Below are 72,089 nucleotides of genomic sequence, written 5' to 3' on the forward strand. Positions count from 1 at the left end.
GAGACAAAATCCAAAAATTACTTACATTTAGAATGCTGACTCCGTTGTAGTAGGTATTAAAATTTCATGAATATTTCTATTATATACAACATTTCTTCCTGCAGATGAGTATCCTAGACGAGGCTAGCCTAGTTCTTCTAGCCTACATATTTTTTTTAACATCTTTATTGGAGTATAATTGCTTTACAATGGTGTGTTAGTTTCTGCTTTATAACAAATGAATCAGCTATACATATACATATATCCCCATATCCCCTCCCTCTTGCATTTCCCTCCCACCCTCCCTATCCCACCCCTCTAGGTGGTCACAAAGCTGACCGAGCTGATCTCCCTGTGCTATGTGGCTGTTTCCCACTAGCTATCTGTTTTACATTTGGTAGTGTAGATACGTCCATGCCACTCTCTCACTTCATCCCAGCTTACCCCTCGCCCTCCCCATGTCCTCAAATCCATTCTCTAGGTCTGCATATTTATTCCTGTCCTGGCCATAGGTTCTTCAGAACCATTTTTTTTTTTTTTAGAATCCATATATATCTGTCAGCATATAGTATTTGTTTTTCTCTTTCTGACTTACTTCACTCTGTATGACACAGTCTAGGTCCATCCATCACTACAAATAACTCAATTTCATTTCTTTTTATCACTGAGTAATATTCCATTGTATATTTGTGCCACATCTTCTTTCTCCATTCATCTGTCGATGGACACTTAGGTTGCTTCCATGTCCTGGCTATTGTAAATAGAGCTGCACTGAACATTGTGATACATGACTCTTTTTGAATTATGGTTTACTCTGGGTATATGCCCAGTAGTGGGATTGCTGGGTCGTATGGTAGTTCTATTTTTAGTATTTTAAGAAACCTCCATACTGTTCTCCATAGTGGCTGTATCAATTTACATTCCCACCAACAGTGCAAGAGGGTTCCCCTTTCTCCACACCCTCTCCAGAACTTATTGTTTGCAGATTTTTGGATGACAGCCAATCTAACCAGTGTGAGGTGATACCTCATTTAGTTTTGATTTGCATTTCTCTAATGATTACTGATGCTGAGCATCCTTTCACATGTTCGTTGGCAATCTGTATATTTTTTTTGGAGAAATGACTATGTAGGTCTTCTGCCCATTTTTGGATTGGGTTGTTTGTTTTTTGATATTGTGCTACATGAGCTGCTTGTATGTTTTGGAGATAAATCCTTTGTCAGTTGCTTCTTTTGCAAATATTTTCTCCCATTCAGACGGTTGTCTTTTTGACTCGTTTACGGTTTCCTTTGCTGTGCAAAAGATTTTAAGTTTCATTAGGTCTCATTTGTTTATTTTTGTTTTTATTTCCATTTCTCTAGGAGGTGGGTCCAAAAGGATCTTGCTGTGATTTATGTCATAGAGTGTTCTGCCTATGTTTTCCTCTAAGAGTTTGATAGTGTCTGGCCTTATATTTAGGTCTTTAATCCATTTTGAGTTTATTTTTGTGTATAGTGTTAGGGAGTGTTCTAATTTCATTCTTTTACATGTAGCTGTCCAGTTTTCCCAGCACCACTTATTGAAGAAGCTGTTTTTTCCCCATTGTATATTCTAACATCCTTTATCAAAGATGAGGTGACCATATGTGCGTGGGTTTATCTCTGGGCTTTCTATCCTGTTCCATTGATCTGTATTTGTGTTTTTGTGCCAGTACCATACTGTCTTGATTACTGTAGCTTTGTAGTATAGTCTGAAGTCAGGGCACATGATTCCTCCAGCACCATTTTTTCTTTCACAAGTTTGCTTCAGCTATTCGGGATCTTTGTGTTTCCATACAAATTGTGAAATTTTTTGTTCTAGTTTTGTGAATACTGCCATTGGTAGTTTGATAGGGATTGCATTGAATCTGTAGATTGCTTTGGGTAGTATAGTCAATTTCACAATGTTGATTTTTCCAATCCAAGAACATGGTATATCTATCCATCTGCTTGTATCATTTTTAATTTATTTCATTGGTGTCTTACAGTTTCCTACATACAGGTCTTTTGTCTCCTTAGGTAGGTTTATTCCTAGGTATTTTATTCTTTTTGTTGCAATGGTAAATGGGATTGTTACCTTAATTTCTCTTTCAGATATTTCATCATTAGTGTGTAGGAGTGCAAGAGATTTCTGTGCATTAACTTTGTATCCTGCTACTTTACTGATTAGCTCTCGTAGTTTTCTGGTAGCATCTTTAGGATTCTCTGTGTATAGGACCATGTCATTTGCAAACAGTGACAGTTTTACTTCTTCTTTTCCAATTTGGATTCCTTTTATTTCTTTTTCTTCTCTGATTGCTGTGGCTAAAACTTCCAAAACTATGTTGAATAATATTGGTGAGAGTGAGCAACCTTGTCTTGTTCCGGATCTTAGTGGAAATGGTTTCATTTTTTCACCTCTGAGAACGATGTTGGCTGTGGGTTTGTCAAATATGGCCTTCATTATGTTGAGGTAGCTTCCCTCTATGCCTACTTTCTGGAGAGTTTTTATCATAAATGGGTGCTGAATTTTGTCAAAAGCTTTTTCTGCCTCTATTGAGATTATCATATGGTTTTCTCCTTCAATTTATTAATATGGTGTATCACATTGATTGATTTGTGTATATTGAAGAATCCTTGCATTCCTGGGATAAACCCCACTTGATCATGGTGTATGATCCTTTTAATGTGCTGTTAGATTCTGTTTGCTGGTATTTTGTGGAGGATTTTTGCATCTATGTTCATCAGTGATATTGGCTTATAGTTTTCTTTTTGTGTGACATCTTTGTCTGGTTTTGGTATCAGGGTGATGGTGGCCTTGTAGAATGAATTTGGGAGTGTTCCTCCGTCTACTATATTTTGGAAGAGCTGAGAAGGACAGGTGTAAGCTCTTCTCTTAATGTTTGATAGAATTCACCTGTGAATCCATCTGTTCCTGGGCTTTTGTTTGTTGGAAGATTTTTAATCACAGTTTCAATTTCAGTGCTTGTGATAGGTCTGTTCATATTTTCTATTTCTTCCTGGTTCATTCTTGGAAGGTTGTGCTTTTCTAAGAATATGTCCATTTCTTCAGGTTGTCCATTTTATTGCCATATAGTTGCTTGTAGTAATCTCTCATGATCCTTGTATTTCTGCAGTGTCAGTTGTTACTTCTCCTTTTTCATTTCCAATTCTGTTGATTTCAGTCTTTTCCCTTTCTTTCTTGATGAGTCTGGCTAAAGGTTTATGAATTTTGTTTATCTTCTCAAAGAATCAGTTTGTAGTTTTATTGATCTTTGCTATTGTTTCCTTCATTTCTTTTTCATTTATTTCTGATCTGATTTTTATGATTTCTTTACTTCTGCTAACTTTGGGGGTTTTTTTGTTCGTCTTTCTCTGATTGCTTTAGGTGTAAGGTTAGATTGTTTCTTTGAGATTTTTTTTGTTTCTTGAGGTAGGATTGTACTGCTATAAACTTCCCTCTTGGAACTGCCTTTGCTTCATCCCATAGGTTTTGGGTCATCGTGTTTTCATTGTCATTTGTTTCTAGGTATTTTTTTATATCTTCTTTGATTTCTTCAGTGATCTCTTGGTTATTTAGTAGTGTACTATTTAGCCTCCATGTGCTTGTATTTTTTACAGTCTTTTTCCTGTAATTGATATCTAGTCTCATACTGTTGTGGTAGGAAAAGATACTTGATATGATTTCAATTTCTTAAATTTACCAAGGCTTGATTTATGACCCAAGATATGATCTATCCTTGAGAATGTACCATGAGTACTTCAGAAGAAAGTGTATTCTGTTGTTTTGGGATGGAATGTCCTATAAATATCAATTAAGTCCATCCTGTTTAATGTATCATTTAATACTTGTGTTTCCTTATTTATTTTCGTTTTGGATGATCTGTCCATTGCTGACAGTGGGGGGTTAAAGTCACCTACTATGATTGTGTTACTGTCAATTTCCCCTTTTACGGCTGTTAGCATTTGCCCTATGTATTGAGGTGCTCCTGTGTTGGGTGCATAAATATTTATAATTGTTATATCTTCTTCTTGGATTGATCCTTTGATCATTATGTAGTGTCCTTCTATGTCTCTTTTAATAGTCTTTATTTTAAAGTCTATTTTGTCTGATATGAGAATTGCTACTCCAGCTTTCTTTTGATTTCCATTGCATGGAATATCTTTTCTCATCCCCTCACTTTCAGTCTGTATGTGTCCCTAGGTCTGAAGTGGGACTCTTGTATACAGAATATATATACAGGTCTTATTTTTGTATCTATTCAGCCAGTCTATGTCTTTTGGTTGGAGCATTTAATGCATTTACATTTAAGATAGTTATCAATATGTATGTTCCTATTACCATTTTCTTAATTGTTTTGGGTTTGTTATTATAGGTCTTTTCCTTCTCTTGTGTTTCCAGCCTAGAGAAGTTTCTTTAGCATTTGTTGTAAAGCTGGTTTGGTGGTGCTAAATTCTCTTAGCTTTTGTTTGTCTGTAAAGGTTTTAATTTCTCCGTTGAATCTGAATGAGATCCTTGTTGAGTAGAGTAACCTTGGTTGTAGTTTTTTCCTTTTCATTACTTTAAATATGTCCTGCCACTCTCTTCTGGCTTGCAGATTTCCTGCTGGAAGATCAGCTGTTAACCTTATGGGGATTCCCTAATATGTTATTTGTTGCTTTTCCCTTGCTGCTTTTAATATTTTTTCTTTGTATTTAATATTTGATAGTTTGATTTATATGTGTCTTGGCGTGTTTCTCCTTGGATTTATCCTGTATGGGACTCTCTGTGCTTCCTGGACTTGACTATTTCCTTTCCCATATTACAGAAGTTTTCAACTATAATCTCTTCAAATATTTTCTCAGTCCCTTTCTTTTTCTCTTCTTCTTCTGGGACCCCTATAATTCGAATGTTGGTGCATTTAATGTTGTCCCAGAGGTCTCTGAGACTATCCTCAATTCTTTTCATTCTTTTTTCTTTATTCTGCTCTGCAGTAGTTATTTCCACTATTTTATCTTCCAGGTCACTAATCCATTCTTCTGCTTCAGTTATTCTGCTATTGAGTCCTTCTAGAGAATTTTTAATTTCATTTATTGTGTTCTTCATCATTGGTTGTTTGCTCTTTAGTTCTTCTAGGTCCTTGTTAAACAGTTCTTGTATTTTCTCCATTCTATTTCCCAGATTTTGAATCATCTTTACTATCATTACTTTGAATTCTTTTTCAGGTAGACTGCCTATTTCCTCTTCATTTATTTGGTCTTGTGGATTTTTACTTTGCTCCTTCATCTGCTGCATATTTTTCTGTCTTCTCATTTTGCTTAACTTACTGTGTTTGTGGTCTCCTTTTGCAGGCTGCAGTTTCGTAGTTCCCGTTGTTTGTGGTGTCTGCCCCCAGTGGGTAAGGTTGGTTCAGTGGCTTGTGTAGGCTTCTTGGGACTGGTGCCTATGTTCTGGTGGATGAGGCTGGATCTTGTCTTTCTGGTGGACAGGACCACGTCCGGTGGTGTGTTTTGGGGTGTCTGTGAACTTATTATGATTTTAGGAAGCCTCTCTGCTAACGGGTGGGTTTGTGTTCCTGTCTTGCTAGTTGTTTGGCATGGGGAGTCTAGCACTGAGCTTGCTGGTCGTTGAGTGGAGCTGGGTCTTAGCATTGAGATGGAGATCTCTGGGAGAGCTCTTACTGATTGATATTATATGGGACCGGGAGGTCTCTCATGGTCCAGTGTCCTGAACTCGGCTCTCCCACCTCAGAGGCTCAGGCCTGACACTGGCCAGAGCACCAAGACCCTGTCAGCCACATGGCTTCAGTCCTGTGTAACTTCTCAATGGCAATAGTTTTGCTGGTGATACAAATAGGGCTGGTTTTCCTTGAATCTTCTGGCTTCAGTTTTGCCTTGGTCATAACGTGCATGTGAAGAAAACACCTGAGTCCAAGGAAAGAATCAAAGCACGAATATCCCTTTGATCTTTTTTTTTTTTTTACTTTTTATTTTATATTGGTGTATAGTCAATTAACAATGTTGCAATAATTTCAGGTGCACAGCAAAGTGACTCAAGCATACATACACATGTATCCACTGATGCAAGCCTGGATCTGCTAGCACCCACTACAAGGAGAGAGACTGGGAGTTGAAGAAAATTCACCAGAAAAAAGTAGAACCAAGAGATGGAGAAGGAACAGATCTCTTTAAGCCTCTAAGTCCAATTAATTTTAAAAACTATCCTTGGACATTTCAGCCACTTGAGCAAATAAACTCCCTTATTTCTATTAAGTTTTTTGTAACTGAAACCAGTTTCTGTTAAGTTTTTTGTAACTGAAAGAGATGTATCTGATGTACATAGTCTATACATTGAATTATTTATCCAGTCTAATTCAGTGATATACAAATATTTTTATAATATATGTAGATAATAAGCCAAATAAAATATAAATCAGCATAAAAATAATTTTCTACATGTTTTTAGTAGGATCTTCTCAACTAATATATAGTAAAGGTACCATCAGAAAATTTTGCAGAGTCGTGGATGGACCTGGAGAATCATACAGAGTGAAGTAAGTCAGAAAGAGAAAAACAAATATCGTATAATATCGCTCATATGTGGAATCTAGAAAAAATGGTACAGATGAACTCATTTGCAAAGCAGAAATAGAGACACAGATATAGAGAACAAACTTGTGGCTACCAAGTGGAGAAGGAGGGGTGGGATGAATTGGGAGATTGGGATTGACATATATACACTACTATGTCTAAAATAGATAACCAATGAGAACCTACTGTATAGCACAGGGAACTCTACTCAGTGCTCTGTGGTGACCTAAATGGGAAGGAAATCCAAAAAGGAGGGGATATATGTATATGTATGGCTGATTCACTTTTCTATACAGCAGAAACTAACACAACATTGTAAAGCAACTATACTCCAATAAAAATTAATTAAAAAAAAGAAAAAGAAAGAAAATTTTGGCCATCCCTTCAGGTTCTAAAACTCTATGATGTTTAAAAGTCTTTGCATTACATACATCAAGGTATAAACTTGTTCATAAATGATATAGGGACATTAGTCCTCAGAGATTAATCAATAGGCAGCTGTGTACATTTGCCTGGTATTGTGAAATGTGAAAACTTTGAGACAATGATGTTACGTTGTGGGTTTTGCTGATTAGGGTCATGGAAATAAGGTTGCGGATTCTGAGTAAGACCAAAAAAATTTAAAAATCCAAAAGATGCCTTCTGTTTTGATCTTTCTTTTTATGCCGATGGAGATTTCACTCTGGGTAATATAAATCACCAACATGCTAATTAAGCTGTGTTTCTCACTTTAAGGTCTTTTTGTGCTTCCCTCAAAGTGATAACAAATGGAACATCATCATTTTCCTTAGATCTGAGATCACAAAGTGTCCACAAGCTATATACAGTTGTAGTGATACAATAGCCAGCAAAAAATAAGGCTTTAAATATCCCCCACCACAAAACCTGGAATATAAAATGTGAAATTTGCAGAAGCATGACTAATGGGGTGATTTCTATTTTTCCGGCAACTGAACACCCAGTCCGTGAACTGTGTACATATAATACTTAGAAAACAGTCTTAGAGAAAACTGACAGATATATGGGGTATTTTATCTTGCATTATGTGATTTGTAGAAGTAATCTCCACTGGAAGCACTTCAAAGGAAGGCATTAAACAAGTATAAAATAACTAATCTACAAGTATTTATTAAGTGTTTGCTATGTAGCCAGCCAAATCCAAGGTGGCTGAGGAGGAAATAAGGGTATGAAATCTAAGGACCCTGTTGAGAGTAACCTGCTAACTGTGTCCCCTCTTTCAGCCTCATCCTTCTAAACCACTATACATGTGGTTCCCAGGCTGGTTGATTCAAAGCACAGTCTGACTCATTTCACTGTCCAGCTCAAGGATCTTCTGTGGCTCCCCACTGCCTATTAAATACATTCTGGATATCTCAGGTTGGCACAAGATTAGATATCCTAAACTTTTAGCCTTATCTCCCAGCATTCCCCTTCGGGTGACCTGACACAAATTTGCATTTTTATCTGAGAAGGAATTGGTTCTAGAATGGCTATGACAATGAAGACAACAATGATGATGGAGAAGAAAAGGAGGAGGAAGAGGAGACTGACATTCTTCAATTGGTTACCACGTGCTGAGTATTAGCTGTTGTGCTAAGTATTTAATGTCCATAGTCTCATTATAAACCTATGAGGGGTGTACTATTTTCATGTCCATTTTTTTCTATTGAAGTGAGATTCACATAACACAAAATTAACCATTTTTAAATTTTTTTTATTACTTTTTATTGGAGTATAGTTGCTTTACAATGTTGTGTTAATTTCTGTTGTACAGAAAACTGAATCAGCCATACGTATACATATATCCCCTCCTTTTTGGATTTCCTTCCCATTTAGGTCACCACAGAGCACTGAGTAGAGTTCCCTGTGCTATACAGTAGGTTCTCATTGGTTATCTATTTTAGACATAGTAGTGTATATATGTAAATCCCAATCTCCCAATTCGTCCCACCCCTCCTTCTCCACTTGGTAGCCATAAGTTTGTTCTCTATATCTGTGTCTCTATTTCTGCTTTGCAAATGAGTTCATCTGTACCATTTTTTCTAGATTCCACATATGAGCGATATTATACGATATTTGTTTTTCTCTTTCTGACTTACTTCACTCTGTATGACAGTCTCTAGGTCCATCCATGTCTCTGCAAATAGCACAAAAATTAACCATTTTAAAGTGAAAAAGCATTTGGTACATTTACAATGTTGTACAACCACCACCTCCGTCTAGTCTCAAAATATTTTCATCACCCTAAAGGGAAGCTCCATATCCATTAAGCAGTTTCTCCCCCTCCATCCCTCCTCCCAGCCCCTGGAAATCACCAATCTACATTCTGTCTCTATGTCATCCCCACTTTAAAAATGAGGAAATTCAGTCTTAAAGAGGGGAAGCTACTTGTCTGATTCTCACTGGTAAGAATAGTAGAGCTGAGATTCTGTCCCCTGCCTTAAAACAATTAAGCTATGAGGCTTTTGAAACATATTTACTTGAAGAATAAACTTGCCATGAATACAGGTATTAGAGAGTGGTTGAATGGTGCACCATGGGGAACTAATAACTATAAAATAGACCAGGTGCCCCACCCACCCCGAAGACGCCACAGGCAATGGGCCAAAGAGACATCACCGGCAGCTCTCAGCACCATGAAGGCCCCCAGAGGTTCAGTTCTAACAAACATCTGCTCCCACCATTTATGTATTATGTGATACGTATTGAGCACCTACCATGAGCTCAGTGCATAAGTTTCAGCTATAAGCATAGTCTACTTTAAAACCTCCCAGAAGGGACAAGGTTCAAAACAAAATATCTATAAGCCTGTACATGCCATCCTCCTAAAATGGGCCATTGTTTTTCTCATGTTGGGATCCTAGTTCTTTTGTAGAATATAGTATGAATATTATAAAATATCTTATATAGCAGATGTAAATATCCCAGACTATAATATGATATGCATACCGCAATATTATATTTATATAATATTACATATTATGATAATTTAATCCAAATCTAGATATAATATTATTATACATAAGAAGTCATACATATTAACTCAGTATAGTGTTGTAAGATATCTCACTTGACCCTGGTCTAAATGAACCACTACAACAGCTGTCTGACTTGTGCCCCTAATCGCAGCCCTGCTATCTGTACTAGAGCACTCCAGAGAAACAGATCCAGTAAGATGGAGCCGGGGGGTGGGGGTTGGTTGTAGAGAGGCAGATTTATTTTTAAGGAACTGGCTCACTTGACTGTGGGGACTGACAAGTACAAAGTCTTCAGGGCAGGCTAGAGCTGATGTTGCAGCTTGAGTCCAAAGGCAGTCTGGACACAGAATTCCTTCTTCTTCAGGGAACCTCAGTCTTTCTCTTTTAATTTCCTCAACTGATTGAATGAAGCCCATCCATACATTATAGAGGGTAATCTGCTTCACTCAAAGTTTACTGATTTAAATGTTAATAACTACTGAAAAAATACCTTCGCCGCAACATCTAGACTGGTGTTTTATCAAACATCTGGCCGCTATAGCCTAGCCAAGTTGACACATAAAATTAACCATCATACTAGTTATGGACTAGATTTTGAACCACATCCCCACCCCACCCCCCCAAATTCATACGTTGAAGCTTTAACCTCCAATGTGACTATATTTGGAGAATGGGCTTTAAGGAGGTAATTAAGGTTAAAGGAAGTCATATGGGTGGGGTCCTGATCTTATCAAACTAGTGCCCTTATAAAAAGAGGAAGAGACAGCAGAGATCTCTCTCTTTCTTCCCCATCCACACAGAGGAAAGGCCATATGAGGACACAGCAAGAAGGCAGCTGTGTAAGCCAAGGTGAGAGGCCTCACCAGAAACCAACCTGTTGGCACCTTGATCTTGGACTTCTAGCCTCCAGAAATGTAAGAAAATAAATTTCTATTGTTTCAGCCACCCAGTGGTATTTTACTATGGCAGCCCTAGCAGACTAATACTCTACCCAAATCTCTCCCTGATAGTAGTCAGGGACCCACTGAGAACACACATTAAATTCTCTCCATCCTCTGCCCAGAACCTTACAAGTACTCCTATTTCCATCAAAGTATCAAAGTAGAAGCCAATGACGTTAAAGGCCTATCCTGTCCTACAGGATCTGTTCACAGAGGTTTCCTCTCTCCCTCAGTGACTGCTTTCCCCTCAGCCATGTCATTCCAGCCACGTTGGCCCCCTTACTGTCCCCGGGCCATGCCAGGCCAGATCCCAGCTCAGAAATTCTATGCTGGATCTTCCCTCTGCATGGGAGCTTCTTCCCAAATGGAAGGACTGTTTCCACTCTCATCTCCAAGCCAACCCTCACAAGACCCCTACTCAATGAGATGTATGCTGCAACCAGCCCTTGACCTCCACCCCTACCCTCTGCTCCCAGGATCTCTGGTCCCCCTGCCCCTGCTTTACCTCATCAGTCCTCTCAGGAACCCCATGAAGTACATGCTATTATTACCCGCATTTTACAGATGAAGAAACTGAGGAACAGACGGTTTCATTACCATGCCTTTGCCCATGAATCCCCGAAGTCTGAAGAGACCAGAAGAAACCAGAATTTGAAGCCAGGTTGTCTTACTCTAATTCCAAACCCTTAATCACTCAATTAGACTGTCTCTAGCTGTATGGGGGGAGAGAAGGAACTGCCATTTTTTCCCAGTTTTACTGAGATATAATTGACATAGAACATTGTGTAATTTTAAGATGTACAGTGTAATGATTTGATATATATATATATTATGATATGATGACCACAGAAAATGCTGCTTTCTGAGTGAGCCATGCATTAGGCATAGCCCACAGCCCCACGCCAGTGCACACCTTTAGTACATTGTCTCATTTAACTGCCAAACAATTCTGTGAAGTCAGCATGGTTCCCTGTATACAAATGTGGGCATGGCTTTTTAGGAGAGACTGGGTAACAGCAAATGAGAGAATTCCAATCTACTCTCCAAAATATTTATCTGCATGCTCCAAGGATCCGGGTTCTCTCCATCTGTCTATTCTGACATCCATGATATCTGCTTCAGTTTCAGGATTCTCTCAGTGCCCCAAAGCTCCAGGCTCTCCTCTTGTGAATGTAACACAACAGCCAGAATTTCAGACTTCCCTTTCTCACACCATGTGAGAAAGACCAAGCATCTCCTTTAACTGCTCCAGTTGAAGGGACAAAAACCATCTTTGTAGAAACGCCAACCAATGTCTTCCTGCATCTCTTTAGCTCTGTTTGGGTAACATCCCTTTCCATGCTCCAATCAAGAGTGTCTCGGGAAAGGGATTCTCTTATTGACTTGAACTAACTAGATCTCGTCTCTGAAGCTAGGTTGGAACCATTCTTGCCAAAATTAGGGGGTTGAAATGGGGACCAAATGAATTGCTCAGGGGAAATGTGGGACAATGTCAGAAGAGGTAACATATGTCCACTGGGAAAGGGTAAGGTGTAAACCCATTTCAAGTTTTTAATACTTAATCAGGGTATTGGTGTTTTCACTGATTGTCAGTACAAGCCTGGTACAAGGAAAGAAGAAGAGTGTGGGGGGGAGGGTTAGTCTGTTTGGGAGTTTGGGGGGTTGTGGGATAAAGGGGGTGCATTTCATCTCCTGCAGCAGGAAATTGGTAGAGCAAGCAAATGCAAGAACCAGGTCAGAACGAGAGGACCCAGTGCCTTAGGTCAGCCGTGAGCATCAGAATTTACAAGGCAGAGCAAGAACAGGAAGGCAGAAAGGTGAGGGAAAGACAAAGAGGTTTTGCCTACATGACAATTTTGCCTTCTCTGTGAGGCATGAGCTATCTATCGGAGAGGCAGGCTACCAAACAAGAAGAGATCGACTCCGCAAAAACAAGCATACATTATAGAAATTCTCAGATGGGATGATCCTCCCGAGAATTCTGTTATGTCCTAGCTAATTAGCCAAGTAGATAATTCATTTTACTCTTGAGAATCCAGTTTTCCCTGAGGGGGGAAAATATTCAAGGACTATATTCAAGAGAGCCCGATAGGACTGTGAGTGTTGCTAAGTACCAAGCGTTCGTCCTCCAGGGCTGGAGCCCAGCAAGGGCAAAGCAAAGCCAAATTATCTGGCTTTGGCAGTAGCCACTCCCTTCATCCTTCCCGTCAACCCCTCCCATCTCATTTTCCTGTCCCCTCCCCTAGCATTTAGGCCTGGAGATATCTCATGCCATGGGAATGCAGATCCTGGAGAGAATTCCTCTTGTTACTGCCAAAATATATAGTAGGGAGAAGCACACAGTATGATGTTGGCAGAACACAGGGGGAACAAAAAGCGTACCCAGTTCTCAGTGAGTTAGAAGAACACCACTGGGTAAACATGGATGAGCAAAGACAGCTGCAGAAATTCTCTTGAGCAGCACAGTTCCCCCTTGCCCCCATGCTGGAACAGAACAGGGCTGATCAAAGCCATAATGAAGGTGTGGCTACATCTAAAGACAGAATGGAGCAAGAGAAAAGAGAAGTTTAGCTATGAAAACATAGGAAGTTGGGCAGAATTTATCAATATGTGTCCAGCACATCCAGGGATTGGTGCCCTGGGCAACAAGTACAATTTTTGTGCCCCCATGTAGGAATATTATCATAATAGAGGTGAATGCATTAGGCCAAAAGATGATGCTGTTAGTCCTTGCCCTGACATGACCATCTAGCTACCTTTTAAGCTCTTCCTATGTTTCACTTATAGCTTTCTTCCAGAAAGAGAATGTGTTAACTAATTGACACAAATACCTTATGTCCTCAACAGTTGTATTTCAAGTCATAAATTAATAAATCGACACTTTGGTTTATATATCAGTGTCTTGCAAGTTGTTAGCTACAAGTCTATTCCATGAGAAACTGCTATACTCTGGAAATGCTGACACTTTAGTTTCTGAACAAGCAAAGCTGAAGGGCATGGCTATGGCCGTCCTCCAAAGGGCCTTGTCCAACTATCTGGCTGGATTCTGTGGGTCTCCTTCCTTTTGTTCATGCCTTTCAAGCTACAATAGCAATGCAGGGTCATCAGCAAGGTCGACTTCATCGCAAAGGATTAGCCTCCTCTCTAATTAGAAATATGAGACAGTTTTGTAGGTCGGAATTTTGTGGCCACCTTATTCAAAGCAGCCAAAAGGCAAAACACCCTACAGAATTTAAGAGCTGTAATGAGTCCTCATTTCACAAGTGATGACAAAGAATCTCAAAGAAATCAAATGACTTGTATATGGTCACACATTTTTGGCAAAAACAAAACCAAAGATTCTTGGTTTAAGTCTAGGGTTTTTTCCGTTGCAGCACAACGGTCCCCAAAGACCATCAAGGTTATCACCATATCCACAAAAAGCCGTGTTTCTACAACATCATTTGAATTCATAGTTATTCTTGAGTGAATTAAATTTGAAAATATAGCCAATCCCAGTCTATGTCCTCAGTGTAGAAATTTGATTGCATTTCAAAGGTGAAATACTCTGATTAGTTTGTAACCAAATTATAACTGCTCTTATGTCCTCCATTTCCTTACTATAATGATCCTAAGATTTCATATAAAATTTCAACATAGATCAAGTGAAATCTCAATCTCAATACATTGTCAATTAAATGTGAGTTCTAATTCTTACATACCACACAGTAAGTTACTGATAAAGTCACAGACTATCAAGTGTTATTTATTTTGTTATCAGGAGATAATACTATTCAGCCTCTTGAAGAACTCACATGCACCCTTCCACTGGGTGAAGAAAACAATGCCGCCCACGGTAATTTTCTTTTCGTCCTGGCTGATAGGTGACTCAGCAGTAAACATAATGCTCAATCACAGGAACTGTGCTAGACCAATGTTTTGGTATATTCATACCTTTCACTCTAAGCCAGCCACGCTGAGCTCAAGCCACATTCAGGCAGAGCTGCCCAAGAAGAAACTACATAGCGGTCATGAAAAGTGGAGAGTTAATGATGGGTCACCTATATTATAGGATGAGCTAACTAACTAAAAATTTAGCAAACTGAAAAGCCAGGGAATTAGAATAGTGTATCAGACTGGAGAGAGAAACTACAGACAATACAATAGAAGTAAAACATATGGTGCCTAGAGATCATGAAATCTAGAAAAGAAAGGAACTGGTCAGGGCAAAACTCTTGTGAATTCAGCACAAGCGCTCTGCCATCTTCCTTGTGATTATATTGATTGGTTTCCTAGCTAAGCTTAGATTTCTAAAGAGTTACCTTTCTTTAGCTTTTCACTTTTGTTACTAATCTAATTGTATATGTTAATTTTGTTTTAAGCCCTGTCTATTCCTATATGAAAGCAAGTAGCCAAAGTAAATTAGCTATTTTTAAAATCTCTGATGATTGCAGGAGACAATTGGTAATGCACAAACTATATGTGGATGGGTTAGCAGCCATCTTTCTTTTAAAATATGACTCTGATCCTAACTCTGGGCAGTCATGTGTCTGGAGTGTTGAGAAATAGAAAGAAGGCAAGTATGGCTGGAGTGGAATGAAGCAGAGGGAGTAATGAGAGATGAGGTCCAAGAGTCTGAATAAGAAGCGGACTGTGTAGGACCCTGTCGATCAGTTAAGCATTTTCACTATTACTCTGTGTGATGTGGAAAGCCATTGAGGAGCTCTAAGCAGAGTACTTATATGATCTGACTTACACTTTAAAAGGATAATTCTGGCTTCTGTAAGATGGGGAAATGAGAAACCAGGTAAGAGCCTGGTCCATTAGCCCAGGCAAAGATGATGGTAGCTTAAACCTAGGTGTCTGCAGATTTATTGGCTGAGAGGGCACAAAAAAAAGAGAGGAGACAAAAATGGCTCCATGATTTTGAGCTCAAGTCATTGGAAGGTGGGAGTTGCCACTAAATGAGACACTGTGTCAAGGCATCAGGCACACAGAGATGAACAACACACGGCGGCTTTGAGAACCCACAGTCTAGATGAGGAGATGGACAAGAAAACACATGTCAATAAAAGTAATTCCATTTCTTAAACACTTACTTTGTACCAGACACTGAACTAAATATTCTACAAATACGACATAATTCAGTCCTCATAATGACTTCATGTGGTTGATACAATTCACCCTATTTTATAGATGAGAAAACTGAAACTCAGCAGAGTAAAATGACTTGTCAAAGGTCTAAGAGCTGAAAGATAGGGAATTGGTTTGAACCCATATCTGCTTAACCTCCAACTTATGCTCTTAGGTACTGTACTTGAGCCTAACTCTGGCTTGTCCTAATCTGAGGAGATAAGATAGGCATGCTATATGAAGCAGGCCCATGAGGACAGGGAGAAGTTTACCTATGACAGAGTGATTGCACAATCACCTTTAATCTATGAAACAAGAAGGATGGACTCGACAATTTCCATGGTTCCTCTCAGCTCTCAAAGCCTGTAGTTTTAAAACATGGTGATGCTTCTTTTCAGTCAAGTGAAAGTCATTTTTATTCCTTAAGATTGAACAGCATATAACACGGTTCTCTTATTTATACAAAGCTATTTTAAGCCGGGCTGAATTGAACCTCAAACCTTACAGTTTGCCCATTTTGAAGTAGAAAGACTATTAATGGTGAAAAAATAGCAGTAAACACAGAAGGGTAAAGAACAAGGCACATGAAGGAAATAAAGGCCTTGTCATAAAATAAGCAAGAGATATAAAAATGAGGTTTGGAAAATTGTCATTTTCCAGAAAACTGAAGGACTTTTACAACATTTATACAGAGATCTTGATTGTTGACTAAAAAGTTCAGTAACAACTAAAAACTCATCTTGTATGTTAACAGAAACTTTAATTTTCATAGTCTTTTTTGCTCCAAATTCTAGTTTGTAATATCACACCTTCAATGTATCACAATAGCAAAATCATATGAATATATTTTCACCCAGAAAGGGCATAAATCATAAACAGCCGGAAAAAGATAATGCAATATATTTGTTTGCCTTCAGTATGAGATATGTCTGTGAGATTAAACTAAAGTGTGGCCTAGATTTAAGGAATCATAAAATTAACTTTGGGTTTAATTAGGATGTAACAAGCAGCATGTTTTTCTCCATCATCATCATCACTAAATTTATGATGGGCATCCATAATGTAGGTATCCCTGTAGCAGTAGGCAGCTAGGGGGATATGTCACTGGATTTGCTGACATTGAAGGCAAATGAAGTTACAGTAAAATGATACCAAAGTGTCTGATTAGCATAAACAGAAAAGGAAAAGTTCTAAACTTTGGTTTTTAAACTATGCTTCATGGAACTAGAGTGTCATCCCACAGGGGAAACTCTCCCTCTCTTCCTCTCTCTCCCTCACTTTATCCTCTTTTGGACACTTTCATATGATGTCATTAATATAATTACATCTTAAAATCTCATTTTAAGCTTTAAAAAATGTGTAAAACTGCATCTAAGACTATAAAGAATGGATTCAATGTTAAAAAAATATAAAGAAAATTGAAGACTTTACTGCATATTTTTAAATTATCATTCTCTACATACTTTCTGGAGACTGCTAGGGGAAATGACAATCAGTTATTATAATGGCTAGTATTTTCTTAAAACATATGCTAAACATGAAAACCACAATAGAATGTTTAGAGGACTTGAACAGAAGCCTTACAGAAGAATTTCAGATAACTAATAAATAAATAAAACATTATCTTTTCTAAAATTAAATAAATTAAATGAAAACAAGAGAAACATACATGCAAATGTAAACATCATTTCAAATGATCAAATTGTATGTTGTGTGTATGTGTGCATTTTAAAGACAATATCTACTATTGGTGAAGATGTGGCAAAATGGGTATCCTAATAAGTATTCAGAAAAAATTTAATTTCGGCAAATCAATTTGAAAATATATATTTAAACACTTTTAAAAGTGCATACTTTTTGACTCAGTAACTTTCCATCTAGAATTATATTTTAAGGACATAAACAGAAGCTGGATCAAAAAAAATATTTTCCAATGATTTATCATGATTTTATATAAGTTGTCAATATGAGCACCTAATTCTCCCAATTTCCATATTCCTATAAACATTTTTAAATACACAATAGGTAAAACCTGCATTAATTCTGGAAACCATACAGGATTTGCTCCATTTGCCAAAAAAAAAAAAAAAAAAATTGTAAGTTTTCTGACTTGTCTGCTGGAGAGAGAGGGCAGATGGCACCAGACTGAAGGAAGAACAGAGGGTAGATGGATGTGGACAAGAAGTAAATACAGAACACCCTTGTGGAAGATGAACACCCCAGCAGGAAGACCACAGCCTGAATTCCACCTAAGTGAGCAGGAAAGCAATTAGACCCTTGAAAAGTGATTGCCTTTCATAAGAAAAGAACTACCCCTAAAAACTATAGAAAATGCTTTACTCTGAAAGAGACTTATTGCAAGAAAAGTACACGTTTAAAACATTTCTGTCCTTTTGTCTCAAAATTATATGAGGGTTTATTTTATCTATGAAACTAAAGTAAGTAGTCATGAGATCAGGAAAGAACACATGGGAAAAAAAAATTACTGAAGAACACATGGAGAAAATAAATTACTGAATCAAAAATCACCAGGGTGGTAGAAATCAGATAACCAGGCATAGTTAAAAATTGAATTAGTATGGTGGAAGACACAACTGGAAATCTGCCCAAATCTCACCGAAGGGCAAGAAGATTTAACTATAAGAGAAAAAATAAAAGACATGGAGAACAGATTCAGAAATGCTGACACTCTATCTGTAAAAATTAGAATCTCAATTAGAGGCTATGGTACAGATAAGACAGACCTAACTCTCAAAGATACAATAGCATAAAATTTTTGAGAGCTTAAGAAAAACCTGAAACTTTTGTTGCAAATGGCTTATTGGCAGGCTACATTAATGAAAAGACAGGAATCATGGGTTACATACCTCAAGAAAAAACAGCTATTCTCATAAGCATCCATGCAGATGCTTGATCATCTACAAAGAAACAAATCAATTTACAAACTTCGCTTCCACAACAGTAACATCCAGAAGAAAATGGATCAAACTCTTAATTTGAAAAAGGAAGAGGAGAAGGAGAGTTTTAGAGGCATACACGTTGCTACTCGTGTGCAAGTGCAACGGAAATGCACTCTCAAACAGTAGATGTCGGAAATGCTCTGAAAACATTACACCTGTATAAAACTCATTCCTGAGTAATTTTCAGAAAGATCCTACCACTTCACAATAGCTCAGAGTAAATGAGAACACTGGTCTGAAGTGTCTCTTAGAAATCAGGTCCTTTTCAATTCTCAGATCCACAGAGAGTCTATGTTCTATGCAAATGATGCTCCACAGATAATACCATGGAAATCTTTAGATTTCTCTTTAATATAAGGAGATCAAAGCCCCTAAATCAGTGATTCTCAGCATTATCTGCACATTAGAGTCTCTGGGGAATTTGTAAAATCCCTAATGTCCACGCCACACCTCTGCATTTAAATTAGACTCTCTGTTTCTGCCCTCCCATGTGTATTGCAGCATTATTCACAATAGCCTAGAAATTGAAACAACCTAAGTGTCTGTCTACAAATGAATGGATAAAGAAGATGTGGTATAGATGTAGATATAGATCTCATATATATGTGCATATGTGTATATAATACACTATATATAGAGAGAGAATATATATATATACACACTATTATATATATACATATATATTATACATATACATATAATATATATTATAATATTATTCAGCCATGAGAAAGAAGAAAATCCTGCCATTTGCAGCAACATGGATGGACCTTGAAGGCATTATGCTGAGTGAAATAAGTCAGAAAGAGAAAGACAAATAATGTCAAGATCTCACTTATATGTGGAATCTAAAAAAAGCCTAAGTCACAGAAACAGAAATAGAATGATAGTTGCCAGGGGCAGGGAGGGAGGGGATGGAAGTTTGGTCAAAGGGCACAAACTTCCAGTTATAAGATGAACAAGTTCTGGGGATTTAATGTACAGCATGGTGACTATAGTTAATAACACTGTATTGTATATTTGAAAGTTGCTAGGGCAGTAGATCTTAAATGTTCTCACCAAAACACAGAAAAAGGCAATTATATGAGGTGATGGAAGTGTTAACTAACTCTATTGTGGTAATCATTTTACAATATACATATGTATCTAAACATCACCTTGTACACCTTAAAATTACACAATGTTATAAGTCAATTATATCTCAAAAAACAGGAAAAAAATAAATTATAATCACTGGGGTTGGGGGGGAACCAGGTAGAACTCAACTATTTTTTAAATCTCCCCAGGCTATTCTAGTGTGCAGCTGAGATTCAGAAGCAGTGCTCCAAATGTTTGCTCTGTATATAGCAAAAACTAGAGTAATAAAAAGAGAGTAATGTCAGAATATGCAAACTTCTATTTTAATATTTTTAATTTCCCCAATTTTTTGCTTTTCCAGCTAAGATCCTTTAAAAATACTTGTATATCATCCTAAATGGAAGCTTTAGGCCCTGTTGGTTGATCATTCTTAGCCACTCCAAAGCCAAGGCTTGGGAAAGTTGTCTCCATCACACACTCCCGCTGTACTATATCCATTACTCACGGCACATTAATCTAAACTACATTGGGAAAACATAATTTTAAACTGGATTAATTTCAAGGTCAAAAAATGGAAAAGAGACACACACAAAGGGACACTCTCCAATAGAGGAAATAACTAGGTCCCCAGACTATATGACAAAGGAATATTTTTAAAGACTTTCCAAGTATCTTGCATATTTACTAACAAAGTAAGGTAAGCAAACATTAAAGATCTGAGGCTGTAATCTACTCAGTGTCAAAGTGGCTCCCAACGTTATAAGTAGCCTAAGGAAGTATGTTCATCTCTTAGGTCACTGTGAATAGCATGTGGACTAGTCACTGCAGGAAATACGTTAATCAGATTCTAACACTCCTTTCTGAAGTGTGTGAAAGACAGAAAGGCCAGATCCATGCAACAGCCAAGGTCAGGTCTTTGGCACAGCACAGAGAATTCAGACCAAAATGTTAGGTTCTTAATGTGATATCCAAACATAACCCCACAAAACTGTTCCATCCAGACATTTATTTATTAATGTTCTGTAGTGCCCTGAAGGAGGTTTCCAAGTCAAACACGTTGTGATTGATTGAGGCAGACTTGACTTTAAAGAATTAAGTGTGCTTACTTATAATTCCATGAACTCTCTGCTTTATAATTCATGTTTTTACCATCAATGAGAATTCCTGAGATCCAATTCTAATGCAAAAATATTTATCCTGACAGAGTTTGATTAAATAAAGCCAACACACGTCATCCTGAGCTCAGGATTCATATTAACTTTAAAGACCAGAAGACATGTGAACCAAAGAAAAGAAACTCACTTTTCATATGCTATAATCTTTCATGTCATGAAAGAAAAGCTACTAGATCTTAATTTTTCCAAAAACTAAAAAGAAATAGTTATGTGAGTTGATAGAGGGTGCTAATTATTGCTACCCTGGCAACTGTAGTACAATATATAAATGTTTCAAATCAACGTGTTGTACACATTAAATTTACACGATGTTATATGTCACATAGACTTCAACTTTTTAAAAAGAAAAAAAAAAAAAAAACAGCAAAGTGAGAGATTAAATTCGGGGACAATAGTAGGACTTGGCTATGAAGTGGTTCTCCGAACTGTGTTCTTCCCTGCTGGGCATAAGGTTTAGTATTACTGGCAGGTTGGTGGTGTTTTGAGACCTCATAACTTTGGACCACTCTAATGTGGAATTTGTGAGAATGACATCAAGGCCGTGGCTAAAACTCCCTGAGATTCACAGAATTCAGGATTGGAAGGTGATCACGTCCAGACAGCAGCTGTGCCTTATATATTTCTGCATTCCCCACAGAAACAGGCACACCATGGGGACTCAATAAATATTAGGTGATTACACACACTTGTGGAATGACCATCCCACATGGGGCAGACATCCTCTGAACCACATCTTTGACAGATGGGCATCTGGCATCTGTTTTCATGCCATCTATTGACAGGTATCTGATGATCTCCTGAGGACATCCGTTCCCTTACTCAGTCCCACTAATTGTTAGAAAGCCCTGTCTTATGTTGAATCGAAACTTGCTTTCATGTAATGGGCCCCCATTGGCCTGACCTCTGCCCTCTCCAACAGCACAAAATTAGTCTTTTACGTGATAGCTCTTAAACAATTTTAACAAAAATTAACAGGCCTCTCCCTATATGAGGTTATCCTGGGCGTTCTCTTCTGGGTATGATTTAGATTGTTAATATTAACATTAATGCTTAATGGTGCCACAGATAGAAGATAATATTCCAGATATAAACTGAGAGTGAGGCTATTACATCTTATAATCAGGAGATTTGACACTGTGAATGCAAGTGAAGCAAAATTTTAAATGACTAAAACATGTATGTTTGTTTCCATGGAGTATATTCAACAATTTCTATCAAGCTTCTAGATTGACTCCTACCAAGTTTCATTTCTAAACCAGGAATGTGATCATGTCATTTTATTGCCTAATATACTTTTATGGTTCCCCCAACTTTCTTTCAATCAACAGAAATTTATTAAGTTCCTATTATGTGCCAGGAACTATTCTATGTCCTGGGGTGCCAGAAATGAGCAGAGAAGCCCTGTCCCTTCTCTCATCAAGCTTCTCATCTATGAAGATGTGTTAGGAAACTAGTAAACAACTAAGAAATACAATTTCAGGTAAAGAAAACAGGTAAAAATTGATTGGAAATGGAGGCCATATATTAGTCAGATGCACAGGGAAAACCTCTGTGAGAAGGTGAAATTTAAGCCAAGACCTATTTGATGAAAAGGAACAAGGCATCATAAAAGGAGCAGCAAGCGTGTTTTTGCTCACTCCTAATGAGATTTTTGTCATCTGCAAATTTTGTCATTCGCAAATTTGAAACGCATTCCCTCAACTCTTTACCCAAATCATTGGTTAAAATGTTGCATGGGGCAGGGTCAGGAAGTGAGGTGGATGGACCTAGAATCTGCCGTACAGAGTGAAGTAAGTCAGAAAGAGAAAAACAAATACCGTATGCTAACACATATATATGGAATTTTAAAAAGCAGTACTGATCAACCTAGTGGCAGGGCAGGAATAAAGATGCAGATGTAGAGAACGGACTTGAGGGCACAGGGTGGGAAGGGGAAGCTGGGATGAAGTGAGGAAGTAGCATTGACATACACACACTACCAAATGTAAAATAGATAGCTAGCGGGAAGCTGCTGCATAGCACAGGGAGATCAGCTCGATGCTTTGTGACGACCTAGAGGGGTGGGATAGGGAGGGTGGAAGGGAGGCTCAAGAGGGAGAGGATATGGGGATATATGTATACGTATAGCTGATTCACTTTGTTGTAGAGCAGAAACACAACATTGTGAAGCATTTATACTCCAATAAAGTTGTGGGAAAAAAATATGTTCATACTATAGTGTAGTCTAATAAGCATACAATAATATTATGTCTGAAAAACAATGTACATACATTTAATTAAAAAATACTTTATTGCTAAAAAAAAAAAAGAAGAAAAGAGAAGCTTTAGGCACCTCGAAGTTTCCTGTTAGACTGTTTTGTAGCAACATCTAATTACAAGGACTTTGTAAAACGAATAATATGCTTTCAGGATATCCAAAGCTGGGCGGAATTCCTCCCTTACTAAACTCCCATCACTAATAGAGAGAACATCGTACTGCCTGTTGTGGGGTTGTTTCCCTCTCCAGGCAAAGCCACCTAGTGAGGACCAAAGGAACTTCAGATGAACGCATTTCAAGGTATTGATACTTGTAGCACCAGCCGCAGTGGGAGGTTCACAGCTTGGTACCTCAGCCTGATACACTTCAAACTTCCTTTCCCAGAGCAAAGGCAGATATGCCTTTCCTGCACAACTTGCCTTCCTTAGTAGCACACTGTTGAGTTAGCAGCTGAAGCCTGGTAAAAGCCTGCACTGTATATGTGTTTACACTGAAGAGGCTTGAGGGCAATATTCTAGAAAGGGGGTGATACGCATAACGCCGCCACACATTATCACTTGTCCCGGCCACCAGTCCTCTGTGACCTGGAAAAAGCGAAAGGCTCATACATCTTCCTTGTGTTCTCCATTTGCAGCACAGTATCTCCAAAGAAGGTGCAATTTTCCCCAGTCCCCACCTTTAGCTAGAAAGACCTTAAGGGAATACTAAGCACAAATCTTCTATTAGATTCCAGTTGTAAACTCTTAAGCACACTAACTCACCCAAACTCTACACATCCTACAGATTTTCACACCTATAGCATCCCCTACATAAAGGACTGCTGCTTATGTTTACGCAGGTTGTACTCTGCACAATTCTAGAGAACACTTTTGACATAAAGCCACTGTAGATTTGTTTAGTCTTTGCGACCATTTTCCAGAAAACATTTTGAGGAAAGGGAGCCTTATTCTAAATGGTACAAAGATACCATGTGGGTTAACCATGGGGCTGCTTCCTAAACTCCCATGTAGGAAATGCCTTTTAAACATATGAGCTACTCAAGGACATTCACTGAAACACTGTTTGTAAAAGTGAAAAAAAACATCCATCATTTGGACCCCAAAGGTCTGTCAGCAAGCAAATGGATACATAAATGTTGTCTGGTTACACATCAGACTATCATAGGGCCATTTAAAAAAATGAATTCAAGCTAAAAGTATTGACATGGATAAATTTTAAACAATGTAATGTTGAAAACAGCTATGTCTACTGTGACACCATTTATATAAACACTAAGATGCACAAAACAATGTACAAATAGGTTATGAGTCCATGCATTTTGCAGCAAAATGTACATCTAGTGCACAAGTTGATACCCATCATCTTCAGGAGTAGGGTTATCCCAGGTAAGGGATGGAAGACAGGAGATTTGGGAAGGGCACAAAGGGGTTTCACCTGGGTCAATCATATTTTATTTCTTTTTTTAATGTAGAATATATGGGGCAAAATATTAACATTTGTTAAATCTGGGTCATAGTTATACGTGTATTTGTGTTTTTCTGTGTATTTGAAATACATTTTTTTTAAGTGAAAGAGAAAAGAAGTGAAGCCTCATTTCCGCAAAGGAGCTACTATTTGTTGTTGTTGTTGTTTCTGTTGTTTTTGGGGGTTTTTTTCTGGGGGGGGGTGTTGAATTTTTATTTTATCTTATTTTTATACAGCAGGTTATTATTAGTTATCTATTTTACGCATTAGTGTATATATGTCAATCCCAATCTCCCAATTCATTCCCCCACCACCACAGTCCCCACTGCTTTCCCCACTTGGTGTCCATACATTTGTTCTCGACATCTGTGTCTCTATTTCTACCTTGCAAACCAGTTCATCTGTATCATTTTTCTAGATTCCACATATATGTGTTAATATACAATATTTGTTTTTCTCTTTCTGCCTTACTTCACTCTGTATGACAGTCTCTAGGTCCATCCACATCTCTACAAATGACCCAATTTCGTTCCTTTTTATGGCTGAGTAATATTCCACTGTATATATGTACCACATCTTCTTTATTCATTTGTCTGTCCATGGGCATTTAGGTTGCCTCCATAACCTGGCTACTGTAAACAGTGCTGCAATGAACATTAGGGTGCATGTGTCTTTTTGAATTATGGTTTTCTCTGGGTATATGCCCAAGAGTGAGACTGCTGGGTCATATGGTAATTCTATTTTTAGTTTTGTTTTTTTTTTTAAACATCTTTATTAGAGTATAATTGCTGTGTGTTAGTTTCTAATTGGTGTGTTAGTCTCTGCTTTATAAGAAAGTGAATCAGTTATACATATACATATGTGCCCATATCTCTTCCCTCTTGCATCTCCCTCCCTCCCACCCCTCTAGATAGTCACAAAGCACTGAGTTGATCTCCCTGTGCTATGAGGCTGCTTCCCACTAGCTATCTATTTTACGTTTGGTAGTGTATATATGTCCATGCCCCTCTCTCACTTTGTCCCAGCTTACCCTTCCCCCTCCCCATATCCTCAAGTCCATTCTCTTGTAGGTCTGCATCTTTATTCCCATCTTGCCCCTAGGTTCTTCTGACCATTTTTTTTTTCTTTTTTTAGATTCCATATATATGTGTTAGCATACGGTATTTGTTTTTCTCTTTCTGACTTACTTCACTCTGTATGACAGACTCTAGGTCCATCCACCTCACTACAAATAACTCAGTTTCATTCCTTTTTATGGCTGAGTAATACTCCATTGCATATATGTGCCACATCTTCTTTATCCATTCATCTGTTGATAGACACTAGGTTGCTTCCATGTCCTGGCTATTGTAAACAGAGCTGCAATGAACATTTTGTTACATGACTCTTTTCGAATTAAGGTTTTCTCAGGGTATATGCCCAGTAGTGGGATGGCTATGTCATACGGTATTTAGTTTTTTAAGGAACCTCCATACTGTTCTCCATAGTGGCTGTATCAATTTACATTCCCACCAACAGTGCAAGAGGGTTCCCTCTCTCCAAACCCTCTCGAGCATTTATTGTTTGCAGATTTTTTGATGATGGCCATTCTGACTGGTGTGAGATGTTATCTCATTGTAGTTTTGATTTGCATTTCTCTAATGATTAATGATGTTAACCATGCTTTCATGTGTTTGTTGGCCATCTGTATATCTTCTTTGGAGAAATGTCTATTTAGGTCTTCTGCCCATTTTTGAATTGGGTTGTTTGTTTTTTTGATATTGAGCTGCATGAGTTGCTTGTATGTTTTGGAGATTAATCCTTTGTCAGTTGCTTCATTTGCAAATATTTTCTCCTGTTAGGAGGGTTGTCTTTTCGTCTTGTTTATGGTTTCCTTTGCTGTGCAAAACCTTTTAAGTTTCATTAGGTCCCATTTGTTTATTTTTGTTTTTATTTCCATTTCTCTAGGAGGTGGGTCCAAAAGGATCTTGCTGTGATTTATGTCATAGAGTGTTTTGCCTCTGTTTTCCTCTAAGAGTTTGATAGTGTCTGGTCTTACATTTAGGTCTTTAATCCATTTTGAGTTTATTTTTGTATATGGTGTTAGGGAGTGTTCTAATTTCATTCTTTTATATGTAGCTGTCCAGTTTTCCCAGCACCACTTATTGAAGAGGCTGTCTTTTCTCCATTGTATATTCTTGCCTCCTATGACATAGATTAGTTGACCATAGGTGCGTGCGTTTATCTCTGGGCTTTCTATCCTGTTCCGTTGATCTATATTTCTGTTTTTGTGCCAGTACCATACTGTCTTGATTACTGTAGCTTTGTAGTATAATCTGAAGGCAGGGAGTCTCATTCCTCCACCTCCATTTTTTCCCCTCAAGATTGCTTTGGCTATTTGGGCTCTTTTGTGTCTGTAAAAAATGCCATTGGTAATTTAATAGGGATTGCACTGAATCTGTAGACTGCTTTGGGTAGTATAGTCATTTTCATAATATTGATTCTTCCAATCCAAGAACACGGTATATCTCTCCAACTGTCTGTGTCATCTTTGATTTCTTTCATCAGTGTCTTACAGTTTTCTGAGTACGGGTCTTTTACCTCCTTAGGTAGGTTTATTCCTAGGTATTTTATTCTTTTTGTTGCAGTGGTGAATGGGATTGTTTCCTTAATTTCTCTTTCTGATCCTTCATTGTTAGTGTATAGGAATGCAAGAGGTTTCTGTGCATTAATTTGGTATCCTGTAACTTTACCAAATTCATTGATTAACTCTAGTAATTTTCTGGTGGCATCTTTAGGATTCCCTATGTATAGTATCATGTCATCTGCAAACAGTGACAGTTTTACTTCCTCCTTTCCAATTTGTATTAATTTTATTTCTTTTTCTTCTCTGATTACCATGGCTAGGACTTCCAAAACTATGTTGAATAATAGTGGCAAGAGTGGACATCCTTGTCTTGTTTCTGATCTTACAGAAAATGCTTTCAGTTTTTCACCATTGAGAATGATGTTTGCTGTGGGTTTGTCATATATGGCCTTTATTACGTTGAGATAGGTTCCCTCTATGCCCACTTTCTGGAGAGTTTTTGTCATAAATCTGTGTTGAATTTTGTCAAAAGTTTTTCTGCATCTATTGAGATTATCATATGGTTTGTATTCTTCAGTTTGTAAACATGGTGTATCACACTGATTGATTTGCATGTATTGAAGAATCCTTGCATGCCTGGGATAAATCTCACTTGATTATAGTGTATGATCCTTTTAATGTGTTGTTGGATTCTGTTTGCTAGTATTTTGTTGAGGATTTTTGCATCTATATTCATCAGTGATATTGGTCTCTAATTTTCTTTTTTTGTAGTATCTCTGTCTGGTTTTGGTCTCAGGGTGATGGTGGCCTTGTAGAATGAGTTTGGGAGTGTTCCTTCCTCTGCAATTTTTGGAAGAGAAGGATGGGCGTTAGCTCTTCTCTAAATGTTTGATAGAATTCACCTGTGAAGCCATCTGGTCCTGGACTTTGTTTGTTGGAAGATTTTTCATCACAGTTTCAATTCCATTTCTTGTGATTGGTCATTTCCTATTTTCTGTTTCTTCCTGGTTCAGTCTTGGAAGGTTATACCTTTCTAAGAATTTGTCCATTTCTTCCAGGTTGTCCATTTTACTGGCATAGAGTTGTTTGTCTCTTAGGATGCTTTGTATTTTTTGTGGTGTCCATTGTAACTTCTTTTTCATTTCTAATTTTATTGATTTGAGTCCTCTCCCTCTTTTTCTTGATGAGTCTGGCTACAGGTTTATCAATTTTGTTTATCTTCTCAAAGAACCAGCTTTTAGTTTTATTGATCTTTGCTATTGTTTTCTGTGTTTCTATTTCATTTATTTCTGCTCTGATCTTTATGATTTCTTTCCTTCTACTAACTTTGGGTTTTGTTTGTTCTTCTTTCTCTAGTTCCCTTAGGTGTAAGGTTAGATTGTTTACTTGGGATTTTTCTTGTTTCTTGAAGTAGGATTGTATTGCTATAAACTTCCCTTTTAGAACTGCTTTTGCTGCATCCCATAGGTTCTGGATCGTCGTGATTTCATTGTCATTTGTCTCTAAGTATTTTCTGATTTCCTCTTTGATTTCTTCAGGGATCTCTTGGTTATTTAGTAACGTATTGTTAAGCCTCCATGTGTTTGTGTTTTTTACATTTTTGCCCTGTAATTGATTTCCAATCTCATAGCTTTGTGGTTGGAAAAGATGCTTGATATGATTTCAATTTTCTTAAATTTACTGAGGCTTGATTTGTGACCCCAGATGTGATCTATCCTGGAGAATGTTTCGTGCGCACTTGAGAAGAAAGTGTAATCTGCTGTTTTCTGATGGAATGTCCTATAAATATCAATTAAATCTATCTGGTCTATTGTGTCACTTAAGGCTTGTATTTCCTTATTCATTTTCTGTCTGGCTGATCTGTTCATTGGTGTAAGTGAGGTGTTAAAGTCCCCCACTATTATCGTGTTACTGTTGATTTCCGTTTTTATAGTTGTTAGCATTTGCCTTATGTATTGAAGCGCACCTATGTTGGGTACATATATATTCATAATTGTTATATCTTCTTCTTGGTTATTATGTAGTGTCCTTCCTTGTCTCTTGTAACATTCTTATTTAAAAGTCTATTTTATCTGATATGAGTATTGCTACTCCAGCTTTCTTTTGATTTCTATTTGCATGGAATATCTTTTTCCATCCCCTCATTTTCAGTCTGTATGTGTCCCTTGGTCTGAAGTTGGTCTCTTGCACACAGCATATATATGGGTCTTGTTTTGTATCCATTCAGTGAGCCTGTGTCTTTTGGTTGGAGCATTTAATCCATTCACATATAAGGTAATTATTGACATGTATGTTTCTATTACCATTTTCTTAATTGTTTTGGGTTTGTTTTTGTAGTTCCTTTTCTTCTCTTGTGTTTCCCATTTAGAGAAGTTTCTTTAGCATTTGTTGTAGGGCTGGTTTTGTGGTGCTGAATTCTCTTAGCTTTTCCTTGTCTGTAAAGCTTTTGATTTCTCCATTGAATCTGAATGAGATTCTTGCTGGGTAGAGTAATCTTGGTTGTAGGTTCTTCCCTTTCATCACTTATATCATGCCACTCCCTTCTGGCTTGCAGAGTTTCTGCTGAGAACCTTATGGGAGTTCCCTTGTATGTTATTTGTCATTTTTCCCTTGTTGCTTTTAATAATTTTTCTTTGTCTTTAATTTTTGTCAATTTGATTACTATCTGTCTCAGCATGTTTCTCCTTGGGTTTATCCTACTTGGGACTCTCTGCACTTCCTGGACTTGGGTGGCTGTTTCCTTTCCCATGTTAGGGAAGTTTTCAACTATAATCTTTTCAAATATTTTCTCGGATCCTTTCTCTATCTTGTCTCCTTCTGGGACCCCTATAATGCGAATGTTGTTGCATTCAGTGTTGTCCCAGAGTTCTCTTAGGCTGTCTTCATTTCTTTTCATTCTTTTTTCTTTATTCTGTTCCACAGCAGTGAATTCCACCATTCTGTCTTCCAGGTCACTTATCCGTTCTTCTGCCTCAGTTATTCTGCTATTGATTCCTTCTAGTGTAGTTTTCATTTCAGTCATTGTATTGTTCATCTCTGTTTGCTTTTTCTTTAATTCTTCCTGGTGTTTGTTCTTTAATTCTTTTAGGTCTTTGTTAAACATTTCTTGCATCTTCTCGATCTTTGCCTCCATTCTTTTTGGAGGTCCTGGATCATCTTCACTATCATTATTCTGAATTCTTTTTCTGGAAGGTTTCCTGTCTCCACTTCATTTAATTGTTTTTGGGGGGGTTTATGGTGTTCCTTCATCATGTACATAGTCCTCTGCCTTTTCATTTTGTCTGTGTTTCTATGAATATGGTCTTCGTTCCACCAGCTGCAGGATTGTAGTTTTTCTTGCTTTTGCTGTCTGTCCTCTGGTGGATGAGGCTATCTAAGAGGCTTGTGCAAGCGTCCTGATGGGAGGGACTGGTGGTGGGTAGAGCTGGGTGTTGCTCTGGTGGGCAGAGCTCAGTAAAACTTTAATCCACTTGTCTGCTAATGGATGGGTCTGAGTTTCCTCCCTGTTGGTTGTTTGGCCTGAGGTGACCCAGCACTGGAGGCTGCAGGCTCTTTCGTGGGGATAATGGCAGCCTCTGGGAGGGCTCATGCCAAGGAGTACTTCCCCGATCTTCTGCTGCCAGTGTCCTTGTCCCAGCAGTGGGCCACAGCCACACCCTGCCTCTGCAGGAGACCCTCCAACACTAGCAGGTAGGTCTGGTTCAGTTTCCTATGGGGTCACTGCTCCTTCCCCTGGGTCATGATGCACATACTACTTTGTGTGTGCCCTCCAAGAGTGGCATCTCTGTTTCCCCTAGTCCTGTCAAAGTCCTGCAATCAAATCCTGCTAGCCTTCAAAGTCTGATTCTTTGGGAATTCCTCCTCCCATTGCCAGACCCCCACGTTGGGAAGCCTTATGTGGGGCTCAGAACCTTCACTCCAGTGGGTGGACTTCTGTGGTATAATTGTCCTCCAGTTTGTGAGTCACCCACCCAGTGGTTATGGGATTTGATTTTATTGTGATTGCGCCCTTACCATCTCATTGCAGCTTCTCCTTTGTCTTTAGATGTGGGGTATCTTTTCTGGTGAGTTCCGGTGTCTTCCTATAGATGATTGTTAAGCAGTTAGTTGTGATTCCGGTGCTCTCGCAGGAGGGAGTGAGCACATGACCTTCTACTCCACCATCTTTAACCAATCCACTACTATGTTTTTTCCCCTCTGATAATGAGTTCCCTATTAGTCAGTGGCTATCCAATTTTTCCTTTTTTAGCAACAGAGTCTTCCTTTCAAATGAAAATTTTTATGGATTTCTAATAAATACAACCAATGAAAACTGATGTGCTCCGGAGCCCTTATTTCTCACCTTCTCTAGATACAATCTGACAGAGTCCCCAGAGATATCTCCACAGAACCCAAGGCTCCACAGCACACAGTCTGAATACTACTGCTGTAACAAATGGTGAATCCCTTTGCCAGGAAGCTATGTGCCAGTTTTCAAGCTTTCTGTCAACATCTATGGTCAGAACATTTGTATTCTCCCTTTCCCTCCTGGTTCTGGCTTACTAGCTTGTATTTCTTTTCATCAGGAACCTGAATATATAATAAAATGGCCCATCTTTGATAACTGACAAAAATTAATACCTCTCAACAAGTTAAACCGGCATTTAACTGTCCTCCCTACCATTATTCTGAATAAGAGAGATTTAACAGTGTTTGTGTTATTCAATAAATATTTTTAAAAATAGAAATACAAAAAGAAGATGATTTTTTAAAGAAGCAGATCTCTCTTAAATAAAAGGAAAGCAATAAATGACTTAGATTGAATGCAATTACCCAAATTTATAAAAGAATCCAGCATCAGGAATATCAAGAGTTAAAACATAACTTAGACTTATTTGGGGAATCATTTCATAACATATATACAAATATTGAATTATTATATTGTACACTTGAAACTAATATAATGTTATATGTCAATTATATCTCAACAAAAAAAATTTAAGTTAAAGAATAAGAAACTTTATATAAGCTTTCCTCAACTACTGCCTAATACAAATATTCAATATGACATTTCTGGAATGTATTGGTACAAAAAACCAGTGAAGAGACTTTAACTTCAATTTTATGAACATTCTTAAGTTTTAACATTTTATGTTAAAATAAATTCATTTGTTCTGCCAAGGAGCTCTGATTCCATAATTAGGAAAATGTCACATTTTCTTAAAGAAGCCTCCTCAGTAAAAATTGACCATTTTTTTGGTCAATGGTCAACTGATTGCAATTGACAATTCTAGTATACCAAAGTTAAAAATCATAGTTCTCAGAAGATTCAGCATAGCCCTGTAATGTAAGTATGGTTTGTCAAACATGAAACATGTTTGCAATAGTCAAACAAATATAGGTTTGTTGTGCCTAGAGAAACAGTGATAGCATCACCATTGAGTTGTTGGTTTTAATATATGTCTATATAAGGAGAAAAAAAATTCACTTTGGGGTGAAATTACACACAGTAGTAGTAATAGGCAGCTTACCTTATCAACTGATCTATGGTTACCTAGTGAGTTTAGTCTCAGAGACAGCACAAGGTTAGAGTGCTAACTGTTGCTTTCTGGCTATTCACCCAGGCTCCCTGTCTTCACCTAGCACACACCCAGACATTGCCAAGGAAGACCCCGTATTTTGACAGGAGTATCCTCACAAATCCTGGCTTCATACCAGGACCAACAGTCGCCTGATCTTGGAAAGCAAAATTAACTCTTCACCAGCTACCTGTCCTTGCTCCCCATTTAAAGGAAACCATCAGCCTCCTTCTGCAGCCACCACTGTATTCCCTAAGTACTGGGAATGTCAGCTGGGACGCGAAGGATATTATGGAAGAGAAGACTGTTGGTTGGAAGGGGGATTTCAGGGCAAGGCAGAGAGTTAAAGGAAGGCAGCATGAGGCCAGACAGAGGAGGACGGTTGAATACTATGTCTTATGGTGATCAATTAAACCTCCAAAATCAATCTGCTTGCCTGAAAATCCACCTTACTAACTGAGATCACAAAGAAACTATACATCGATACATTTTTAAAGACTATTTCTAACACAAGTCAGTTGTTAAGCCATCTTTTAAAGCAGCATGTGACATTATGTGGGGGACCAGACAAATGGGAGAAACGTGGATAATTCAAAGAAGAACCACAAAAATGATTAAATGCACAGCGAAGTTTTCATCTAGAAGGTTCTGTAGCCTAAAAAGCCCAGTGAAGATGTCTAAAACACGATTGGATAAAAGTAAAGGTTGATGAAACACCAAGATAGATTGGTTACTAATGTCGGTTGAGATGTCCATCTCTAGAAATCCATAGGAAAAGAACGGGACAAGGCTCAGGGCTAGAAGATTTAGTTACTCATCTGCACAAAATCAGACTGGATGACCAATATTATGACCTTGTGATCAAAAATATGCAAAGGGCCTTGTGTAGACTCAGACTATTGTTTGAGAATATTTAATGGTTAATTCTAGAATTTCCACCAGGCAATAAAGTCAACACCTTGACTCTGAGAATGGATATAAGGCTGGTGTGAAGTGAACCCACACAGCAAATGCCCAGTTGATCCACAGGGCAGAGTTTGGGTTCCAGAAATACACAATAAACTCCTTATTAGTCAGATAGGAAATGGAGTGCTCCAGCTAATCAAATATTTTCTGTTAATTGTTACCACATGCAGAAGGATTACAAATTTTTAAAGAATGAGAATATTAAAATACATTTAACACTGAAACTAAACTGATTATAATTTAATCTTCCTCTAATTATTCAGAATGCATTTCAGGGTCATCAAGAGAAATATAAATTATCAGTGCTTGATGACTGTGCAGGAAGTCACAGTTTTTCTAAAATCCTGGATAATAGAGGCTGGGTAACAAAGAATTCACTGCATTCGTTATCATTTGGGGGACTTATGTGCCAAGCATTTTTCTAGGATACGAAGTATATCATTAATCCCCACCAAAAATAACATTTCACAGATGATGAACTGAAATTCATAAAGTTAAGATAACTTGTCCAAGGTTACAAAACAAGACAGGGTGTCAGAGCCAGATTTTGAGGGCAGAACTGTGTCTTTAAGGAATATGTTCTTTCACTATGTCAAACAAGCAAATTCTTGTTATGTAAAAGTATTCATAAAATTTTCTGCCTGTCTGTATAAAACTTAAGCACAGTCAGTGGGTCATACTCTTTGTTTTTCCAGACATGCTTTAGAATTTTTCTCAGCCATTCTTGAGATTGCTACCATGTATTCATGAGGGCAGCAAACTCTGGACATGAAATATTTTTGTAAGTTTGTTTGTTTTTTTTTTAATAAAAGGCCAACTGCTCATTCAAAGGATGAAGAATATAGCCTGAACATCTTCGGAAGAAAATATTTTAAGAGACTAAATTAGCACAGCCTCAGCCACATAACAAAATGATTTACCAATAAATGTATATACTTAATATACATTCATTTACTCATATTTTATTCAGTGATCTAATTTTTGTGTTAATCCACTTATCTTTAACTATAAAATACATTGGGTTGGCCAAAAAGTTTGTTAGGGTTTTTCCATAACATCTTACAAAAAACACGAACGAGCTTTTTGGCCAACCCAATATTTGAATTGCCTCGTAAAAGAACATGGTCATTTAAAATTATTTAAGACTTTAGGCTGGATTTACATCTATAAAAGAAATGAATCCAACTTGTTAGGGGAGAAAAAAGTTATTTCATAAACAGGTGTGGTACATTCCTTCTCCCATCATCTACTTTTGAGTCCCAAACTCATTCACAATTTCACCTGAGACATTTATGGTTTCTTGTTCACCCGTATTCACAAGCGCCAATTAACATTCTTCAAGGCTCAAATGCCTTTTCTTCTTCCACACATAATGGTTTCACTTATCTCTAAAGCAGACAGTGATTCCTATAATGGAATATCACAAACAAAGGGGAAAAGTGGCTAAACTTTAGAAGGGCATGGAATCATCTCCGGCCATGATACTGTTTCATTAGCTAATCTCATTCACACCAAGGAGACATTGCACTTCTGAGATGACCCTCATCAAAGAGACTGGCCTTCTTGCTGCATGTAGCATTTCCAGATAAGCCTTAAGAAGCCTTAAAAGGAACTATTTTCATCTCTAGCACCATGCTGATATTTTCATTGTATCGAAGAAAATGCTACCTAAACAGTAACTTGGGGTCAGAGGAGCCCTGATTAGAGTTATCTCTCTGCTCAAAAATTCAGAATAAAAATACAGACTTCCCATATATGAAGTCTCTCCCCAGAATTATGACAGGAAGGTAATTCTGAAATCTGATCTTCCTTTCTAATTCAGGATCTTGCCCAGTGACAAAAGTTTCATGCTCAAGTTAAATTTAAAGAAAGTTAAAATTACTGCACTGCCTAACTGAATTAAATTATGCATTTATGGCAAAGCTTGAAAATCATACTTAACTGTCTTAAAACTTGATAGATTAGGTGGTGCTTGCCATGATCACTTTTTGAAAGGTGATTTCACTGCTCATGATTGTAACTGCTGTGGAGTTGTTCAACTGGGAATTTTCCTCTAATGCTTTGAACTGATTTGTTCATTCAATTTCCTCTCTGAGATTTTATACTCTCCACAGTAACTTTGTAAAACTTGAATCTGAGGTGACCCTTCTGTTTCTGAACTCCAAGGGATAACTTTCTCAGGGGAAGAAAAGTGAGGTTCATTTTCAATACAAATGAATAAAGGAGGAAACACCCAGATTGAAGGTCAAGAAAATGTTACCTGGAAACTGAATCAATATCAATAGAATCAGTTCATTGGAGAGCAAGGTCTAATTTTATGCCCAGATAAAAAAGGTGTTCACATTTCAAATTAAGTAGCTGGATGAGAAGAATGAAGAAAGTTCTTTTAAAAAGACTATTAATTATAATTCCTTAGACTTAATTTTTTTTTAATAGCCTAAGAAATTACCAAGAGTTCTAATAAAATATGATCCTTGACATACCTGCCTAGAAAGAATATTTAGAGGGTCACATAATTCTTAAACTGGAAGTATCACAAAAGAATAGCTAGTTCAAGCCTTTTATTCTTCAAATGAAGAAACTGAGGCACAGAGAGGTTAAGTGCATTTATAGAAAGAAGGTTAAAAAACTTTAGCATAGATTTCAATTATTGTCACAACACACCCAAGTTTAATGTCAAAAGGGTATAATTAGCACTCATGCCTAATCCTGATGCATGAAAATTGTTCTCATAATAGTAAAAACAATCTACCATTTATTTAAATTCTTTTAAAAAGCAAAATGGTGGTATAAATCTAATATTCATTGAAATTCTGGAGAGTAATTCAGTTTTCCTGCTAACATAGGTTCAATCTCCTAGTCACTCATTAAACATTTACTTAGCACTTACTGAATGCTAAGTATAGAACCAAAAACCCCAAAACTGTATTCTGGTTAGAATTCTGTCTGTAAAAAAATGGTGCATAAAATCTTACTACACACTGCTCTTGCCTGTGAATGCTTATACCTTTTAATAACTTCCATTTTCTCCTAAAAATTGTTTTTTCCCTTCCTTTCAAGGACTATAATGGGCATTGTCTTCAAAAATCAAAGTGTTTCCCAAGTTCCATCTATTCAGTTGGCTTAGTCAACAAGTATTCAATTTTGACAGGGCTGCAGTTGTACGAGGGTCTCATGAATCAGTTTATGGTACCAATGTTTAATGTTTTATTCATAATATTGTTGATTTTCTTGTATACAGTGTCAGGCTCAATATTGAAAAAACAATATAGGATGTAGTTAACCAGGAATTTACTCAATGACAAGCTTGCGAAAGCTGGCAGAAACAATATTTATGTCACTGTAGAGCAATTGTCCAGCATAAGTAATATCAAAGTTATAAATAGGTAAGATAAGACCACAGAGGGGAAGGCCATAGAACTGGTGAGATTAACACTGCTGAAGGTCTAATTAGCAACGTTGCAAATCCAGAGACTCATTTTCTTAGTGCACCCAGAGCTAATCTCCACTGATGAACTCACAAGACTTCGATTTATAAGACATAATGTCAATGTAATAATTTATAGTGGGGAATATCCTTTTCCAAGATTTGGAAAACTCCAAAAGTTTCCTGAGTTTCCTGAGTAGGAACGGCTAACACCTGGCCATCCACTTCTCCCTCTTCTTTCCAAGAGCCCACAGCTGTCCAACAGAATCCATCTTAACACAGTTATCCAGGCAATCCCTGCCAATCACACTAAGAGAAATTCTACTAGCCTTGTTCCAAAGCAGGTTCTTAGATAACTAAGAGGCCAGGTGGTAATCAGGTTATTTTGGAGATGAGAAAATAAGAGCTTATGTAGACAGACAATTGAGGACCACTTCACCTGGGGAAAACCTGAGATGTTCAGCTTCTCTCAATTCCAATAGCCCTCTCAACACCTGAATATTCCAGTATTGCTCTCTCCCCAAACAGGTGAAAAAAGTCATCATCTCTTCAAACTCCTGTTTCCATTTCCTTTGGATATATACCCAGAAGTGGATTTTGCTGTATCATATAGTAGTTCTATTTTTAATTTTTTCAGGAACCTCCATATGGTTTTCCATGGTGGCTGAATCAATTTACATTCCTACCAACAGTGTACAAGAGTTCTTTTATCCCCACATCCTCGCCAATAATTATCTCTAGTCTTCTTGATGATAGTCAAGAGATATATGAACTCCTATGTTTATTGCAGCATTATTGACAATAACCAAGATATGGAAACAACCTAAGTGTCCATCAACAAATGATCAACAGATCTACAGATGAATGTGTAACAATGAAGTTTTGATATATACATACATACACACACACACACACACACACACACACACACACACACACACACTCATAAACACACAGCGGACTATTATTCTGCCATGAGAAGAAGAAAAAGTAATCCTGCCATTTGCAACAACATGGATGGAACTTGAGGGCGTTATGCAAAGTGAAAAGTCAGACAGAAAAATACAAATATTGTATAAAATCACAGAGAGTATAATGGTGGTTACCAGAGGCTGGGGGTGGAGGGAGATGTTCTTTAAGGGTACAAACTATGAACTAATAAATAAATAGGTAAGTTCTAGAGAGCTAATGCACAGTATAGTGATTATAGTCAGCAATACTGTATTATAAACTGCAAAGTCGCTAAGAGACTAGATCTTAATTGTTCCTACTGCCAAAAAAAAAAAAGGAAATAATAACACTGTAACATATTAGAGGTTTTAGCTAACACTAAGGTGGTGATATTATAATATATAATATAATATATAAATATATCAAATCAACATGTTGTACACCTTAAGCTTATACAATGTTATATCTCAATTATATTTCATTTTAAAAAGTATTATCAAATCCTTATTTTTGCCCCTTTTTCAAGATTCTATTGAGTCTACTCTTTATATTGGAAAAATAGATTTTCTTCAGATAAATTATACTTTGATTATTTTATAGGTCTATTTTACAGTTATAAAAATACAACTGCACTTCTGTTTGCTGCTACATCAACACAAAAACTACTGGACAGATTGTTCTAAAAATGGAGGATGAGTTTGGAATCATCTAAATAAATTTTTTAAAGGCTGTATAGTAGTATTAAAATTCACTGGGTCTGATGTGGTGGAGAACCTTAAGTAATTATCCCCTTAAAACAGTTGGAACTGAATTAAAAAGAAGCCCAAGGGAATGTCCATCTGTGGTGGCACAGCATATGTATTAGAATGCTATGGAAATAGAAGATAAAGAATGGTTTCTAATCAGGAAACACAGGGCAGATGTGTGATTGAGCTGCTTCTCAAATGGGCAACTCCATGAAACCTGTTCCCAGGAAGCAGATGCACCAGGTTCTATGTTTCTAAGAGGGTGTGCCTGTTAAATGGTGTATGTTCCTGATCACATCAGTATGGGCCTCACCTGGATAAGTCTGGTGAAGTAGTTCAACAACAGCAGTGTGTGTGTGTGTGTGTGTGTGTGTGTGTGTATGTGTGTGTTTGATTCTGAGCTTTGCCAAGCACCACACCAGTCACTTGGTCATAGAACACGCTCTCTCAAACCCCTAATCTGATCCCACTCTCATAGCCCTTCAGAAACGTGCAGGAAAATAAAAACCATAGAATATGAGAATTGTAAATGTTGACAGGATCTGGATAATGGGCACCAAACACTTCCCTTTGCAGTGGAGAACACTAAGGTCCAGATTATGTATTTTTGGCCAGAGAGATGATGTCCTTAAAGGTGTAAAGTAACTATATCAAATATGAGAATAATATCTAACAGTTTAAGGTGCTCAGGACATACATATACATAAATTATTTTATTTTCACAACTGACCTTGGGTTAGGCAGGATGGCAATTAGCATCTGTCCCATTTAACAGGTGAGGAGGTTGACATTCAGAGAATCCTAATGAGAACTTCCCCAAGGGCACACCACCAGAACCCAGGACTTAGCCTTCACTCTTCAGACCCTTCAGACTTTCTACTCTGCCACCCTTCATACGGGAGAATGGAAGACAAAGGTAAGTATGCTACTGAACTTTGGGGAGAAGTAGGGGAGAAGCAATAGGGGAAGGTCATCTGGGATATCTCTGCTTAAGGTTTACTCTGTAATCTTCGGCTGCCTGAGTTTATGTGTGGTCTGAATATGTAGGTTGGTGGGATACAGATATATTGGAAATTGTTTTCTTCATGACTTTTCAAATGCTACAAGTCCGTACACTAGCACACACAAACAATTCTTGTGCACGGCCTTCGAATCTCATTCTTCCTTCTCTATTCCGATCTTGACTCCTCTTCGCTAGCTGCATCCAGTCCAGCCAGGAGCGACAGTATTAAGTGCATCCTACATTCCACCCCACACGTTCCCAAAGCTGTGAGTTCTCCGTGAGCTATGAGATGAACTGCTCCATAGGGCTAGGTTGACAAAGGTTTACTTTGAGAAGCAATAAAACAATAGACATAGAGCGAAACTCTATATTCAGGTAATTGAGTCTCTATTCTGAGCTGGCAATGGATTTTTAATAGGCTCATTTTTCCAAAAGGTCAATGTCTCAAACTTTGAGATCTTTCCCTAATTCTTAGGATTTTTTTTAATGCACATTTAGAAAAACACAGGTGCTTAACACATTTTGTCCAGTTAAATGGGCCTCTGTGGTCTGAAACTGACATAGGCAGGTGGCTGCCAGGTCTGAACCACTTTCGGAAATGGATGTATTTCTCCTTTCCTGGTTCTCCATGGGAAGTGAGGGAGGGAGAATGCTGACAGACAACAGCAGGGTGATTCTGCGCTCAGCATCCTGTCCTGGTGGTATACCCAAGCTGCAAGATTTATAACCTTCTTGTTACAATGCATCAGCTTCAACACTTTCAGTGAAGTCTTCAATAAATTTGATGACATCTTGCTGAGGGGTTTTGTCATTAAAAGCCTAAAGCTGGTCATTAACAAATCTTCTCTGCAATCATCTACTACTGTGCTAACTCAGGCATGGATCTCACTGGAAAGTTGGGCTGGCTCAGAAACTTTCCAGAAGGCTGCATTTTTTTTTCCTGTGTGGGGTATATTTCTTTAGGGAAAGAAAATACAGTTTCCAATCATTTCATCATTTATTTCTCATTATCCATTGACTAACTCTTCTCTGATAGACACAACCAAATTCAACAAACATGTGTAGAAAGCTACTACATGACAGAAACAGTGCTCTGGGTTGAAGATATAATTATAAAAAAGACACAGCTCCAACTTTCAGAGGGCTCAGAGATGCCCCCCAAAATTAACCATCATTATGGAATCTTTCTTAATGTACCAGACTCTGTATGTAGGCTTTACATGCATTTTCTTGTTCATTTTCCACCATGTTTTAGAAGATAGATGTTCTTATTATCCCCATTTTAAAAATTAGATGGCTGAAGTGTTGTTTGCTTAAGACTTTTCCCCAAATTATTGAACTTGTAAGTGGAAGAACTAAATTTCAAACCCATGTCTTGCCTGACTTCAAGCTAGTTGATCTACTCCAAACAGGACCTGGCCAGGAAGAAGGCAAAGACCATGACATTCCAGTTGAGGAAAGATTGGGAATCAAGCCCAGAACAGGCATATATTCAGTAGGTGTGAGGAGCAGGTTGAACCCAACTGGAATCCCCTTTTAGGAGAGTTTAGGTCATGGGTCAAGTATCACCCATTGAGAATAACTTCCCCTGATTTCTCACACTTTCTCACCTGCTCAACAACATTCAGATTATTGAGGTATCCCTTAGGGTGTGATTACGTACGAACTTAAATTTGCCTGCTGGCTCCAGAGCAGCAAGGACTGATGTAAATTTTATGAATATAATAAAGATTAATATCATGCGAGAAAAGCCTAACTCTTTGAAGATCATTGCTCCCTGAGCTTTTACAAAAATTCCTGTGGCAGAACAATTCCAGGTACCCAGTTGATTGACAGTTGTTTCTGCTGCAATGATTTGATTTTTCACCTGATCTGGCAACCTCTCCAAAGGAATAACGAATGGAGGGAGGTCCTGGCTGCTTTGTCCTCCACAGGGTTCAATCATAAACAGCCAGAGGGCCAGTGTTACAACACTCATTCAGAGGTTTCCCAAAAACAATGATGGAGAAAATTGCAGACATGGGGGAATGTTCTGCCATAACTTAGAGACTTGAGGGAGGATGGAATTTTTTTTTAATGTCTTGGTATTCTATTTCTTAGATAATAAGGAAAATAACTTGGGGTGATAAATATGTTCTTAAAAATGCACATTTTGTAACAATAATAATTATACCATTTGTTGAGGGCCTACCATGTGCCAGGCAATTGCTTGGGGTGTTTAACACAATAGCTTATTAAACAAAATCTTTTCAACAACTCTGCCAGGGCAAGTGTTATCCCATTTTTATTGCTGAACAAACTGAGAGTTTGGGAGTTTGAACATTTTGCCCATCCTTGAATAACTGGAACTGGAATGCAAGCCTAGTTCTATGTTATTTACAGTGTTTTTGTCTCCACTGTGTCGCTTTTCTCTCATCTATATCTGCATTAATTAAAACACAATCTATTTAAAGGCATTTAAATAATGCAATGATTAAAAAGGTGTTAGCTGATTTTTTTTTCCTGAAATGACATTTTTCCTCTTTTTTTATTTTTTCTTTCCCAAAAGGAAACAGAAACATTAGCTTTCTTTTTACTGCTCAATTAATTGCTGTGGGATTTTACCTGAAGAGATTAGTAAGACCTCCAGGCAGACGCCATTGATCCAACTATGGTGTCATTACGTGCCTGTCCGGATGCGTGATGTTGGAGGGAGGGCTTTTTTCATGGGAATCACAAAGCCATAGTCCATCTGACTCCCTGGGTTCTGGAGGGCTCCCACCTGCAGCACTTCCCACAAATGTCTTCCTCGGTCTGTTATTACTTTTAATTGCGCACAAGGTGCTTCTTACTAGTAAGGTTCTCACCAACCAAGATCATCGGCGCTACCTTGGAGGAGTCTCAGGAAATCGATCAGTAACTTCAGCTCTATGCCTCTGACAACAGGCAGGATACAGGGTGTCTGAGTTTTGTCCAAGGTCGTAGGACCTGTCGGCTGTTGCAGAAGCAACATGAAGCACTTTCAAAGAATCTACGCAAGCCCAGGGCACCAAAGGTGAGGAAAAGTATCGAGAAATGTGGTGGGACAAGCAAGCACTCTGAGTCAGAAAGCCCAATACCAACAGTAGTAGTAGTAATAATAATAATATACACATTCTGCCTTGTTCTAGTAAATATTACTTAGTAACTTGATGATCTTGAGCAGATGACTTAGCTTCTTTGAAACTCAGTTTGCTCATCTGTAAATTAGGAGCAACGACCTCATCTCACTGTTTTGACAATAAAATGAGATGACGGCATCAATTAAGACTTTCTTTGTTCCAAGTGATAGAAATCCAGTCAGAAGCAGATGAAGCAGAAAGAGCACTTAGTTGTAAGTAAAAGTAATGTTTCTCAAGAACATGCATGCAACTGGCTCTGAAGAAAAACTGGAATTAGAGGTGCAAGTGCCCTCCTGAATCTCTCCCCGTTTCTTGTCTCCATTTCCCTTGGGGCACCTGCAGCTCACCTTCTCACTACCCCTAAGCTTTACATGGCAAGGCATAGCCACCAATGGCCTGCCAAGGTCAATCCAAGCTATGAGACAAACAAACTGATTGGTCCAAGTTTTAAATCCTAGGGAAGAACTGGGATTGGCCCAGCTCATGTCATGTGCCTATATCTAGACCAATCAATTATCTATTGACAAACAACAGTATTTTATTCTACTTACATGGCCCCCGGTATGGTAAGTCTAAGGATGGGGGGAGGTGGGTATTTCATAGAAAAAAACGGATTCGTTACTAGTAAAGAGAGTTTCACTGCAGATGAAAAAATTGGTGTCCACTACAACAACATATGAAAAATAGCTATCACTATACCCAGTCCAGACTATACACTTAATATAGGGTTTTTGGTCAATGTGTACATTTCTGCACATTTTGAAAGGCTACATATTTTTTAAAAATCAAAATAAATACAATATTGTGTGTTAATTACAATGAATATAAATTATCTAATGTTAAGAATCAGAAGAGATTGTAGATGCTGTGAAAAATTAATGGTTTAAGTACGTGATACTTTTTACAACAATTCAAAAGTACAATAGAAATTCAACAAGTTCAAAAACAGGATTTTGTTCCTAACCCTATTCTTCTCTCCTGTCACTCACAAGCCAAATCTTCTCACATTTTCTACTCTTGCCTTCAGTAACTTTTCAATCTTTAAGTTATCTTAGTTTGAGGGTCTTAAAGATCTAAGGGACTGTTTAAAGTACTTGAAACAATTTCAGAGAGCAATGAAATGTCCTTATGTTAGCACTAAACAGAGCACCAAGCTGGGAATGAAGAAAGCCAATTTCTATTTTTTCTCTCTTTTCCCTAACATACACAGAACAATTTTGGACGAGTCGTTTGTGGTCCCTATGGGATCCATAAATCTGATGATGGTAACTAGCCTACTTGTCTCTTGGGGTGAAGCTGGGAACATCAGTGTATCAACTATGAATAGGGTCATTTATAGGGAGAAGTGGGGAGAATCTCAGAAACCTAGAGATTTCCTTTTCTTATCAGATGGGGAATTCCCACACAGAGGACGAATCCGTTTTGTCTGTAATACAAAAGAATGATTTTACTTGGATCAATTTGTAGGAATCCAATTGCCCTCTGTCAATAAACTCCAGGCCCAGGTGAGGGACTGAGTCAATATATTTTAGGTTTGGGAAAGAAACCACTTTATGTCACTTTCCAGAATTCCTTCTGGCTGATTCCAGTATGTTACTATTTTGGAAAGAATCATTCCAGGACCTCTCAAACAGAATGATGAGAAATAACTGTGCCTATCGTGGTTAAAAAAAGGAAATTGAAAATCTAATTTTGCATTGAATTTTGTTGCTATGATATTATTCCTTTATAGGGAGGAGAAATTAAATTTACGAAGCAACAGTGTTCCAAGTGGTAGCTAAAAGGGAGAAATTAACTGGAGTATAGAAATGTGTGTTACCAGTTGAAGATTATTCCTTCACATTTGTTTTCAAATATGAAAAGAATCCCATCAGGGAAAACAAGATACCAGAATAATAATATTGTCTTGAAACAAAATTCACAGATTCTATATGACAAAAAAAACCTGTTTCTGCTGCTTGGTAACAGTTTAAATGAAACATGCATTGATTGAAGACGCATACCACTTTAAAGTTTATTGGACAAATACTTAATTTTTGTCCTTTAAGAATTCTGTCAATTCATTTCTTGGTAATTAGGATATTAAAATATGCAAATAAACATGCTCTAGTTGGTCACAGCTGATCTTTTTGTAATAACTGAGGTTCTCTCCCAACAGCCACCACTCCTTCTATTCACGTCACCTTCACCCAGGAGTCACAAAATGCTGAAGACAGTCGCTTTTTACTTGCTTAAACTTCAGCAGGTTGAAGCTAGACCAAAATCCTCACCCTTCCTCTTTCCTAAATACTTTTTCTCCCCTCTCTCTTAATTACATGGCTTTACACTGATTTACATGAATTTCAGCTTTCAAAATCATTGGTCTTTGCTGAATGCAAATAGGCACATGGGAAAATTATATTAAGCTTGCACAATTGATCTTTCATCATTTCAAATGGTACCTCTGAACAGCTCCTGAAATGTCTGTGTCTGAAATACTCCCAGCGCAGAGCATCATCAAAAGATGTCGGGGTCACCCTGGGGAAACCCATTCTCTGTGATGTAAATTACAGGGTTGTTATACATATCCTGGAATGAGAAAGCAGAAGTTTTATTCCAAACAGATGTTTAAAAAAAAAAAAAAGCTCATTATATCAGGTGCATTCCCCTCTACCGTCTCTAAACTACAACCCCAAAACTAGTTTTCATCAAATTGCACTGACCCTATTAACTTAATTTTCTGCGTGCTGACCTTTTATAACTAACAATGGAAAAGAAAAACTGTGCAAATATCCATGAAGACAGTCAAATGACTTCTGTTATAATGAGAAGACAGAAGTATCTTTCTTCCATCAGCATCTGCTGATTGTCATTTCTCCTTAACCCCTTGGTCCCTCCCAGCAGCTACAGCCTCTATCCCCCCACACAGCAGGAATCCTAAAAACTGATAACTTAAAATTTTTAATTTCAGCTACCTGGATGCCATCCAGTGTAACAGAGACCCGAAAAGGATCCAGCTATTTCAACCCTTATTATCCCTTTTAAGTAATTCCAGTTGTGACCCCAGCCTGAAAAATATGTCCAAGCTACTGTAGCCACAACTGAATTTAATTTAATTTAGGATTTAATTTAATCCTAAGTTTAATAATAGCTTTGAAGCCCTTTATCAGCTAGTTAACCCCCATCGCCTTAAATCCTAATCATCTCTTCCCAGGCCAACAGATGTATATGTTGTTGCCTAAATCATTCTTTGTTCGGGTTCTTATACACATAGACATATGCCCGTCTTCCCATCTTCCCATGTTTGAATACATGTGGACGCAAACAAAAGGTGCATTTACCTTAATGTATTTCAGTAGTTTACATATTCCCCATGGCACCACATAGACCCAATCCAAACTTATACAAGATGGGTCTGGAAAAACTTCAACTTCCGCATTCTGGAGTAAACACAGTTCTCCTTTCTTGTTCTCCTGGTACTTGACTCAGCAAGTCGTATAATTCTGCACAGCAAAGAAATCAGCAGTGCCTTTGATCATTTTCTTCTCTTCTTCTATAAATTCTGGAAGCCTGGACGATGGATAACCTTGCTTTTTACTCGTGAGGGCAACCTGCGACTTGACAACTTCAGGATAATCGCCGTCAATAAATATGGGCTTAGCAAAGAAATCCAACTGGAAAGCCATGGCTTTTAGCTGCTTCCTGGTCAGACACTGAGTTGGGATCTGCTGGTTCCACCCAGCCAGCAAAAATTGAGAGAGACACCATTCCTTTCTGTTCTTTTCAGAATAAGGATTCATAGCTGTGCCAGGATCTGGCATGAGCTTTAATCAAATTATGAGCTGCCTGATAAACTTTAGTTCCAAAGTAAGGCACACCAGGAGAAAATGCACCAAACTCATATGCCAGCAGGGCAAAAATATTAGGCTCATTTATAGTGATCCACTGCTTGACTCGATCCCCAAATGTACTGAAGCAAAACCGGGCATATTTGTGGAAGGATTTCAACGATTGCCTCTGACAACCAACCTCCTTGGTCTTCCAAGGCCTGAGGCAAATCAAAGTGATAGAGGGTCACTATGGGCGTGACCCCAATTGTTAACAAATCATCAATGATCTTGTTGTAATAGTCAATTCCTAGAAGAAAAATAAAAGAACGTATAAGAAAAGTTATTTTTAGTACATTGACAATAAATAAGGATTGGGAGAGGATCAGGAATAATAATATCCTAAATGACTTTAAACCAAAATAAGGTTCATTACTTTCTACTTATAATCAATTAAAGGCTGGCAGAAAACATGAAGTCCAAGGAAGACTGGCTGATCAGAGAGGGAAATGTGATGGGGCAACACGATTATGGAAGATGTATGTTCTGAAAGGGATTCACTTGGGCAAGTCGGTATCACTTAACTTTGTGTTATTGGCACGCTTATTGATATTATTTTATTTGTAGGGGGGAAGGATAAATTAGGAGTTTAGGATTAACATATACACACTACTATATATAAAACAGATAACCAACAAAGACCTACTGTGAAGCACAGAGAACTATACTCAATATTTTATCCTAACCTATAAGGCAAATTAATCCAAAAAAATAGATATATATGTATAACTGAATCACTTTGCTGTTTACCTAACACAACACTGTTAATCTACTTCAATTAAAAATTATAAATTTATATGTTCATATTAAAAAAAGAAATTATTTTATTTGCTTGTTTGTATGTAGATCAACTCCACTTGAATACAAGCCCCCTGATAATAAGGGCCTATCTATCTAATTTATCTCTGGATCCCCCAAATCCTGGGACAATTCCAGAAATTTAGTAGAGACTCAATAAATAGTTGTTGAATGAATGAATAGATTTCAAAAGTATTCAATATAAGTAAAGAAGTTGAACCCAATGGCTGCCTTGGTGCTTCTCCAGACCCATCAGTCTCACAAGTCTAGGAAGAGAGACCCACTGATCATTGACAAGGACTCAGCATTGGTCCCAGAGTGTGGGTTTCAAGGGCAGTGAGCCAGAGGCGTGGTACATTAAGGAATGCTCAGTTGGGGAGTTTGTTCTAAATTTCTGACATAGTCCATGGGAATACACAGCTACCCTTGGCTCTCAGCTGATTCTCCCAGCACTGCATGTGTGAGAGAGAGAGTTTTTGGATGTGGCAGAGTTCAGAAGAATGTTATTAAGTTGGACATGTTCTGCCTTAGAAACCAATGCCAAGAAGATGTTGGGTCTAACCTAACAATGACTGTCAACTTGGAAGAGACTTTCTGAGGAAAGGCTGATATTAGTTCTTCATGTGATTGTATGTCTAAGAGTATGGAGGGAAATTAAGCAAAGAAGAGAGAAGCTGTCCTGTTTCGAGAGGTTGTGAATATAACTGTAAATTCATATGCAGAATTGTATTGCATTCAAAGTTTGCATAGAAGCAGGGTCTTTTTATCTCTCTTTATTTTAACTTATTATCTACCAGTTTTAAATATAATAATTTAGACTTTTGCATTTGTTTCATTCATTCAATCATTAATTTATTCATTCCTCAAATACATATTTATAGAGAAACTACTATATTCTGGACTTACAAACGTAATATAAACATTGCCCTTGTCCAAAGAAAACTTAAATTTTAGTCGGGACTACAGACAAATTCATAAGCAATTATCATACAATGTTATTATTAAAAATAAAGTACAGAATGCTATTTAAACATATGATAGAGTCCTTATCCCAAACTGAGGGCATTTGGAAGTCCATTCTGAAAGCAATGTAGCATAACGGTTTAAAAAGTGAACTATGGTGACAGGCTACCCAAGTTCTACCCCAAGGCCTTCACCCACTAGTTTGGTGACCTCAGGCAAGTTACTTTATCTCTCTGAATTATCTTTCCTTGTCTGTAAAATGTGGACAATAATAGAAATGTATTTCAATAATTGTTGTGAGAATTTAATGAGCTGATAAACCGAATATGCTTAGAACAGTTCTTGGCATAGTTAGCTATCATCCTAATAATGATTATTATTGTCATGATTGTCATGAGTGACATCTAAGCTGATTCTCAAAAGATGAAAATAAATGACCCACATAAGGCAAGGAGGAGTGATCCAGGAAGAGAAAAAAGGGAAACAAATGTGCAAAAGTCCAAAGGAGGAATGGAAATAAACAAAGCCCAACAAAATGTGAGCAGCTTATTTATTCCAAGTTTGCTGTAGCAAGGAGTCAGCCATTATCACTTGCATTTGGCAGATAATTAAAGGCTATCAGGGAAGTAGGAAAGCTTTGTTATTTAAAAAAAAATGGGGGGAGGATTCAGGTACTTTTGATTGAAGGTTGTTGGCACAGGGAGGCTGGAGGTAGGCTAACTAGAACAAGGGCATCCCAGGCAATTGGTTTGGGAAGCATATTTGGCTTTTTCTGGTTGGTTCTAAGTTCAAAGTAGGGGACAGAGGAGCAAAAAATAGAGAAGCTGGAAGTTGTTGACCACATTCTGACTATTCTAGGCCAACTGCTGCAGTGGGTGTCACTTGGCTTTCTGAGCTTCTCTTGTGGATCAGAGTTTTATTGTCATGTATGGCCTGGCCATTGTTTGTTTGTGTATTCATTCTCTTCTGGGAACTGCAAGTTCACCATAAGGAGAGTGTATAGCTCAGCAGAAGAGCAATAAGAATAGTGAGAGGTAAGCAGGGTAAGCAGAAGCCAAATTATGCAAGGTCATGTGTTGTCTGCATATCTGTCTGTAAGAGTGGGTAATTTTTAACAACAGCTCACTTATTTTGCAAGCATGAACATAATGTGAATCATGCATAACAACTCCATACTTGGAAGCCCCTTTTGTATGCCATTACTCTCTGGGTGGACATAATAAGCTACCACCCCCACCCCAGCCCCACAAGATGTCCATGCAGTAATCCATAGAATATGTGAATATGTTACTTTACTTTTTATGTTACTGCAAAGGGACTTTGCAGATATAATTCAGGTTAAGGATCTTGAGATGGGAAGATTTCTCTAGATTGTTCAAGTGGGCCCCATCTAGCTGCATGAGTCCTTAGAAGTGAAAGAGGATGGCAGAAGAGTGGATCGAAGAGATGCAACAACAGAAGAAGAGGCACAAGAGATGGCAGCATGAGAGGGACTCAACCTACTATTGCCGGCTTTGAAGATGGAAGAAGGGAGCTACCAGCCGAGAATGCAGGTAGCCTCTAGAAGTTGAAAATGATCCTCGGCTCACAGTCATCAAAGAAATGGAGACTTCAGTCCTACAACCACAAGAAACTGAATTCTACCAAAAACCTAAATGAGCCAAGAAACAGACTCTCCCTTAGATCTTTGAAAAATTGCAGCTCTGTAAGCACTGTGGTTTCATCTAGGAGAGACCTGTGTCAGACTTCTGACCTACATAACTCTAAGGTGATAAGTTTGTATTGTTTTAAGCAAGTAAGCTTGTAATAATTTGTTGCAGCAGCCAAGGAAAACTAGTATACTCACCAAAGTTTATAAAGCTTTTCTTTCCTCTCTCACTAAAAGAGCACTCTGCCATCCCATCTCTGGGCCTCTGTAAGCCCACATTTCCTCACTTGTAAAATGGAATATCCAAAGATTTGTATGACGGGATCATCTTGGTATTGGACTGTGTTAAGGTTTTTATAGCCAATGCCTTCCATTGGCTTTGAATATAAAAATAATATCAGCTTTCATGTTTTGCATTCATACTATATGTACATAACATCACACATTTTGTTTAATCCCCACACTGCGCACAAGAGGTAGGCATTTTTAGTCTCAAACATACGAAAAAACTGAGATTCAGAGTGTGAGTACTGGACATAAAGCGACAATGTTGTCAGATGGCACAGCCAACATTTAAAGCCAGTCTGTCTCACTACAAAGACTGAGCTGTTCCCACTACAACATTCCCCTTCTCACACTAATGTTTCAGATCCAGAAACATGGTGATACTGTTTCCCTAGCCTTAATAATCACCACTTTGGGGGGCTTCCCTGGTGGCTCAGTGGTTGAGAATCTGCCTGCTAATGCAGGGGACACGGGTTCGACCCCTGGTCTGGGAAGATCCCACATGCCGCGGAGCAATTAGGCCCATGAGTCACAACTACTGAGCCTGCGCGTCTGGAGCCTGTGCTCCGCAACAAGAGAGGCCGCGATAGTGAGAGGCCCGCGCGCCGTGATGAAGAGTGGCCCCCGCTCGCCGCAAGTAGGGAAAGCCCTCGCGCAGAAATGAAGACCCAACACAGCCATAAATAAATAAATAAATAAATAAATGTTAAAATAAATAAATAAAGGGAGTCTATAAATAAGGTTCCATTAAAAAAAACAAAAATCACCACTTTGGAGCTGATTCATAATATCAGGGCTTTTTGTTTTTAATTTCTGGAATAATCAATGATTTATAAGCATCATTAGATATGGCACTATCATTAATGATGGCAATCAATGTAATTCAAACAACAGGATGATCTGCAACTGAATTGAAGTTAAAAGTTTTTAAGTAAAACTTTTTTTTACTCGTCAACATGGCAGAGCAACAAAGCATTACATACTTAATATTTATCATCCCAGAACTGAGCGCTTTACTTCTGGTTTGTACAGCTTATTCGGTGTTGTAATGAAACTTTCCCATGAGGCAGTGGAGTGAGGCTTTTAAGAGCACAGCTCTGGAGTCAGACAATTCAGTCAAGGGATTGTGGACAAATCACGTGGCGTCTCTACACCCACGTTTCCTCATCTGTTAAAGAGGAATATTAATAGTGCCACCTCAGGAGTGTTTAAGCTTTGAAGGAGAACAATAGAGAGTTCTTTAGCTTTATCAGACTCATACAATTCAGGGTAACTAATTCTATGCATAAACATGTATTTTTAAATGATCATCTGTTACTAATCTAGGGAGCATGAAACCCTGAGAGGTCATTTGGACCCTGTTCTGCACCTGGATATTTAGGGCAGGGTTATTTTCAGTATTAAAATCTCCACAGCCTTCTTTCATAGTTACTATCATCGTCTCTGTTTTAATTAAACCCACTTCTTATTTGATCTTTGAAAATATGAAGCATATTTAAGTTAAAGGTCTTTTGGAAATAGGGAAAAGAAGCCCACTCACATTAACTCAAATGTAAAGGTGACATTAGAGGTAGAAGGCTGGTTAGTATGTGATGCAGTGGGCATTATTTGAAATCAGTGACGTCAGATACCCAATGACAGGAAAAAATCACACTAGAAGGTAAAGGAATTAAAGCTGGGAGCTGAGAAAATCTTGCGTCTCAGGAAAGACTGATGTCTCCCATCCCAACTTCTCTCAACACATCTACTCCATTCCTCTCCTGCTCAAAGAACCAGTTTCCTTTGTGCATCCAATTTGCTATGGTCTCAAAATGGCCATCCCATCTGCCAATGCCACCTCATAACCCTAGTGCCTACCACCCACCAACTCAGCCTCTCAGCTCCTTAATTCCAAACATCCCTGAGAGAGGAAGGCAGTTGAGCAGGATTATCTTTTTTAATGAAGTTAGACAAATTATATGTCACAGGAAAATAAGTCTTTGCCTCATCCACTCAGCTGTGGCCAAGAGCGGAGCAGGATTACGTAGAACAAAGAAATGGGGAAATTTGCTTAGAAGGGGATGTGGCTGAAACTTGCAAAGATGATGTCTCAGTCCATAAAATAACTACACTGGAATTCTCCTAGTCAAACTGTAAATGTCTTAACATAGAATTAATTTTGACTAAGTGCCCACCATGTGTCAAACATATAACTCTCTAGGTTCACTCCTCGCTAGACCCACACCACCAATTTCTTTCACTGACCTATCTTCTCTTGACATACTGACTGTGTTAGTTTCCTATTGCTGCTCTAATAAATTACCACAAACTTAATGACCTAAACCAACACTGAGTTATTATCTTACAGTTCCAGGCATCAAATGTCCAAAATGGTTCTCACTGAGCTAAAATCAAGATGTCAGCAGAGCTGTATTCCTCCTGAAGGCTCTCAAGGAGAATCCATTTCCTTGCCTTTTCCAGCTTCTAGAGGCTCATGGCCCCTTCTTCCATCATCAAAGCCAGCACTGAAACACCTTGTCTCCTGTCTGACCTCTGCTTCAGTCCTTATATCTTCTCTCTCTGGCTCTGATCCTCTTGCCTCCCTTTTTTAAGGATCTGTGTGATTACAGTGGTACCATCCAGATAATCCAGGATAATCTTCCCATCTAAAGATCCTTAACTTAATCACATCTGTGAAGTCCCTTTTACCATGTAAGATAATATATTCACAGTTTCTAAGAATTAAGACATGGACACTTTGAGGGGCCATTATTCAGCCTACCTCACTGCCCAACATAGAGTAGGAGATTAATAAATGTTTCTTTAGTTATTTACTTAACTACCATTCCTGCTAACTGTGCTCATATTTTAAATCTTAAAGTGCAAAAGAAATTCTGCATAACCATTCCTTTTCCTTTTTGTTTCCAATACTTGGGTCTTTTGCTAATCACCTGAAACTTACATTTGCGACAGATATGAAAATGCACTTGAACAGTTGAGAAATACAGAAAAATGTGATTTCAGTTGCCAGCTCAATCTCTTCTTGTTAAACCTCAAAAACTTGACATTTGAAAGAGAAAGACTGTGTAACAGTTCCATTTTGTAAAATATTCTTCCAGCTTGGGAACACAGGATTTTACTTACAAGTTTCTAAACGTCCTCTCATCAAGCTTTAAAATAGGGAGTCAAATACAAAAACAGGAGTTTCTTGGAAAAGATAGTGACAAGGGTTCTCTAATTCTTTACATGCTCTTTGAGAAAATGTTTAAACAGAGAAAACAAATGATGGCCTTTCTGATCTGAAACAGTTCCAATTGCTTCAACAGATCACTGCACAAGAGTGAGCAACCACTTATTGAAATTCTGCCTACTGGAAGCACTTCCATTGCCCTTTTGTTCATAGAAAAGTCTGTAATGTTAATCAGCTATGGCTTTACAAAAGCTGGTGCCAAACATGAAAAGCTTAGTGCTGGGAGCACGTGATCCCCACGTGAGAATTGCACAAGTGAATCCTTCACATTGTCCAGGTGGCCCCAGTGACTCCAGCTACCACCACCACCACCCTCTAGCTTCTCTGCTGCCCTGCTCTTGCATTCCTGATCTACAGTGAGCTCCATGAACTCCTGTGTGTCTTAAGGTGGTGTTAAATCACTGGATATGTTGACGTATTGGTACAGGTCCACAATCCTTTATCTGAAAATCTTGGCAGCCATGTGTTCAGAATTTGAGGATTTTTAGAAAAGAAACAGAGTACATATTATGTATTAAGTTTAACACCCCCAGTGGGTGTGGGTCAGTATCCCTTAATATTTCCACAGTAAAATAGATAAATAATCTCACCAAGCAAAATGAACTGAGATGATAAAAAACTTTCCCATCAACTCAGGTCAGCTTTTGCTGCTAAATCTATTTTAGAGAGCTTACTAACTTACTAAACCTAAACTTACTAAAAAGGATTCAATATTCAGAACCTTTTGGATTTTAGAACTTCACATAAGGGATTATGGACCTATATTACAAGTTGGTGGGGTTTTCTTTTCTAATTTTTATGTTGTTTACCATCCAAATGGAAGCTCAGTTAAAAATTCCAAACTGCTAGAATCATAGGCTAGAACAGTGGAAAGAGTTTTAGTAATTCAGTGCTTCCACCTGATGTTACCAACAGGGAAACTGTAGCACAAAGAATACAAGTGGTTTGATGAGGTTGTAAATGTCTCTGGATCCTACTTTCTGACATCAGACAGACCTAGGTTGAACTCAGCTCTAATTAAATTTGTCATCTTGGCAAATTTATGCCCAGCCTTACACCCCAGATTACCATGATTCCCTCTGTTTAGGGAGGGCCCTCTTTCACAGGGCTGTTCAGAGCACTAAATTTGCAAAAGCAGGTAGTGAGTTGCACATACTACATGCTCAATAAAAGGCAACCATTACTGCCCTTAGAGTGATCTGTATGGTTATTATTGACCTAATTCAAATAAATTCTGTTAAGTGTTTACTGAATTCATCCCTGCAAGATACTGTACTAGGTCACAGGGGTAAACAAGGCAGAATTATCTCCTTTTTACCCTGTAAAAAATTCCAGGGATTCTCTTATGTTCATTATGAGTATGTAGACAGAGTCCCTGACACAGAGTAGACACTTAATATATGTTTGTTGGGTTGACTTAAACTCAAAGTGCTCACAGTCTAGCAGGGGATTTAATAATGCCAAGAGTGAAGAATGTAAGAAAGACCCTAAGAGTTTTTCAAAGTGCTATGGGAATTTTTTTTTAAGATTCCTTTTATCTTGGAATAGGGAAAGACTCTAAAGAAGAGGAAACATTTGTGCTAACCCTTAACAGTAGAATAAACATTCAGCGGGTATAGTTGGGAGTTTTTTTAAAAGGCCAATCCAGGCAGGAGGAAGAGCTTAAGAAAATTTCTACAAAGGTGGAAAATCGCATAGCATGTTTAGTAAGTAATGGGTTATGTGCTTAGGGCCTTGTGTGGAGGAATTGCATGGACCACGTGCATGGGTGATTCAGCCTTGAATGCTTCAGAGGTGAGATAAGACTAAGTCAAAAACTGGAATGATATATGAAGGAGTTTAAATGACAGAAAAAAAATTTTTATCTTGCTTTGCTTTAGCAGGAGATGATGCAAGCCACCATGACTTGGGCCAAGCTTTCAGAAAATTGCTATGGTGGCATTTTGTATGAAGGATTAAAGGACAAAGAAAGAGAGTGAAAGTAGGTATAACCGTCAAGGGTATATCAAAAACATCTAAACTAGGGCAGGGACAGAGAAGAAGTCTAGAAGGGGAGAAGTTAAAAAGGCATAAGAAGAATGGATCATATTTGGCAACCAATTAGATGTAAGAAGCAAAGAAACGAGAAGATTCAAAGATTACTCTTAGTTTTTAATCCTTGAGGGATATGATGGTGCCAGAGAAAAGAGAGGGTACAGATGATAGATTAGAATGGTGGAAAATTACGAGTTAACTTTTAAACTGAATAACAAATTACCTACTGTTCAAAGTCAAAAAATAAAACTGGCAGGTGATGCCAAGAAAGTAGACCTTCAACCAAGAGTGGTTAAAAAAAGGGGCTAATGTCTTTAGAATCAAGTCATGAACCTGCTAATCTTGCATTGTCCTTATCTGGGGGAGGCTACTTTAAGGCCACATGCTACGGGTGAGTCCATAAATTGTGGTTCCATTTCACAATGCAGAGATTTTCCCACATTACAGTGCAAGTGCACAAGTCCACCTAGGAACTGTTATCACAGGTTGTTCTCACTATGTAGGAAATCAGATAACTTACTCAAAAAGAACCCCTCAATATCTATGCCGGCCCCTTGGGCTGGAAGTGTAGTGAGGCAAGCAGGTGACTTCACGCACAACCTTGCTGTTGTGAGGTGCTGAAAGTACATGCCTCTCAAATTTTCCACGTTAGGTCCCTCCTTGCCTCACCTAGTCCCAACCCTGGGAGTAATGTGAAATCTTTTCCAGAACAAAGGAGCAATAACGGTTCTTTATTGAGAAGTCTTTAAATTGTGACGCAGGGGTTACAAAGCTTTTCCTATAAAGGACCACATAGTAAACATTTCAGGCTTTGCATGCTGTACTGTCTTTGCCCCAACTATTCAATTCTACCAATTACATTGGGAAAGCAACCAACTATACGTAATGAATGGGCACGGTTGTATTGCAATAAAACTTTATTTAAAAAAAAATAGGAATCAGGCCAAGTTTGGCCTCAGGTCATAGTCTGCTAACCCTGTTGTGTGGAAGGAGCTAGCCAGACCTTAGGCTTAAATTCCGGATCCACCAAAAAATACAAATTTACAAAATATCTGGATTTGAACATGCACCTCTGTAAAATGTGATACTTATATCTTCCTCATTGATTTGGGGGGTTTAGAGAAAATGTATGTAAAATGCCTTATAAATAATAGGCTTTCGAATAGGGCAGTAGTCTTTTTCATTACAAGGCATAACATGAATAATAACTAACACCTACTGAATGCTTTTATGCTATACCAGCTACTACTGTGTAAAGCACTTTAAAAGATTATTTCATTTAATCTTCCAACAACACTCTGAAGTAGGAGCTATTACAGTATCCCTTTCTACTCATGGGGAAACTGAGGCACCAAGTGATGCCCAGGAGATGCTTACATAGATCATGTGACGTCACTGGCACTTAATCCCAAGTAAACAGATTCCAGGGGCTCTCGTGCTAACCTCTGTGCTAGTTAATTAGCTCCACTAATTCAGCTTCAATTGAAATGCTCAGAATCTTCTCAAGTTCCACAGGGCTTTTCATGACTCATCACAGCATAACACAACTCAAAATAGTTTACACACGACTTTTGGAAATTCACCTTCAGGTCAACAGTCAAATAACATCTTGCATAAATAAAACACTTATTCCAACCCCCTTCCTGCCCATCTATTTCCACCCCTCCCAACAAAGATCTCCAGTTGAGGGAAGCTAGAATAGTCCTGAGAAAGCTAATGCAAACCCATTTCAAAAAATTTATCCTATAATCACTCTAAAACTTGCAATTTCAAAGCTACACTGGAAAATAGCATCCTGGATTAATTATGCCAGGCTGTAGCAATAACCTTGAATTAAAGCTGCAACCTTCTATTTTTAAGAAACACTTGCCTTTCTGGTTGATGAAACCTGTCGTCCCATCAGGTAACAGACGTGACCAGGAAAGAGAGAAGTGGTAATGAGTCAATCCAAGCTGTTTGATACATTTCAAACCTTCTTCCCACAGAGTGTAGCTGCCACAAGCTACATCGCCAGTCTGGTTCTTGAAAACTCTGTCTCTTCCCTGATGGGTGAATGTGTCCCAGACACAAGGGCCTTTTCCATCTGTATCCCAGCCTCCTGAGAAAAAGAAGAAAATGAAACAGTTACACTCTTGACATCAAGAGGCATATGTGGAATGTAAATATTTGTCACTCAAAGAACATCCCTCATTAACTCAATGTATCATATTAATAGCTTTAAAATATGCCTTTAAGATAACATGCATGAGTGGGTTATGTGTTCAGCTGTCCTTGATCCCTGAAGCTGACTGGTGGCAAATGAAAAATTGTTGCATAATGCCGTGGCATAGCAGGCTTTCACGGTTCATTATCTGAAGATCTCCCAGCTGGTAGACAGAGGCAGGGCTCAGCTTATGAGTGTCTGAATTTAAAACATCTCCTCCTTGTGAACATTTCTCCTGGCCATGACTGACATGCCTTGTCCTCGTTGTGCACAAAGCAGTCTCGGGACCTTATCTTTGACCCTTCACACCTGAACCCTAACCTCCTGTCATCTGACCACGGAGCCTGAGATGGTCCAGTCAACTATTGTGGAGAGGAGGTTAGTTTTTGCCATTGTTGGGATGATATTGGTATCCTACATTCATTCCTTCATACCTCCCTTAATTCAGCAAATGCAATGTGTCAGGCTCTATGCTAAGCACAGTGGCTACCACGGTGAACTCTGCTGTGCTTCAGGTCCTTGGAGAACTTACACGCGATTATAAAACAGCCAATGCAAGGACCATTGCATGAAAGCCAGGGAGGGGCGTTTATCCAGATGTGGGCAGGAGTCCGAAGTCTCTTAGACAAATGGCTTCTAGACTGAAATCTAAAGGAAATGTTGACTCATCAAGGTGAATTTCTCAGAGGTGGGAGTGGGGGGAAAATTTAAAAGAAAGAGGAGCCAGGGTCAGAATAAGCCCAGAGGTAAGAGAGAGTGTCACACATTAAAGGGACAGAAGGTAAAAAATTACATTAGATTTGAAATCCCTGTTCACATAGAAATTTTGTTTAAAATGGTAGTTAGAATCCATTTTATGGTATAAAGGAGTAATGTTAACAATCTCATGACTCCCTAATTCTACTTCTAAGGGCATACGTTAGAGGAACGCTCATGTATTTTCACAAAGAGATTATATGAGATTATTGAGGCAGAGTTTTTTGTAATAACAAAATCCTGGAAACAACCTGTTTCCTATCAACAGTAGAACAGATCATTAATTTTGGGTATATCCATAGAGAGGAAACACTAATCAGCTGTTAAAGTGAATGAATCAGAGCATAGATAGCCCTCTGCTCTGGTCTGAATGTTTGTGTCCCCTCAAATCCAGAGGTTGAAATCCTAACACCCAATGTGATGGTATTAGGAAGTGCGGCCTTTGGGATGTGCTTAAGTCATGAGAGTGGAGCCCTCCTGAATGAGATTAGTGCTCCTAAAAGGAGACCCCACCATGCTCCCTAGCTCCTTCTGCCCCGTGAGGATACAAGAAGTCTGTAATGTGGAAGAGGGCCCTCACCTGGCCATGCTGGCACCCTAATCCCCAACATCCAGCATCCAGAACTGTGAAGAATAAATGTTTGTTGCTTACAAACCCCCTAGTTTATGGTATTTTGTTAGATCAGTCCAAGTGGACTAAGACATCCTCGAAACTATAATATCAAACAAACAAACAAAAAAAATCAAGATTCAAAAGAATGTGTACAGGAATGAATACATGGAGCACAGGAGATTTTTATGGCAGTGAAACTACTAAAACTGTATATGGATTTTCCACTGTGCTGTGGGTCTGCTCCCCTAACCCTGACTTGTTCATGGGTGAACTGTATTCTGTATGGTACTGTAATAGTGGATACATGACATTATACATTTGTCAAAGCCCATAAACTGTGAACTTTATTTAATAATAATGTATCAATATTCGCCCATCATTTGTAACCAACGTCCCACACTAATGCTAGATGTTAATAGTAGGGGAAATTGGGGGAATGGGATATATGAGAACTCTGTACTTTCTGCTCAATTTTTCTATAAATCTAAAATTGCTCTAAAATATAAAGGTTATTAATTTTAAAAAGAATATATACAGTACTTTTATCATGTTTTTTGCAAAATATGTAAAACAAAACATGGATTTTCTGAACACAGACATATGAGGTAAACATACAACAGCATGCCTGGGGATGATCAATTCAGGCTGGTGGTTGTCTTTGAGTAGAAAATGGAGGGAAATGGAAACAAGGAGGAGCCTGAGGGCCCTTTGCATCTCTTATGTTTCACTCCTTAAGCTGGCTAACAGGTATATGAGAGGCTGTTGATTACATTATCCACAATCCTTTTTACATACCTAAAATAGTTTGTAATGACTTTCATGTAAGAAAGGAAGTCACAGCTAGAGTAAATAGACTAAAGCAATTATAGAAAAGTTTTTTCGATCCTCATATAGCATTTACTTACTCATATTTTTTGCACAGTTCTAATAGGATTAGATGTAGTCTCCAGATCAACAAAAAGACAACCTGGGCTATAATTTATGGGAGAGAACCATGAGGAGACAGGAGAGGCTGCTAAAAGAAGGAGCTCTGACAAAAGCAAAAACGACAGTTGATATCAAGGTAGGGTACTAAAGATCTATACAAAGAAATCATGAATATTAAAAATTGTACACTGGAGCCATGTCAAATAGAGGCAAAAAGTTTTATACATCCCAATGGCTCTCAAGTTATGTCTGTACATAGGGTTTAGAGGGAGGAAGAAAAAGAATACTGGTATTCAATCTCAGAATGAAATAGGTATGAATATTAAAATGCAATTTTGGTCAAGCATGGTGCTTATAGTTTTGGTTAATAGATTTACAATAAATGAAGAAGCTTAACCTCAGAGAGTTTAGGCATAGTGTATTGGTAAATGTTAACAAGTGGCTATATGTTAAAAATGTATATACCTATATGTATATATGTTTATTATAAATTTTATTGATATAAAGGACGTGTAATACACCATCTCTAAGTAATAATATGCAATGCTCTTTACTGTAAATTCCTTATAGCCAATTGATTCTCATACAATGCTTGTTTAGATTTTTGCCAAACTCTTATATCGGGAGACAAACTGCAACATACAATCTGACAAATATGAGTAGTCCTCACATGACTGTTGACTGATATCTTTGCTTAAATTAACAAGCACAATGAAAGGAAAATAACAAAGATGTACCAGAATTTCACTTGTTCATCAGTGACATGAGCAACTTCTTTGCTGAATTGGATAATAGTTTTCAAACAGCAGAAGAATATTTCCTTGAATTTTTTGTCCTACTCACAATATAACAGTTACAGACATGACACACAAAAATTTACTTTTTCCACTGGTATAAATACTTACACATGATCAATTTCAAGCAACCAATGTGACAGCACTGAAGGCAGAGTTGCAAAAAGATGAGCAGTGGCACATCATTATATAGTATTTCTTCTACACAGATACAAGAAATCTAAACAGCTTCAAGGGCATAGGTAATAATAAATGTAGTAAAATATTGAGGAAGTATGGATTTTGAGTATTTATTACCCCTTTTTAATATAAGTTATTTACTTATAAGTTTATGTAATTGAATTTTTAATGCTGGCTGTGTTTAAGAATCAGCTCATATAAAATTGCTGAAAACTTAACAGTAGGCACTGGTGAGCCAGTACAAGCTGGCTTCACCACATTACTGATTGTGACTTGCCTAAGATCACACTCTTAGTAAGTAGTAGAACCAAGATGTCTCTCCAGATCTGTCTGACGTTGAAGTCCAAGTCCTTCCATTGGACCACACTGCTCTTAGTAATAATGACTGACTAATGAAGGAAGAGTCATCTGATGCCCATGCTACTTAATTTATGAAGCCTAAGAAATGCATAACATGACTTACACATTTTGGAAAACAGTCCATCTGAAGTGCTTAAAACAAGTTTTGACAATTGCAAGAGGTAAATGTCATTTAGCAGGAAAATGTACTTATGTAGAGTAGCTCATTCTAGATGTATACTAGATGAAGCACATGTAAACAACATTGTTTCTATGATAACTAGAATATGAATTGCAAATTAACTATTATAAGTGAAATTTTGATTTAAAAATATACAGTGGCCTTTAAAAAAATAAAAAACTTATATAGTGGCCAGTACTCATTAGTACTTGAATGTAAATTTTCCTGAATGAATGATATTAATAACTCATTTGTTCATTAGGGATCTTCTCAAGATGTAATTATGTCCACATATTAAAAGTTTATTGTTCTTTATGAGGAACAAGACTACCGTTTCCAGGCAGACTACCTATCCTGAGCAATCCTTCAAACAACTACAATTGCCAGATGGAATATGGGAAATGTATTGTTAAATGTGCCATAGATCTGGCAGGATGTTAGGGAACCCAAAATCAAAGTAAGAGGTAATTCAGAAGCATAAGTGAGTAGCGATACAGGCTCAAAGTGAGAGGTAATTCAGAAGCATAAGTGAGTAGCGATACAGGCTTTTGTCCTGAGAGCATCTGAGACGGCCAGATGATGTGAGCTTGCATTTTAATGGCCTGTGGGACAAGGAAGAAAAGAGACAAAGTCTAAAGCTCACCAAAATGGGAAGCCTGTGGTAAGATGCTCACATAAGTCTGATGATGCAAGGACTTCACATACAGTGCCAGAATAAACAACAAGCTCTGCCTAAGAAAGAGACAACAAAGCAGCTAGCCTGTGGGAGAGAAATTACTCCTCAATATTTGTAACCACAACTCAGCTCTCAAACCATTAATTAAGTGTGAGAATGGAAAAAGATTTTAGCAGACATACGAGCTCTGACAGGATACTGGAAAAAATTTTTCCTCTCATTGGATATTACTGGAGGATAAATTTCTCCAAAACAATGATGTAAACCAAGAAAGAGAAGGATCCAGGATCCAGGAAATGAGGAATCTGGCAGAAGAAATCTGTGGAATGATGTAGCTGTGCAGCAAACCCAAGGAGTAACCAGTCCATGGGAAACCAGCCTATTTCCCATAGCCTATTTCTTCAAGAATATTATACTACTAGAATAGTTAGTTTGATTTTTTCAAATTTTAAAAAATTTACTAGAGAATTGTCAACATGCACAATAGTACAGTGAAGCCCCATGTACTTGTGGTTCAGCTTCAGCAGTTTCCAACTTTTGCCAACCTTGTTTCATCTTTAGCCCACCGATGCTTCTTCATTTAATCTACACACATTTCAGTATACCCTCTAGCTGACAAGAATATTTCTAACTGGGGTAAAACACACATCACATAAAGCTTACCACCTCAACCATGTTTAAGGGTACAGTTATGTGGCATTAAGTACATTCACATTGTTGGGCAATCATCACCATCTATCTCCAGAACTCTTTTCATTGTGTAAAACTGAAGCTTTGTAACAACTTAGCAATTATTACCATTCTAACTGTGCATGGGGGTGGTGAAAGTGGGAAGGAAGAGGGAGAAAAAGTGGACAAATGGGTAAATCTTCATCTTTCACAGGGAGAAGTCAATAGGTTATGCCTACAACAGGAAAAAAAAACTCAAAAACTAGTAATATAAGCATGATATTTAACATATAGAAGTCAATGTCAAAAGGATTAACCAAAAGAATTAAAAGGGATTTCCTCTAGAGAGAGGAACATGGAAGAGAACAAGGGATTGATGGTTTCTGAAACAGTCTTGTTTTGACTCTTTAAATTATTTTGCTATATTAACTTTAGTTAGCATGAAGATGAATTTAAGAAATTATATTAAACATTAGAAAAGATGGCATAGAAAATAGACATTATTAAATATGTGGATAATCTAAACAAGCTATTAAAGTATAAAACAATAATAAAATGTCTGTTTTGTGAGAATTAAAAAGAATAACTAGATAGAACTAAAATGCTGGGCCAAAAAAAAAAATATATATATATATATATACATATATATATATATATATATATATATATATACATATATATATATATATATATATATATATGTATATATATATATATATGAGCACCAAGGTAAGAAATCAGAGTTAAAGTGTTCTCAGATTCATAAACTGTCTAGAAAGGGACTAAAGATATTGATTAACATTTTACTTTGTTATATTTTATATTCAGGTTAAAATTTCTAGGGTAAGCACTTAAAGAAAAAAATGTAATTTCTTTTTAAAGACAAGTCCAACACATATATAGCAAGTCTGTGCCAGGCTCTGTTCTAAGCATTTTATATATATTGATGCTTCGCAACAATATTATGAGTAACTGCAATTATTATCCCCATTTTTGGGTAAGGAAACTGAGAAATGAAGAGGTTAAATTAATTTGCCTAGATCAGTTTGTACTAAAGCTGAGATTCTAACTCAGACAGTTGAATTCCAGAGCCCATGCTCTTAACCATTACGCTAAATGAGGAAAACTAAATACATTTAAAAGAGGGCAGGAAAATAATAAAAAGTAAACAAATAAATAAGAAAAATAAAAGCATAAAATAAGATGGTATGACAAGATATATAATCACTTATAACAATATATCAATGGGCTATACTCCCCAGATAGAAGACAGAGATTGTCAGACTATATGTATTTTTTAAATTCAGTGACATACTGTTAACCAACACACCTAAGACATAAGAATATAAAAACATTGAAAGTCAAAATATAGAGAAAGATATCCACCCGCCAAAAAAGTGAAGGACTTCAAGGAGGGAAAAAAAAGCACTAGAGATAAGGTGGGTCACCACATAATAACAATGCTGTTCTAAATACGTATGCATCTAAGAATCTGGTTTCAAAACATGTGAAGCAAAAATTGACACAACTGAAATGTAAAGTTGGGAAATACACCTCCATAACCCAAAACTCCACCTTTGGTTTTAATCAACCCAAGTTCTAGCAAACATTTAAAGAACAAAACCAATAAACTTTACTCTTTCATGAATTATTCCAAAAAATAAGAAAGAAAGAATTCCTCAACTCATTTCACATGGTTAGAATAACCTTGGTACTAAAACCTCTCTCAGCAGCTCAACCAAGAGAGAATAAGGATAGCATTTATTAACAAACTTGATCTAATTGATATATATGACATTACACAAAAATGAATGCTACAACTGAAAAATATACATTGTTTTCATGCAAACAAAAACATCATGAAAGCTGAGCACAAATTGGTCCATAAATAAAGTCACCATAAATTTCAAAAAGCTGGAGAACTACAGACGGAAATCTCTGACCAATAATGTTAGAATTCAATAAATAAAGAACATTAGCTTTTTCTTTCAAAAATCTGAAAAGGAACATCGGAATAGCTTAAAATCAAAGATGGCATAATAGGGACTTCCCTGGCGGTCCAGTGGTTAAGACTCCACACTTCCACTGCAAGGGGTATGGATTCAATCCCTGGTCCAGGAACTAAGATCCCGCATGCCGTGTGGCGAAGCCAAAAAAAATTTTTTCTTAAATGATAGGGCATGCTAACACATGTATATGAAATCTAAAAAAAAAAAGAAATGGTTCTGATGAACCTAGGGGCAGGACAGGAATAAAGACGCAGGCAGACGTAGAGAATGGACTTGAGGAGACGGGGAGGGGGAAGGGTAAGCTGGGACGAAGTGAGAGAGTAGCACTGACATATATACACTACCAAATGTGAAAGATAGCTAGTGGGAAGCAGCTACATAGCAAAGGGAGATCAGCTCGACGCTTTGTGACCAACTAGAGGGGTAGGATACGGAGCGTGAGAGGGAGGCTCAAGAAAGAGCGGATGAGGGGATATATGTATACGTATAGCTGATTCACTTTGTTATATAGCAGAAGCTAACACAACATTGTAAAGCAATTATACTCCAATAAAGATGTTAAAATAAATAAATAAATAAATAATATGTAAAAAAATGCTAGGGCTAAAATAATAAAAAATTAATTAAAAAATAAAGAAGGCATAATAGTGGTCAACAGAAAATACTAAAAACTAAATCACAAAAAATAGTAAAACATTGTGATATCTAGTTAATGCATGTATTAGAAAAAAAGCAAGACTTATAGCTAAAAAATTAATGAGTTATAGCTAATAAGCCAAAAGAATATATAATGGAATTATAAAAAATAATCTGAGAAAGAGATAAAAAGAGGGGAAAGAGAATAAAGACAGATGAAACAAATAGAAAACAAATAGCAAGATGGTAGACTTAAAGCTAACCATATAAATAATATCATTGAAGATGAATGAATCTAAACAACCCAGTTGAAAGGCAGAGATTATCAGATGGGTTAAAACACCAGACTCAGCTATATACTGCCTATAAGAAACCCACTTTAAATATAAAGACAAAAGAAGGTTAAAAGTGACAGGATGAAAAAGATGTACCATGCTAACACTAATCAAAGAAAACTGGAGTAGCTATATTAATACCAGGGTAGATTTCAGAGCAAGAATATTACCAGGTATAAGGAAAACCATTTAATAATATTAAAAGGGGTCAATATATTCAGGGGATTTACAATCCTAAATGTTTATTCACCTAATAACAGAGATTCAGAATACATGAAGCAAATACTGATTGAACTGCAAAGATAGACAGATCTACATTTGTATTTGGATAGTTCAATTAAAAAGACCAACAAGATTATAAAATAATGGACAAAAGATGTGAATAGTTCCTTCACAGAATGAGAAACACATGGCTAGTAAACATCTAAAAACACATAGGAGATCATTAAAAAACAGGGAAATGCAAATGAAAACCACAATGAGATACTATTCTACAACCACACAGTTGGCACAAATTAAAAGCTGGGCAATATCAAGCATTAGAGAGATTGTTGCAAAGCAAGAATGTTTATACACTGCTGGTAGGAGAACAATACAGAAATATCTAGTAGAGTTGAAGAAGCACATATATCAAAACCCCATAATTCACATACCACCATATATCCTGTTTCTACAAATGTAGACCAGGAGACATATATAACCATGATTGCAAAGCAGCAACAAAAACCATCACTGGAAACAGCCCAAATTTCCTTTGTCAAGACAACAAATCAATGAATGAATGAATAAACTATGGAATAGTCATACAATGAAAGACTACACAGGGGTAAGAATGAATGAACCACATCTGTATCAACATGAATAAATTTCCCAAATATAATATTGAGAGGGAAGAAGCAAAAAATACAATGTATTTCCATTTATACAATGTCCAAAACATGTAAAGCTAAACAAGAAATTGTTTAGCTATATAGTCTCACATGCTAAAATCATAAAGAAAAGCAAGGAATGAATAAATGCAAAACTCATCTTAGTGGGTACCTCTGGGAAAAGGGGTAAGGAGAAAGTACTGAAGAGGGGGTCCTAGAAATATGGTGAGTATGTGGATATCAGTTTTATTTTTGATTCTATACACATAAATTATAAATGTTTTTTGCTATTGTTTTTTGGGAAAAGTTTTCAATTAGCAATAATCACGCCTCGGATAAACATCATTGGCTACGATACCGCCACTGCACAAAGCCTGCTATTGTTTTTTGAACAAACAAATCTTATAATACATTTCATTGCTCATAATAAGGGCCATTTACTGAACCTTAGCTTTCTATCACTCCTATATCAAAAACTTACATCAGCCATCTCATTCTTCCCCTCATGACAACCCTTAGAAGATGTGCTACTATTACTAATAAGAACAAAATATAAAGATTGAGTAACTTTCCAATATCACATAGCTAATAACTGTGACTATCAAAACATGATACCCCAGTCCTACCCTTATCGACATCAACAGTTTAAACTCCTTCATTACTTACAACTTAGGTGAGTCTTAGACAAAATGAAATCTTTCTTTGTGAATTAATGTTTCGTTCCACCTCTGTACATTTCCCAAATAATAACTGCAATATCTACCTTCCTTTGAGGATCTCACAGTCTAGTTGATATCAGACAAATAAAGTCTTAGACTACATTAAGATAAAAGCTATATTAAAATCACGTAAAAGCACTATGGGAGAACCAAGAAGCAAGCACTCAAGAGTTACTTCCGTCATTGGGAGGCAGGTAGACTTGCCCACGAGAAAACATTTTAAGGCAGATGTTGAAAGATGAGTAGGAGTTATAACAGTGGCTCTGATAAGGGAAAAGCAAACGCGTAATTCACTGGCCATGGCGGGGGTGAATTGCAGAAAGAAGGCACTAGAAGCCCAAAGACCAGTTAGCAGGTTGTTGCAATATTTTTGGCAAAAATGACAAATTCCTGTATTTTGTTTTTTTAGTAATTTGGAAGAAAATAAAATTGTCTCTGAAATTCTTACCATATGAGGACATAGAAAGGATTCCCACAAAAAATGTAAAATATTGACATTACCTACAAATCAAAATATCAAAAACTTCCAAGGCGGCAAAGGATTACGGAAAGAGCACAGGCTCTAAAGCTGGCATAGAGGAGTTTCAGCTCCATCTCTACTTGACTTCTCTGTATATGAAGTGAGAAGATAATATCCACTTTGTAGGGTTCTCATAAAGATCAACTGAGCCAAAGCCAAAGTGTCTAGCAGGGCAGGTGGCAGACAGTATGTGTCCAGCAAGTGTTAGTTTTCTAGTCTTCTAGACTCAATGCAATAAATACTAAAAATTTACACAAAAAGTGACCATTTGCTCTTTTTCCTTCTTTCTGTGGCCAGCTCTTGATGCCAGAGTACACATGTAGGAAGCAGTTAACTCATATTTGCAAACTTGCCTGTGATGAAGATTCAGTGTCTGGACCTGCATGATTGGGTCTGTGGGGTCCTCGGCTACCTGGTTTAGAAGCCGTCATTACAAATGGTGTCATGTCACTTTCACTTTTGCCATGACAATGCCCTTCGTGAGGACATAAATCTACACAGACCTCAGTCCTCTGCACAAAGGAAATCACGTCAAGCAAAAACTAAATAAGTGTGTGACGTGTGTGTGTGTATATATACTTTTCCTTCAAAACCCCAAAATGACCTTACTTTACAACCTCTTCTCAAGAGCATTCTCTAACTCTTCACGATCACACACTGGACAAATAACACATAGTGTCGAGTCAACATTAAAAATATCTTTTGCCTCCTTTGCACTTTGAGCTCTGTCAAGGCAGGGTCCAGGTGTCACTCACTTACTTTTGTTTCTCCAGTAGCAAGAATGGCATATGGGAACAGTGTGTGCTTAGGAAAATGCTTTTTGTGTGGCATGCTTAACATAAAATAGGAATGTTGATGTTTGCTATGTCACTGCTTCACAGAAATGTGGAAAAGCTGTCTCCATGTTGGTAAGTGATTGCAAATTCTTTACTTGAAAGAGGAAATATAGGACTTCCCTGGTGGCACAGTGGTTAAGAATCCACCTGTCAGTGCAGGGGACATGGGTTCTAGCCCTGGTCTGGGAAGATCCCACATGCCACAGAGCAACTAAGCACGTGCGCCACAACTACTGGGCCTGCGCTCCAGAGCCTGCGAGCCACAAGTACTGAGCCCACGTGCCACAACTACTGAAGCCCACGCTCATAGAGCCCGTGCTCCACAACAAGAGAAGCCACCACAATGAGAAGCCCGTGCACTGCAACGAAGAGTAGCCCCCACTCGCCACAACTAGAGAAAGCCCGCGCGCAGCAGCAAAGACCCAACGCAGCTGAAAATAAATTAATTAATTTTTTTAAAAAAGAGGAAATACAGTTAAAAATTCAAGTAATTGCCATTCAAAAATTGTGACCTGATGTACTTTCAAATGAAAACATTTATATATTTTTACAACTAACATTCATTAAGAATATTAGACATAACTATTTTATGTGAAACTTTGAGGTTGTGGAGAGCAAAGATTCTCTGATCTAGAAACAGTGCCCTATGCCTGAAGCTAATTCAGAAGGGATGAGGGACCCAAAAGTGATAAGAAAAACCACCATACCAAGTGGAAATGCATTTCACTATCACAGCACAGGAGGATGGAGGGTTCCAGAAGGATGTCTCCAAGAAAATAAAAACAAAAGAAACGGATGAAGTATGTGATGTGTTTGAACATGTCAAGAAGTAATTTACATTTCTGGCAGACAGTGTGGGGATGAATTAGTGAAAGAATCACAGAACAGGAAGCCAACAACAACGAAGTATTAACTCTCAGGCAAAAATAAAAACCGTACAAGAAAAGAAAGTCATAGGATGTTAGGCTCATTTGCACACAATATTTACATAAAACTGTGATGCAAAAACTAAATGATAATTTAAACAAAATTTGTTTAATTCCCAAATACTCACATTAGAAAATGGAGAAGAGAAAGTTTGCTTTGTGAGCAGATACTGTAAGCAGGCCTAAAAAAAAAACCTAATCTGACATAATAGGAAGTTAGTATGTTATATTTTCAACTAGAACATCAAATAATAGCTGTATAGGCATGCTCTTTAGAAACATAAAGTAAATCCTAGAAAAAGTGAAAAGACTCAAAAGCATTGGCTTTGGGGAAAATAAATAAGAAGCAGAGAGGAGTGACATAAAAGACCTTTTTTGTTGTTGGGTATTATAACTCTCACGGTACTATCTGAGTTTCTAAACTATGCACGTATGTTACTAAGATAAAACTAAAAGTTAAGTTAGAAAAATAAAGATAATAAAGAGAAGGAAAATGGTAGAACTAGGTCCCAAACTAGTCAGCACCTGCTTGCAGGAAGGAGGGCATGCCACGGAAGGAGGCATGTGGAAACATGCACGTGTGCTTTTGACCGTGCCAGTGACCGGCATGCGGTTGATATTTAGTGACAGGGCCGATAAGAGGTCCTGCTAAGTACAGAGCAGCCACACACACCAAGGAATGGCCAGAACAAATGCCAGCGGCACCTCCCCTGGAAAACACTACAGGAGATGGGAAAAAGAGTAAAGAAACATACAATGAGAAGGGGAAAAGGACAGAAGAGAGGGAGGGCAAAGCAAAAGGAAACTATCACATTACAAGATATAAAATAATAAAAGGGCAGAAAAAAGTTGAACCATATTGGTAATCATAAAAATTATAAATCCATTAAACAGTCCTGTTTCAACAAAGGTAAAGATTAAGAGGAAAAAAATATTTACATGTAAGTACTGATAAAAATAAAGTAGATTTAGTAATATTAATATGATATAAAAATGAATACAAAGAAAAAGCATCAAATAAGACAAAGAATAATAAGCTCATATTAATAAAGCTTATAGCCCACCAAAACTATAGCGTAATCATGAACTTTTGTGCACCTAACAATAGAGATTTGAAATATACAAGAAAAAATCTGCTACCAATGCTGGGATATATTGAAAACTTAATTAAGACAGTGAGAAACTCTCTCAGAAATTGAAAAAGAAAGAAAGAATTTGGTGAATATAGTTTATAAGCTTATTCTCTTATGGATAGAAGTCTATGTATGACTTTACACATATAGATATATATTTATGTGTGTGTATATACACATATGAAACACACACATGAATGAGAGAAACAAAGACTGGTAATCAGCAATAGAAAATTATTTTCAAACACCCTTGAAGTATTCACAAATATTAGAACTCACGCAGGCTACATTCTCTGACAATTAAACAAAAAAGAAGAAGGAAGGGAGGGAGGGAGGGAAGGAAGGAGAGAGGGAGGAAGGGAGGAAGATTTTTAACAACCAAAGAATAAGCCAATCTATCCACTTGGATTTTATTTAAAATTCTAACTAAATCTTGGAGTAAACAGAAAATAAAGCAGAATGGTTTTTGAGGAAAAATGTGTTATTAAAATTATCTTAAGAAAAGGCAAAAACCTGAAAACAAACATCTTTAATGCAGCTAAATGCTTCTATAGAACAGACTTTTCCTCAACAGATGGGAGCTGAGGCTGAATAGAGAAAGTGATGGGCTGGGGGAGATATGCATCTGCGGTACTCAGATACTGCCCGGCATGGGGAGGTCTCTGGAAGCCACAGATGTGTCCATGAGAAAAAGAATCATCTAAATATCTGTCAAAATCGGATGTTGTGAAGCCAGCTTAAGAACTTTCCTTTTCATTACCTTGCCTTCAACCAGGTCAACCAGGTTTAACTGGGTCAGAAGCTTTGATAAACAATCGGAAATCAGAGAAGCAGGGAAAAAAAAGAAGATGAACACAACCTCTCCTCCAATAGAGCTAAGAAAGGGACTTCACCTTAAATCGGACTTGCAGTTTTAACTATTTCATAGATTAATTATTCTAAATACCAAAATGAGACTATGTGTTGCAACTGAAGTGGCCATATGTATCAGCCAGGGTCCCAGCAGGAAACAGATGGCACTCGAACTGGGTAATTGAGGAGAGTTTTATACAGGGACATTTTACTATGGGGTGAGCAGG

At 37.6% G+C, this 72,089-nt stretch overlaps 1 long non-coding RNA gene and 1 pseudogene across 2 annotated transcripts; both read right to left on the minus strand.

The window, feature by feature from the left end:
- Positions 1 to 16,865: 16,865 nt before the first annotated feature.
- On the minus strand, positions 16,866 to 37,946 carry LOC309627361. The gene is made up of 2 exons (XR_014243707.1): positions 31,684 to 37,946; positions 16,866 to 30,318 (listed from the first exon to the last, which is right to left on the minus strand). It is a non-coding gene; the product is annotated as an uncharacterized lncRNA (long non-coding RNA).
- Positions 37,947 to 39,077: 1,131 nt separating this feature from the next.
- Positions 39,078 to 50,391, minus strand: LOC309628489 (cytosolic beta-glucosidase-like; annotated as a pseudogene). The gene is made up of 2 exons: positions 50,340 to 50,391; positions 39,078 to 47,111 (listed from the first exon to the last, which is right to left on the minus strand). The product of its transcript is annotated as a cytosolic beta-glucosidase-like (transcript).
- Between the last annotated feature and the right edge of the window lie 21,698 nt (positions 50,392 to 72,089).

This window comes from Balaenoptera borealis, assembly GCF_965194805.1.
Source record: "Balaenoptera borealis genome assembly, chromosome: 4".
NCBI classification, from domain to species: domain Eukaryota; kingdom Metazoa; phylum Chordata; class Mammalia; order Artiodactyla; family Balaenopteridae; genus Balaenoptera; species Balaenoptera borealis.